The sequence below is a fragment of the Quercus lobata genome, chromosome 3 (assembly GCF_001633185.2).
Source record: "Quercus lobata isolate SW786 chromosome 3, ValleyOak3.0 Primary Assembly, whole genome shotgun sequence".
In the NCBI taxonomy this organism is placed as follows: domain Eukaryota; kingdom Viridiplantae; phylum Streptophyta; class Magnoliopsida; order Fagales; family Fagaceae; genus Quercus; species Quercus lobata.
Window position 1 is genome coordinate 40,771,326 of NC_044906.1, and position 72,089 is coordinate 40,843,414.

Genomic DNA, 72,089 nt, shown 5'->3' on the forward strand with positions numbered 1-72,089 from the left:
TACATACACATGAAATATATGAGGAAATGACTATAGTTCAACGCATGGAAATACTTACAACTTTTAAATTAGCAAGTCTATCTCTTCTCTGCCATGGAGTTTCACCAGTGATGCCTGCCTTGCATCTTCTTGCATTGTGTCATTCTTTCTGGCACTTCCCACACTTGATTGTCTTGTTCATCCTAGAAACTCTATAATGGTTCCTTGGCTCTTCAAGATCTCTTTTTCTTTGCTTTGGTGATCTGTCAAGTGGTTTATACACATGAGGAGCAACAGGAGCAGGTTGGTTAGTCACAACCCACTCAGATTGGCCAGACATTGGCTGTATTATCTCTTTGTAAGTTTCAACAAATGTCTCTTTCAAGTAACAAGGATGCACATAGTCCTTCACTTTCTCCAGGTTCTTAACAATAGCAGAGATCCTATGTTTGCAAGGAAATCCTGTTAAATCCTAAATCCTACAGCTGCATGCTTTCCTAACCAAGTCAACCACATGTCTCTCACGACCATTATCAACCTCATAAATGAACCTGCCTAATGGAGTAGCACTGAAAGGTATAGATTCATATTTTAACTTCTCTAATTTGTCTTGAATATTAGGACACACATTTCCAATGTATTTAGCTATACCTTTCATCTTTTTGTATTGTTTGGTCATGAGCCTAACTTTGATCCACTCCAACATTGATAAAATTGGCTTATCCTTAGCTTCTAAGATCATGGCATTAAAAGACTTGCTCAAGTTATTAGCTAAATAGTCACACAAAACTCTACTACTAAAGTGAGAGTTAGACCATTGTGCAAGGTTGATGGCAGCAAGATACTCCCATGCCTTGACATCCAAATCCTTCAGTTCCTACATTTTTCTCTTAAACTCCCTGATTGTTGTGACTCCAACACATCTCCACAATGCATCCTTTAACTCCAAGCCCTTATGATCCACTTTAAAATTATTATAAATATGCTTCACACAATACCTATACTCACAAGTTGGGAACAACATCTCAATTGCAGGTATAAAGCCCTAATTCATATACAAAACAGATCAAGTAAATATGTTAGTTAAACATGTTGAAATGAACTGAGGCATGTATTATTAAACTTTAAATATGTGGGTTAAATATATTAGTACAATTGTAGGTCATACCTTTTGTTTATCAGTGATAAAGACCAGATTAAATTGCTCTAAATTCTCTATGTCATCTGAAAACTACTACAGAAATCATACCCATGAATCTTTGTTCTCTTGCTCAACTACAACAAATGCAATTGGAAAAATGTTATCATTTGCATCTCTAGCTGTGGCAGAAAGTATTTGCCCCTCAAATCTCCCTTTCAGGTAGCACCCATTTAAACTAATGATTGGTCTACAACCTCCCAAAAAACCAAATTTTTGTACATTATACCTGATATACATTCTCTTAAATTTGGGCTGTGCATTTTCATCTTCCATTTTAGTTTGAAAATAACCTTACTTCCTTTATCATTCAATCTTATCATCTTTGCATAATCCCTAAGCTTCCCATATTACAGCTGTTCATCCCTAATAATCAAGTCAGTAGCTTTCCTTTTTGCCCTATACACCTGACTGTAACTTATGTCAACTCCAAATGTTTGCTTCACATGATGTTGAACACCTGCCACTTTCCAATTAGGATTTTTGTCAAACTCCTGCATAAACTTCTTTGCAACATAACTTGCAGTCACTTGGTTGTGTTTGAAGGATCTAGGGCAGGTGCACTCTAGATTGAATGTTTTTATTTGGAATGTCAACTCCCCATATAGTTGAGATGCATAACACCTCCATCCACATTCATTTATACAATAAACTGATATCTTCTTTTTCTTATTCAGCTTGAACTTGATATCTACTTGCTAGTTTATAGCATATTCCCTCAATACCTTCCTAAATACCTTAGAGTTTGGAAACTTCATTCCTTTCTTTAACATTGGTTTTCTCATGTCAGTTTGGACATTAAACTCAGGTTCTTTTGTAGCAGTTGGCGTTGGCTGATCATCATCAGATCCTACTAGACTTTCCATGTCATCTTTAAGAGGTGGGTTAATCCATTCACCATCTTCAATAGATGGGTCACTGTTAGCTGCAGTAGCTTCTTTCAATGGGGCTGCATTGACATTATCTCCCTTAGAGGGCCTATGTGGGGTTGCTACACTGCCACTAACTCCATCATGTGTAGATGACCCATCATCTACATTTCCAAATACATCATCATCAAAATCTGGCCCTTCAAACCCTTCCTCCAACCAATCAAAGTCTTGTCCACCACCTCCTTCAGCATCCACATTACCTCTCTCATGCACATTATGCACATCATCATCATTCTAATCCACTTCATGCACATAATCACCATTCTGAGGTGCCTTATGCACATCATCATTATTTGCTACTTCCTCATTAGCAAATGGTTGTTCAACTGCAAGTGGCTCCTCACTACTCTCAACATATAATGTTATCTTATATATAGGCCATGCAACATGAATCTCACACATATAAACTACATCATCATCTCCATTTATAAGCCTTAACCCTTGCTCCAAATTACCTCCAGGAATAAGATAATGAAATCTAACCCACCACCTCCTTCAGCATCCACATTACCTCCCTCATGCACATTATGCACATCATCATCATTCTAACCCACTTCATGCACATAATCACTATTCTGAGCTGCCTTATGCACATCATCATTATTTGCTACTTCCTCCTTAGCAAATGGTTGTTCAACTGCAAGTGGCTCCTCACTACCCTCAACATATAGTGTTATCTTATATATAGGCCATGCAACATGAATCTCACACATATAAACTACATCATCATCTCCATTTATAAGCCTTAACCCTTACTCCAAATTACCTCCAAGAATAAGATAATGAAATCTACTTGTACTAAATGCCCCCAAATCACAACAAATATCTTATATTTCAAAATAACTAAGTTTATCTAGGTCAACCTCATTAATAAAAGAAGTACTACCTCCTAGATATACCAAATCTGGGTTCCACACAAACTAGCCACTATGATGAATCTCAAAATTGATTGTCAAGTCAACCATCTGCATATAAAATACAACAAAATAAAGTATGAGATGAGCTTGCATGTGGAAAAGTATAATCTATTATAGATTATTGCTTTGTTAGGTAGTCAAATTTCTCTTTCAATTTCCCTAACTATATACCAGCAAATGAGATGGGCTTGATGAATGTAATTAAATATACTAGCAATAGTGTATATATCATGTGGTCCTGTGGTCCACACAAAGCATAACACAAAAAAACAGTAATCTTGTTTTTGGGAGAAAAAACCATGGAAAGGGAAAGCAGAAAAGCAATAATCAATACTATTGCAAAATCATGAAAAGCAATAATCAATGGAGCCCCACATTGATGAAGCCTAATCTTATGGTCCAGTAGCTCCACATTGAAGAATACAAACAAAATCCCAATTTTAAAAAAAGAATTTTAAAACTCTAGGTTCCACATTGAGTACGTTTATAAGTAAAGGAACTATATTAAGTAAGAATATGCGCCCTAAGAATAAAGAAGATCCCCTATGCCTAAGCTATGGGTAGTTTAATGTATGCAATGACAAGCACAAGGCCAGAAATCTGTCATGTAGTAGGATTAGTAAGTAAATATCAATCTAATCCTGGAATGGCACATTGACAGGCAGTCAAAAGAATTTTTAGATATCTCCAAGGCACCAAATGTATGAAATTATGTTTTGAAAATAGTGATCTAGAAGTAATAGGATATACAGATGCTAATTTTGCAGGAGATGTAGATGATAGAAAATCTACTAGTGGTCATGTATTCCTATTTGGTGGAACAACTGTCTCTTGGTTAAGTAAGAAGCAAGGTTGTGTTGCAAAACATACCATAGAGGTAGAATTCATATCATGCAACACAACGATAAGTGAAGTAGTCTGGATTAAGCGATTTGTCGACAGTTTAAAATTAGGTATACCAAATAGACCAGTCGATGTGTTTTATGACAATAAGTTCGCTATCTCGTTAATAAAAAGTGGAGCAAATAATAGCTCTAACGGTAAACACATTGAAACAAATTATCACTATATTCAAGATATAGTGGAAATGGGCGAAATACAAGTCTGATTTATCACCTCAAGTGAGATGGTGGCCAATCCTAAGACCAAACGATTGACTCTAGATAACTTTAGAGTACATGTAGAAAATATGAGACTCGTGAATCCAAAAACCTAGGTGGGATACTTCATGTATTTGCATAGATGGAAGAACTAGAGATGCCCGGAGAATATGACTATGCAACTTTTGCTTTAGGGACACAATTGGTTAGTATTAAGTAGAATAGCATTGTATAAGAAGTTAGTGTATGAGTGTAAAGTCCACTAATGTGCATTATACATAACTTGTACAATAAAAAGTTGCTGAAGTCGTATGAGAAAACCTTCAGGATACTGGCTTAGAGGAAGTATCAAGTGATTTAGTGCAGGTCAATACATGCCTGATATGTGTGTCTGAAGGACGTCAATGGCAATACAGGTGTGGACTAAGATTCCCAGCTGCATATGGTAACAAACGTTCCACATGTTCAATGCCATTCATTTAAAATAATAGTGAATGATAAGACATCCAAAGTATACTACATGAGTGGTATATAATGAAGGGTGGGTGTGGACACAAAGGGGGAGTCGTCACCTAGTTTTTGCAATAGTTTAGAAACCATATATATAGCATTCTTTCGAGGAAGGACCTTTGATCTTACTACCAGAGTATGAGTTCGGAGTTTGGGTACGTTCTTGGGAAGGTGTTTGGCACCTAAGATCGCCCAACCCTAAGGTTGGCCTCCCATCATTGTGTTTTATGTCTTAACCTTATTAAAAACAAATTCAACACTTGTATTCTAACTCATACACACGCTAGCATGTATCTAACATACAAAATGACATCATTCATTCCAAAACACATATCTATCCATAAAGCAATAAAGAGCCAAACCACACATATATACAAACCCTAACATTCATCTAGCATATGAAAACCCTATCATACATCTAAAGCAAGGTAGCAACTTAATCATGGCAATCACAAGATCATGTAAACATTCATACTCAAAACCAAACATCATACAAACATATTCATCATAAAAGATGCATGTTCAATGCATGACCTACTTTTACTTACCTTACAGTAACTCAGCACCTATGGCATCAATGCATGGGCATGTGAATGAATGACATGATATTAAGATTAAGAAACAAGAAGACAAACCCTAATCTAGCATATAAGGGATACCAACAAATAAAGCATGTGAATTAGAGACTCAAATTCGTATATGCATATGAAAAGGGTTTTAAATAGAGGTAAGACATGTGAAGTAAGCAAACCAAACAATATAAGAGATCTGAGTTAGGGTTTCTAGGCAAGTGCCTGCGTATGTAGCCAAAGACCTGCGTACGCAGGTTTTAATCTATGTATGCATGCTTATGGTATATGTGTGTGGGACTTGTTCAAAACCCTAACCTAGAAACATGAAACAGAAAAACAAAGCATAAAAGAAAACCCTAATTCTAACAACCTAGCATGCTTATAAACATCAAACAAGCATAAGACTAAACTAAGCAAACATGTTATAATACAAACAAAGCAAGGAAAACAGATTAAACAAAAAAAGAATAAAAAGAGAAAAGAAAAGTTGAAGCTTGATATCTCAAAAAGGAGTTCCCAAGTTTTGATTTTGATCGTTCCCCTCAGTCAAATCTATCACAAGTCATTAAACAAGCGATTAGTAATGTTGAACTAAAGGGATTGGAGACAGAAAAAGATCCCAATCAAATAAAATTGACTTGAGGGTATTTTGTGAAAAACTCCCTTTTGATTCACTATTTTCTAGTGAATCTTAAGTTTTTTTCCGTGGGATTTCTATGTATTTTGAAAATGTAACATGTAAGGCTTTTTATAGTGGAAAAAATGGGGTTTAGAATGACTCCCATACAATGTAGGATTCATTCTAAACCTCAATCATTATTGTAGAAAACTTGCATTTTCCATGCTTCTGAAACCTTAGCTGCGTACGTAGGAATATGCCTGCATATGTATGCTTTGGCCCACATACGTAGGCCGCTGCCCACATATGTAGGTCGATGGCCGCTTTGGTAATTTATTTCCAAAAATATATGTTTTCTCATTTAAAAAGTTATATTTTTCATTTTTTCATTTTAACATTTTTCAAGTCAATTTGATATTTGATTGGGCTTTAAACTAACATTGGGCCTTAGAGTTTGAGTATCATTAGGGAACGGGGGCCTGAGTCATAAGGGGTACAAAATGCGGTGTCTACAGTAGGGTTAGTGATGTGTGACAAGATGTGTACATAGTTTTGCCAGAGTCAGACGCTAACGCCAATCTATGAAAAGACATCATAGTGTATGTTGATTGTAAGTAACACCATTTATTATGGTATGATCAAGTAGGAGATGTTAGTATATAATAGTGATAGGTGATCACACCATAATATGGTACACCCTCACTTATATAATAACACCCACTTGGTGGATGGTGTTGCTTCACCAACCAACAATAGAGAATTAATTAAGTGTTAAAGTTAGTTATTTACAGAAGTGACGTATCTTTTTGATAAGATACTACTCTTAGTAAATAGACATATATCTTCCCAAGAAACATGAGGAGTCTATAAATATTAGGACTCCTCATTCATTGTCACATTATATAATTTTATTCCCTCGGTCTATGTTGGTGATTCCTAGTCTAACAACTTCACCATACACAATAAGGGACTAACAAGCTCACCATCACTAGTGCAAAGAGATATGCACATTTATGCCAAGTTGCTAATAAGTGATGCAAACATATGGTAATAGGAAACTCACTTGTGATGCTAATAATGGCGTTTTGAAAATCTTATGGACCAATAGTATAGTAGATTGAACTTAGAGTTTCTGTATTTATGTTACATCTAGATCAATAAACCCATTACCTAAGTACTAGTACCATTTTTTTAATTCCAAAAGAATATAACTATTTTTTTTTTTTTTGAGAAGGAAGTATATAACCAATTTAATTCTCTAATGTTTTAACCTATGTTTGTGTTAATGATATATGTGTGTCGTGTCAATGATATATCAGTACAAAAGTTAGGTCATTTTGTAGTTGTACTCTAGTTATGTAATGTATTATAAACCCGATTTAAAACACTATTATTACTATTTTCTTATATGTTCTAAGAAGTATTATTGTTTACTCAAAATATAAAAAAATAGGGATGTTTATCCCATATTAGTTGTGTGTGTCTATTGTCCGCTGTTTATAACCCCAGCCTACAACTATAAAAGTTAGGTTCTTAGTTGTATTCTAGTTATGTAATGTAGGAAAATTATTATGTACTCTCGAAGTACTTAATAATTTTTCTGTAATGTATTATAAACCCGGTTTAAAATACTATTATTACTTTTTTTCGTGTGTGTTCTAATAAGTATTATTGTTAAAAAAAAATAAAAAAGAGGAGGAGGGGCTGATGTTACTATACTCGCAATTTATCAGTATTCATAAAAGAAAAAAAAAAGAAAAAAAAAAGAAAAAGAAAAAATTATGAGTTGAAAGTAGGAACGAAACGTTCCAAATGGCTCATTTTGTAAGAATTTATGTTCATTTTGTCTCGTTGCACACAACAGTGCGACATTACTGTTTGCTTAGTCACTCCAAACTCCAGACTCCAAACTTCAAAGTGCATAATGTCTATTTTTGGGTACGCCCATTGAATAGAATACTCTGTGTCTAATCAGAGACAGTCAGCACAGTTCGCAGATTTTATACAATCCTACCATTCCAACCAGCTCCGATCGCAGGTTGCACTCCTAAAAAACTTTATTACCCATCACAACTTAAATTTATGCTCTACACGTTTGCTTTCTTTCTCTAATCTTCGCTCCATTTCTGAAAGCTTACTCTAGTTTTATCCTTGTTATTATTATCACTGTTATTTGTGGATATATATTTCCGAACATTCACTGCTCAAATTTACACAAGGGTTTATTGAAGAAGAACAACAACAAACAAAAAAGGGTTCTGGGTTTTGTTTTGATTGATCAATGGCATCTTATGTGCCTCCTGGGGCACCTAGACCTGCCAGCAATGCCAATAATCCTCCATCATCACACCCACCCCCTAATTTTCGGGCTAATCCCAATTCATTAGCTGATAATTTGCACAATTTGAATTTCAATTCTGCTGCCCCTAGAGCTCCCTCCCCTTTGCCCGGGACGCCATTTTCTAGACAGGCCACCCAGCCACGACCTCCATCAGGACCCCCATTTCCACCTACTTTTAGTCACCCCAACGAACCGAGCCCTTGGATTGTTCCACCACCGGGTGCTCGCCCACCTCCTTTTGTTTCGAGTGCATCACGTGGTTTGGCGAGTAACGGGCAGCCGGTGTTTGCCTCAGGGGCATTGCCTGGTGGACAGTGGTTTCCTCCACTTGGCAGTGCACCACAACCCCCTGTCAGGCCTCCACCAACAATGGCAATGGCTCGAGCTCCTCCTCAGCCTCCAACCGCAACTTCTCGTCCCCTTATGGGAAGTTCATTGATCAGAGCTCCTCCAGTGCAACCAGCATCACCATTTTCAGCAGCACCACAAGCCAGACAGCCACCTACTACTGCTTATCCTTATGGCCAGCCCACATGGCCCTTGCAACCTGGGCAGGTGAGCTTAGAAGTTTATTATTGTTGATGTCTTATAGTTTTTTTTGATTGGTAATAAGAATTTAATTAAAAGAAAAGAAGGGCAAAGCCCAAGAAGGCATGCAATGCCAAAACTGATTTTTAATTTTCATTGATGGAGAAATTTTTATGGCTAGGATTTCATTTTCAGGTGCTATTTTACTGCTTATTATTAATTAGGGAAGCAGGAGTTCGTTTTTCATGTATATTCAAGATAGTGCTATCTACTTAAAAGGCCTGCAATGCTAAAATTGTTAACTTGTGCTTATATTTGCTCTGTCAGGTGATTTGTGAGTTGGGTATATGGCTTGAGGTCCTTTTTCCTTGGCATAGGTAGTCAAGGCTTAGGGTTCAATTTTGTAGGCTTTAGGTTCAAAAATTATGGTTCTGTTGAAGTAATATTTCATGAGATTCTATGCTTCTCAATAAATCTAATGATCTCGATTTAAATTTTTTTTAATTGCTTTAGGGGGCTCCACCTCCACCAATTACTGGTTCTCCACAACCACCTAGAATGTTTGGAATGCCCCCACCACTACCAAATCAGTCTATGACTTCTGTATCATCTGCTGTGGGTCAAATTGGAGCACCTGTGGCAGGGGCTTCAAAGATTGATCCCAACCAAATTCCTCGGCCCATTCCAAGTTCCTCAGTGATCTTGCATGAAACTCGTCAAGGCAATCAGGCCAATCCTCCTCCGGTAATATTTTTGTTGGAGCATGAACTCTATTTCCTTCTTGCTTTTCGTATTTCTTGGTTTTTTTTGTTCCCGTTATTTAACTTGTGTTGCTTCTATACATTCATCTTATAAGGTCATTTAAACTGACATCTATAGGACTGTACATTGTTTATTTTTTTCTTTTCTTCTGACTTTTTGTTTCTATTCTAATTTCATGTTTTTTTTTTTTTTGCTTTTTTGTAAAGCCTGCTACAAGTGATTACATTGTTAGAGACACTGGGAATTGCAGTCCACGTTACATGAGGTGTACCATCAATCAGGTCGTTATCAATCAATTAATGAGATAGATTGGCAATTGTGTTTTTTTTCATGAATAAATATTTAAGCAGACTATTGGATGTCTATCTCATGGGCATTATCATTATTTTCATACTATTATTGATTTTTTTTCTTGACATTTCAGATTCCATGCACTGATGATCTTTTGACAACATCAGGGATGCAGTTGGCTCTGATGGTCCAACCATTGGCCATTCCTCATCCATCTGAGGAGACTGTCCAAGTAATGCATTATTATTTCTATGTTAAACTTTCTGTACTTTTATCTTCTTCTTCTTCTTCGATAGGTACTTTTTTTAACTAAGTAATACAAATAAAATGGGTGTATCCCTAGTAGACAGTAAGTATACAAGAAATTTCATGGTAAGTACTTTTGTTGTATTTTTATGCATTTACTTTAGGTTTAATTGTTTGTGGAAAGCAGTTACTAAGGGACAAAGGAAGCCTGACTTGTTTGACGAAGCTTGTGAATATTTTATACATTCTGTTGATGTAATCACTTGCACAAATTAATTATCAGGTGGTTCTTGTAGGTTTGTGATGTCCATTGCTGTAGAGAAAATGTTGACCTGGTTCACTGTTTGCCAGCATGTTTTGCTTTGAAATGTAGATCTGAGAACTTTGATGTAGGATAAAAGTGGACCTGACTACTTTACACAAATGTGTGTGTGCGCGCTAAGTGCTTAGTATTTTCTTTCTATTCCGCTAAAATATTCTGTTTTCATACAAGGGAAATGAACATCATAATATTTTTCAAGTATCTGGAATCTCTCATATCTATGTAGTAGTGTTTGTAAACTATGCCACACTTCTATCTAATTTGGGTATCATTAAATTCCGGCAAATAAAAGTCTAAACATTTATCTAGTTTTCAATAACATGAAACTTTTATAGGTTGTGGATTTTGGGGAAAGTGGTCCTGTTCGATGTTCTCGTTGCAAAGGCTATATAAATCCTTTCATGAAGTTCATTGATCAGGGAAGGCGGTTCATCTGCAATTTTTGTGGTCAGTATAAATTATTACTGTATTTTTTTGTTTTTTGTAGAGTGATAATTATTAATTCTGTTTGCTTGTTTATATCTTATATAATCTAGAATTTATCAACATCTTCATCTTCTCCCCCCTATTACCAGCTTCTGGAAAAGGAAAATGAGAACTCTTATGTTTTGTTTTTTCTTTTTTTAGTCAGTTTTTTTTTTCTTCCTGACATAGCTCACATTCTTCCACGGTGAAACTGTCCTTTGCCTGTTTTATTCTCTGTTAAAACTATGTGGAAGTTATTGGAATTGCTAGACATTATTTATATTATGAGTTATCAAAATGTAACGGAGTCTTAGTTATGGTCTATGCAACCATGATAGCCTCATGGGTGTTCAGCAATTTGACATTGATTTAGTCTTTGACTTATTGAAAAAACAAACATTGATGTAGTCTTTAGCATCCAGAAAGACCCTATATAATCAAGTCAATCTCATTATTCATTGCTGTCAATGTCGTATAATTTTGGCTGTAGTTTGCCTTCATCACATGATCAACAGTCAATATGGTCATATCTTTATGACATGTCACATGTGCCCTTTGTTTTGTAGGATTTACTGATGAAACTCCCCGTGAGTACCACTGCAATCTAGGTCCAGATGGTAGGCGTAGAGATGCTGATGAAAGGCCTGAACTGTGTAGAGGAACAGTTGAGTTTGTTGCTTCAAGGGAATACATGGTTAGTTAATATATATGATCTGCTGAATTAACATGAAGTAGTAGCTGATTTTAACTCTCTATCCAGTTTATTTTTCTACTGTATGTTGAACATTCTGATCAGCATGTCAGGTGCTTGTAACTTGTAAGTGTGCCTTTTTTTATGTTTCAATTGCACACCACCTTAGTTTATAGTAAAAGGAAGATTTTATAAAAGATGATCTATCATGGTTCTCTTCTCTTCCCTTTATCTATTGTTTTTCTTGCTATTGCACAGTTTTTATCCACTGAATCTTCTGTACATGCAAAAAGAACACTGGTTTATGTGTTCAAAATATCATATTAAAGAACACATGTAACAGATGTTGAATAATATGTGTAACAGTGCCTGTCTAGACCTTGGTGAATTTACATTATAACTTTTATTTTTATTTTTAATTACAAGTAATTTCCATTAGAACTTTATTCTTCCTTTTATTTTATTCCAGGTGCGTGATCCAATGCCAGCTGTGTATTTTTTCCTCATTGATGTATCCACGAATGCCATTCAAACTGGTGCAACTGCTGCTGCTTGTGGTGCAATCAATCAAGTTATTGCTGACCTTCCTGTGAGTTTTATGTCTATTTTATATTTCAAAGGAAAAAAAATCTGGGTTAAAATTTTTTTGTCTATTTTCTGAATGTGCATTTGATTATAATAATGCAATCAATCAATTAATTTTTAACATAATATCCTTTCACATACTCCTTACGTTTAGCACATACCACTCTGGAACCACTTCAATATATTTTTTTGATAAGTAAATATTTCATTATTTAAACGCAAAAGGGACGCCACCTATGTACACAGGATGTATACAACAGTGACACCAACATTAAGAACTAAAAGTAAAACTCCCAAGCATCTCAGGCAGAATAGCAAAAACGAACAAACCCGAAGCATTTTTCCACTCAAATAAAGTATTGAGGAATAAAAGCTTCAGATCATGTACACATTTTTCACATCCTTCATATTCCTGGAATTCCTCTACCGCCACATGCCCCACATGAAACAATTGGGTATCTAGCTCCAAATCACGACATTTCTTTATCTACCAAACTTATCTTGCTAACTTGCTAAGAAAACCACTTCAATTTATTGCCAAGCATGTTCACAACGGCACTGTTGAAGCAAAGATAATGCTATCAAATTGTGATTTTGTATGCCAGGTCCTGTTTGAACTCCAATTCCCTAAAGCAATTGGATCATGAAAGCAGTGAATGTTCTCTTTTATAGATTTTTGAACTTCTTTAACTCACATTGTGCATGGTTGTCCGACATATAGTTTCCAAATCTCTATTTTGTAGTTATACTTTGGGTTAAGTAATGTGTTTGAGCTTGGTGAGAGAGTGTAATTAAAGTGTGTGCGTGTGTGTTTAGGAATTAGTTTGTTTCTCAAAAAAAAAAAAAAAAAAAAGAAGCCCTATGAAGGAAAAAAAAAAAAATACTTACCTTGGTACAAAACATTGGCGTAAATATTAATTGACAACAATAAGTCTTGATGATTGACACTTATAATAAAATGAACCAACAGATTTTGCAGTTCTTTTTCTTTTTTACTTCAGATCTTCAATTACATGTTCAATAAATTTTCAATGTTAACAGTTATTTCATTTTAATTTCTCCAGCTGCAAAAAGTTGGCAAACCTACAAGCGTAAATTTCAGAACAACTTTTGGTATTGACATGAAAGACAGAAAAACTTGGTTCATAGATAAAGTATGAAAAATGAAGTAAAGTATATCATATACTTTACAAAGTCAATCTAGAAAATAAAAAGGCAGTATATAGTGGTACTGTGGTAGCAAACCATAAGTTTTAAAGAAAAAGATATAAATAAGGAAAGAATGCTTCTGAGATTGAAAGTTTTAGGGCATTGGTTATATTGGTATGCATAGGGAAAGAATGCTATTTGCTAACATCCTCCTCCATTACCATCAGCTGCAACCAGTCTTGTTGATTGGGAGCAGCATCAAGTTGATCCTTTAGTACATGGGCACATGATTAATGCACACAAGCTGATTAAATCTGAGACAGGTCTATAATGTGAGAGAAAGGGTGAGAACCAAATGTAGGAATTTTTTTTATTTGTAATTTGTAAAAGAAATGGCTCCTACTGGGTCTGCATTCATTGCTGATGGGTTCCTACAGGCTACAAAATGGGAAACTAAAATGGAAGAAGCACATGTCCTGAACAATGAAGTATAGTATATAGTTGAGAATCCCAAACAATGAAGGGAAGTATATAGCTGGAAATTTTAAATGATGCAAATGAAAAGTGTTTAATTCAATATAATATAGTTTAAAAGTCTTTGAAAATTAAGATGTTAACATGGAGAAGCTAGTTATTCTAAAGCTTCTGTGGTGGTAGTCATATAAAGAAAGTCCAGAATAAGCCTATTGCTGCCATTTTACTATTACCAATAGGTCATTCTTGTCTTTCCTGACGTTATAAGTATACGAGTACTTCTATCTTTTTTCTTGAGCTGAATACTTACCCTGCTTAAACTCAATAAAATCATTGCTTGCTTTTAGCCTTAAAATAATGTAATGTGGAATTTCCCTATGAATTTTCATTTGCTAAAATTAGATCAGACTGTATATATCTTTTCTTAGTTGTCTTAGAGTTCCAAAATGATTTTAGAGGTGTACCAACTCATTGTTGTGGTGCTTCCATGTAGTGAGGGTCCAGATAGATTGCAATGGTGTTTGAGAGGCATTTGGGTGTTTGATGTTCTGTCTTCTATGGTTTGTTGTGAGGCGGCCCAAGGGAGATTTCTTTTCCCTGAATAGAAATTTGGTGTACCAAAACACTAAAGCAAGTAGCTCTTTTTTTTTTTTTTTTTGTGTGGACTGCAGCACGGGGGACAATTCTAACCAATGATAATCTCAAGAAAAAGGGTATCACTTTGGTTGATTGGTGCTACATGTGTAGTTGTAGTGGGGAGTTGGTGGATTTCTGTTACTACACTGTGATTTTGCTTATATTGTGGGACTATGTTTTTGGCATCTTTGGAGAAAACTGGGTGATGTTGTGTAGAGTGATTGATCTGCAAGTTCATTGATGGAATTGGTTTGAGAAGCATTCTTCTGTTGTGTGGAATTTAGCTCCTTTGTGTCTGATGTGGCTTTTGTGAAGGGGGCAAAACTCATGCCCTTATGAAGATGTGGAAATGTCAGAAGTGCAGTTGTAGCTTTCTTTTCTCAGATTACCCTGTTGATGGTCCACTGTCATGGGTCTCAATGACAGTGGTATCCTAATAGATTTCGCTAATTCAATTTCATTCTGCTTGTAATTCTTTGATAGCAATTCTTTTGGCTATTTTGTGCTTTGTAGTGATCATGATGGGTTTCATTGCAATGAAGTCTGTTTCTTATAAAAACAAAAGTCTTTGGGGAATATTTTGACTAATGATATTCTTAGAAAGAGAGGAATCACACTAGTAGATTGATGCTGTTTATGTGTAGTGGGCAGTTGGTGGATCATTTGTTGCTTCATTGTAATTTTGCCTGTGTTGTGGGGCTGTGTATTTTGTTTTTTTTGGAGTTAATTGGGTTTTGCAACATAGAGTATTTGATTTAGCAGTTGGGAGAAGGAATTGTTTTGGTAAGCACTTATCTGCCCTGTGGAAATTAGCTCTTTTGTGCCTGATGTAGCTTTTGTGGCGTGAAGAGGAATTCTTGCACCTTCGAAGATGTGGAATGTTTAGAAGCACAGTTGAGGCTTTCGTTTCTTAGATTACTTAGTGAATCGTAGATTGTCCTGGGTTTTAGCAACAATGGTTCCATCACTGAGTTCACTAATTCAGTATCCTTTAATTGTAATTCTTAGGATATAATTCTTTAGACTATCTTGTGCTTTGTATGGTTCATGAGATAATTTTTTTGAAATAAAACCATTTACTTATATATATATATATATATATGTATATATATATTTGTTGAAGGGTCATCTTTGCCTTAGTTGTATGTCCGCTGACTATTTTTTATGTTTAATCAATTCTTGCACCACATTTTGATTGTCTGATTGATACAGTCAATAAGGAAAATAATGGGAGCTTATCTCTCTAGCTTGTAATGTTCTCATGTTACTATATAATATCATATACTATTGAAAATGTAGCTTCTTGCTTGTGAGACTTTTCTACCCCTTATTGGTGAAGTCTTGGCGGATATTGTTGAGTGTTATTTGTAGTCGTTTCAAGAATCTATCATTCTTTTTTGGTTTGCTTTAATTGAAGTTTATTCATACAATTGTAAAATGGAAGAAAATTTTTGTGACTACTGTATTTGTTCATTTATTTATTGATTGATAATTGGTGTATTGATGATTTTGTTGTTGCAGGAAGGTCCTCGAACAATGGTGGGAATTGCAACATTTGACTCAACAATCCATTTTTACAATTTGAAGCGTGCATTACAGCAGGTTAATAATGTAGTTGCAAGCCTTCCAAAACTTCAGTTAATGGGTTGAAAATTAATATTTTTGTTTCATTTTTGTGATATAAAATTATTTCTTTTGTACTTATAAAAAAGGCTTTATCCTTGTATTGAACTTAAATGATTTTATGAAGAGAAGAAGACACACTCATTATATCTGCTTGGTATCAAAAAAAAAAAAAAAAAAAATTGTGGTTGCAATCAACTTTATATCCATGCATGTGACTGCAATGAATAATTATTTTGCACCATAATCTGTATGCATTTATTTGATTTTTGGGACCGTGTTTGGGGGGGGGGGGGGGGGGGGGGGGATGATACAAGATAGAAGCTTTAATGGGCTCTAATACCAATTTTGATATAGGATCTTTAGAAATTCAGCACTTAATTAGGATTCTTGATGACATGTTGAAGGTTCTTGAATAGGGTTTGATATTTAAGGGGGTTAGGTTGGTTTAGGCAATAAAGGGATTGGATTTTGAATGAATTTGATGGCTGTTGGTGTCAAACAGTAAATAGAACGAAAAGCAAAGAAAGATAAACCCTTGGCAATCACATTAAGGAAGTAGAAGGCAGCTGAATGTGGATGTGGTTCCAAATATAGGGGAGCTGGTTGATGTTCTAGGGTGTAAGCAAGGTTTGCTCCCAATCAAATATTTAGGTTTCCCTTTGGGTGCTAAATTCAAAGAGAAGACGATATAGAATCCAATACTCTATCCAATTTACTGACCTATTTCTTGTCATTATTTCCTATCCCTGTTAGGGCTTCAACAGAGCTTTCTTTGGAGTGGTTTGGGGGATGAGTCCAAATTTCATTTGGTCAAGTGGTGCTCCTCTACAGTATGGGGGTTTGGCTATTAGGAGTTTGCGATGTTTTAATGAAGCTTTGTTGGGAAAATGGTTGTGGAGATTTGGAATTGAGAAAGAGGCGTTGTGGATGAGGGTGATAGGGGTTAAGTATGGCTGTGAGGGAGGTGGCTGGTGCTCTAATTCTGTTACAGGTCCTCATGGAGTGAGTCTGTGGAAGACTATAAGATGTGGTTGGCCTAATTTTTTACAATACATTTAGTTTGATTTTAGGGATGGGTTTGGAGTGAAGTTTTGGCATGACCTGTGGTGTAGGGAGAGCCCCTTAAAGATGTGTTTTCTAGAGTTATTCAGAATCAGTTGTGATAAGAAGGCTTATGTGGCAACTGTTATGAATTTTTCCAAAGGTCCCATCTAGAGTTGCTTTCTTTGTTTGGACTGCAACTTTGGGGAAAATTCTAACGGTGGATAATTTATGAAAAAGGAATGTTTGGATTTGGAGCTGGTGTTTTAGGTGCAAAGGCAGTGGGGAAGTCAGTAGACCATCCGTTACTTCATTGTCCTATTGCTATTGAGTTATGATCTATGGTTTTTGTCATGTTTGATATCCATTGGGTGATGTCGAGGACTATATAGTTGATCTATTAGCTTGTTGGCAAGGAAAGTTTAGGCATAATTGTAATGGATATTTGGAAGTTTGGGCGTCATCATAAGGGTGATATTTGGAAGGCTGACCCTCATCATTTGATGTGGTGTATTTGGCAAGAGAGGAATAATTGGAGTTTTGAGGATTTAGAGAGGACTTTACCGGATCAGAATTTTTTTTCTTTAGAACTTTATTGGATTGGATGTCAGCAGTAAAAAGTCACTATTTATTTTCAGTTTGTGATTTGATAGATGATTGTAATTTTTAGATGCTTGACTGTTTTTGGTCCCCAATTGTATACATCCTGTATACTTGGGTGACTATATTTTGGTTCAATACTTCATTATTTATCAAAAAAAAAAAATTCATTCAATTCAATCTCTCCATCTATTTTATTGACTATACAAAAGCCTTTATACAGGTTATTGGCAATCCCTTTCCTAGAAAGACTAGTACTCCTAATAATGCAGCCATGGAAGATTAACTTGCTACCATTTCACAAATTTGTCTAGTCAAGGTTTCTTTTGTGGGGCCCACATTTGAAGTCCAATTAAAGTATAATTTGTATGGTTTTAAAGGTCTAGTTATTTGTGTTTTAGAGATAAGACAGTTTTTGATTTGGGTTTTAACTCTATTAGTTATGGTTAATTTTGTAATTAGGAGGAAGATTTGTAATTTCAGCAATCCCTGTGAATTAAGGGTATTTGGTAATTAAGTTGAGTCTTGAATTTTATAGGAAATTGTAAATATCTTAGGTTTATTTTCTTTGACTCTAAGTCAATCTTCAATCAGGTTTTTGAAAATAGGGTTGTTTATAAAAGATATACCTAGAAAAGTGAAGTTTTAAAAGTTGTATTTTGAAAAACTGTGGTTTGATATTGTATTACCAAACAAACATCTAATATTACTAATACAAGAAAGAGCACTGATATATATGTGTTCAATGTACTCAAAGAAGAGATGGAATTGATTAATAAAAATATTGAGTTTTTTGAGCATTGAGGTATGTTAACCTTCATGTGATATTTTCTCCTTTTCTCTTCTCTTTCTTATGGTACTCTCTTCTCTTTCTTATGGTACTGTTCATAGATAATATACATTCAGTCTATGAACACCATAAAGCCATCTATTTCCTTCTTCCTTACAACCCCATTACCCTTGGCAAAGCTTACTTTGTTTAGTCGATTTGCTTTTGACAATCTTAAGTTTGGAACAACATGAGGACTTTCTAACATTGTAAAGTGCATTTGAGTTTCAATGATGGATTCTAACAAATATCTAGTTATATTATTTGAATGTTGAGGAAATGATGTAAATGTTACTTATCCAAAAAAGAAGGATATATGTCTTTCTATGACTTAATATATATATATATATATATATATGTATGTATATTTTTAACGCAGCCAATGAGTCTTGAACCTACAACTTTATTCTCCTCCTTACTGTTACAAGTAGAAGAGGTTCCATTTGAGTTAGAGCTCATTGGTTTCTTTTTATAACTTTATAGGGGATAGTTCTATCCCTAAGAAGCATGGACATGACAAGATCGCCAATGTGTCACCACATGTCGAGGACGCAGCTGCATGCATTTCTGTAGAGTGCTGAAAAGTTAACATTAATTTTTTATTTCAAACATGGTCAAGACACAATGCAGACACATGGTCAAGATGCAGCAAAAGCATGTTCATGACATAGTCTCAACATGGAATTTTTTTCTGAGAGAGAGAGAGAGAGAGAGAGAGAGAGGGAGTGAATGGAAAATGGGTCAAAACTGACGATCAAGCAGTATGATGATTGCTTAAAGCTCATTGGTGCTCTCTCTCTTTGGCAATCTCTTGCTTCTCTGTGTTTTATGTGCTTTAGGTCCATAAGCGTTAGTTATGTACACCGTCACAGTCAACCACTTATGTAATTGTGAAATTTGTTGTAAAAAAAGTTGTGTCCAAAACATTACCAATTTTATCAGCCCTCCCAAATGGCTACTTAATTTTTTTCTTTTATATTTTGAAACGTTATTATCCTTATCCTTTTGACTAGGATAATTTGTTCTAATTTCTTTTTTCTTTCTTCTTTTATCTTCAATACTGTCATTAAAATGTCATTGCTCTTTACTTTTTCTTTATTTTAATTTCTCTTTATTAAAACGATGTTATTATTGGTTTTAAAACATTTTGATGGTTGTTACTTACTTATTCTAGAACCTAAATTAAATTTAAATATGCATAAAAATATATTCAATATACATAAAAATAGATATTAAGTAATTAATATATATGTCCCTTGTCAGTGTTGGTGTCCTTGTTTGTACTTCTTTTTGTTATCCTTTATTTAAATTTGTTGTGGCATAAAGTAATGTTGTTCAACATGTGCGTCACTAGGGCCTAGGTGAATCATTTTGAGATGTATTTGTTTGTTTGTTTTGTTTTCTTTTGTTTTTTTTTTGTTTTTTTTTTTTTTCATGAGTGGAGAGAGAAATAATTACACATTAAAGGGGAGGAGAGGAAGCCAGATAGTGACACTCTGAATCTTCTCTCAAATTGTAAAAGAATGACTGGCAAGTTAGAAAAAAGGTTCCAAAGTAGAATGGGCATGAAAGGAAGTGAAGCTGCTTAGCAACTCTATTGTACTATTGTTGCTTGTGAAGAGATTGGTTTGCAGTCTTTGAACTTAGACATCCTTCTGAACCTTTTTCTGCCCCACACCCCTCCTCCCCCCTCCCCCTTCCCGGCCTTCCTGCCTCTGCTGCTGGCTAGATGAATCATTTAAGAAGTATTTTTTTGTTTTTTATTTTTCACAAGAGAGAAATAATCACACATTTTAGGGGAGGAGGTGAAGCCGCATAGTGACTAAAAACCTTCCCTCAAATTGTAAAAGAATGACTGGTAAGTTAGAGAAATGTTCTTACATACTTATTATTACCTTATTTTTCCTATAAAAAAAGTTAGAAAATGGTTCTAAAGTAGAATGGGCACAAAATGAGGTGAAGCTGCATAGTGACACTATTGTACTATTGTTGCTCGTGAAGAAATTGGTTTGCAGTCTTTGAAATTAGAAAGCCTTCTGTTATATTGTATATTGGCAAGTGGCTAAGATTGAAAGAATGCTGATGCATTGATGAGGCATATCAGGGTGTTGTTTGTGTCTTTTGGTTGGTCATCTTTTCTGCCTTTTGGATTATTATAATTGTAGTACCATGAGGGAGATTGATGGGCTTGAAGTGGGGGACCTAGGCTTTATTTCAGTTTTTTATATGAATATAGTTAGTCCATATCATTATTTGCCATTGTGACAAAATGTAGCAAACTTTTTATTTATTATCTCAAATGTATTTTGATTGGACTTCTGTTTCTTTTATGGTATATTTACTAAAATTTTGTAGTTATGGGTAGCTCTGACTGAAAGGGTTTGAGACAGATTTTTATGTTCAATATGTGTTTGCAGCCACTGATGCTCGTTGTTCCTGATGTACAAGATGTTTATACTCCTTTGCAAACTGACCTTGTTGTTCAGCTTTCCGAGGTTAGACTTTTATCTGTTAAGTTTTATTTTTTATTTTTTTAAATGCACTATGTTGATGTGAGGCAAGCTATTTACAATTACTGGTATGTCATTTTATTTCACGTTTTTACCAAGTTTGTTTGTTTTTTTTGTGAATTCAGTGCCGTCAACATTTAGAGCTACTTCTGGAGAGCATTCCAACCATGTTTCTGGAAAATAGAACTGCTGAATCAGCCTTTGGTGCTGCCACCAAGGTATGTCAATTTATATGAGGCAAGTTTATATACAAATGAAGCATGGAGTATGCCATTCCCATTCAAACCATAATAAAGTCAGATATGAATATGCTACTGTGAAGCCTATTTTGGCTTTGAATAGCAATGAACAAGTATCCAGACATGCTCATCCAAGCCTCCTTTTGGCTCTTTTTGGGTCCATGATCCATTTATAGATACTAATCTTCTTGTAAAGATGTGGCAAACAGTTGTACTCAAACACTGAGATATTGCAATATGCTAGTTTCTTAGCTTATAGCAGGAAATCAGTGTTTTCTGTCTTTTATGTTTGCAAGTTTTAGTTGATTTATATTTGGAAAAAATAAATAAAGGAAAGATAATAAAATAATGAAATTGCAAATGATATAATAGAAAAATGGACAAGAATTTGAAAATGTTACATTGCAACCGTCAGTACATCTTAAGTTTTAAGAAAATATATACTTTATACAAATAACTAATTTAAAATATTGTAAATGTAACAGTTAGCTCTATAGTTGATGCAAGCTTCAGTGACTGTTTTTCTTTCGTTCTGGTCAACTTGGATTTAGAATAGTGTGCTTGCTATGTTAAATGGACATGCTACAGGTGCTAGTGTTAGCCTCAAATATGGTGTTTAGGAAGGAAATCTTAGAAGTGAATGAGAAGAGATCTGGATGATAGTAATGAAACAGTGTCTGACACAGTAATTCAAGTCTTTTGTTACATTCTATGCTTGCTGCTTTCTGTTCTTATTTTATAAACACAATGTGCTGAATGAAATGTGCATTTTTGAATGGTGCACATTTATACACAAGGAAAATGTTGTAACAAACATTTATTTTCAAGTAGTAAAACTTTTATTGAAATGAAAAAGAGGATGCTCCTCATGTACACAGGCAGTGTACTGGAGGAAAGCATTATGCTGATTTTGATGGCAAACATTGTAACTATTTTGATATTTATACCAATTTCTTGCTCCTTTAGGCTGCTTTCATGGCAATGAAGAGTACTGGAGGAAGGCTTTTGGTATTTCAGTCAGGCAAGCTCAGAAACTCTTTTTTACACATAAATTTTATTAAAAAGCACAAACTGGTGCAATACCGGTACACGGGAAGTATACAATAGGTACACCTACAATTAAGCACAGAAATTACAACGATCAATTAAATGTGAAAAACAAAATAGTCGTGACATTGTCATCCACTCAAAATTTTTATTTGAGGAATGAAATTTTCAGGTATAAATGGATCTTTCACACCTCCGTTCAAAGCTTATTGTGTTCTCTCCCCAAATGCACCACTTGACATTGAGGAATTCCCTTCCAAATTTCTACATTCCGATGTCATCCAAACCAGCCTTGTCAACAATCTAACAGCTCTATTACACCTTTAGGTATGACTTATTGGAACCCCAGAAGAGGCTTAGAATCATAGTCCATAACTCTCTAGCTATAGAACAATTAAGAAGCAAATGATCAATAGTGTCCCCACTCATTTTTACACATACAACACCAATCTACGACCATGATATGGGGTTTCCTCAAATCATCTATTGCTAAAAGTTTCCTCAAGCCCCCTATGATTAGATGGAGTAGACAGAGCTTATCCTCTCCACTACCACCCACTGATTAAATCTATGAATGAAGATAGAGACTTCAGCTCCAAATCTTGCATTGTTCTAATGAAATTTAGATCCCAGTGGATAGTGCCATTATGATATTGCAAATGATCTGCCACTGAAGCTTCCCAATAACATGCAGTACGAAATAGTTCGGGCAAAGTCTCCTTCAAAGATTGATATCCATACCATATATCATGCCAAAATTTGATCCAAGTACTTTCACCCACCTGAAAACTAATAAATTGAGAAAAATCACTCCTCTCTCCTTATATTTCTCCATAGGAAAACACCGTAAGGCCCATTAACTGTGTTAGAGAACCATTCTCCCCACATACTACCATACTTTCTCTACCACTCTCCACAGACAATCTTATTAAGAGGGGATTCTCATTAGTTAATTGGTGGTGCATGTGTCGGCAAGTGGGGAAACAGTAAATCACCTATTGTCACATTGCAGTGCTGCTTAGGCTTTATGGAGTGAAGTCTTTAAGGCATTTCAGGTTCATTTGGTAATGCCATTGACCGTAGAATCTCTTTTATTTGGTTGGAGAAATTGGTTTGGGAGACACTCCTCAGACGTGTGGAATCTTGTACTGGCACATCATGTGGATAGTGTGGAAGTAAAGGAATCGCCGCACATTTGAGGATGTTGAGATATTGCTTGAGTATTTGCAGTCACTATTGATTTGCACCTTGTTGGATTGGTACCGGGCACGGGGTTTCACACAGTGCACTTCTATTATTGAGTTTCTATATTCTTGTGGACCTGCTATCTGATTTATTGTAATGTTATTTTTAGACACTTTGTGTTCATCATCATTGGCATAAAGTCTGTCTTTTCTTTAATACAAATCATTACTTATATAAAAAAATAATAATAATAAAGCCTCTCTCTCTCTCCATAACAAACCTCAATAATCATTTCCCCAAGAGCCACGGGCTTTGTTGTTGGGTGGTGTGTGGTTTGAGTCTACTCCTTTTGCCATGCTCTTTCCCTTTGATCCCTGATTTTTCATTCCCACACTACTCCCCTATGACTTGGCAAATAGTCAAGATATAGCCCATGGAGGTAGGCGAACCTGCGATGGATGAGAGTGACTTCCTTGCTGACTGGTGCTTGCTGTTTAACCTCCACCATATCATTTATCACCTAGCTGAAATCTTTCAACCCCCATCCTGAATCTCGAACTTCTGGTTCTATCACCAAACCACAGTTCATCTTACCTCAATACTCCACTACATATAAGAGTCGGCTGCATTTGTATTTTTGGATCTGGTAAACCTTTCCTGATTCCATAAAGTTTCCGAGGAAGCTCTGTTTTGAAGGTGTAGTGATTAAATCCGATAGGTGTTGAACGAAGCCAGGTTGCTTCTTCTCTACCTAGGAGCATGTTGTGCATAAATCTTTTCTTCTCTTCAATAATCTGAATTCCATAAGTCTGACCTCCTCCTCCTAAGACTATTTCAAAGGATTTGGATTCAATATGAAAAATCTTTCAGCCTTCCTTAGGTTCTGATCAACTACCACTTCCACCATTTGGCCTCCCTGTTTTGCCATTGGAGAAATAGCAGAGGAGGTATGGTGAGGTTCTGGTGTTCCCCAACACAGGGGAAACTTTTCACTGGTTAAGAACCTAAGGCATGACAAATAACTTGAGTATATCAGCTTGTTTGCAACAAACAGTTCATTACTAGGCAAGCTCAGAGACTTGAACACGATTTCATATTATTAACCTTTTAAAATATGATTGGTGTTACGTAATTGAAGCTGAAAAGTGCAATTAATTATGCTGTACCCCATAGATATATTGCAAGTATTAATGTTGTATTATAATTATTAGAATTCATGTGTCAGTTATTTTGATGATTTTTATTTGTTGGGTACAGTCTTGCCATCAATTGGCATTGGTGCCCTTTCTGCAAGAGACGCTGAAGGAAGAACTCACCTCTTTGCAGGGGAGAAGGTATTGATTTCTTTTTAGTTTTCTCCTCTTGTTTGCATGTTATCGTTGTTATTGTTTTTGTTTTTTTAAGGCAAAAATGCAAAACACACCCTCTAGCTTTGACTATAATTTATTTCAAGCCTCTAACTTTTTTTTGTTCAATTAAGTCCTCCGAGTTTCAAATTTATTCAGTTAAATTCTTCCATTAGTAATGCTCTATTAAGCACCCAAAAGTGGCGCCATTTTTGCATTTAAATTGATTTTCTGAATCCATAATTATTATTTTATTATTAGTTCAAAATAATAATAAAAACGGTTAAGAACACAGCTTTTTCCCCAGCACTTTCCCATCAACCAAACAGAATAAGTTAATTTTCTTCTCACAATCTTGGCATCTTCATCTTGAACACAATCACTACAACCCAAACTCAAACCCATCTTTTTCCCAAACACCCAGCAAAAATGGATGAAAACCCAAATAGAACGATGCTTTTGTATTCTCTTCCTAATCAGCTCAGATTCAAAACAGAATACACTTCTTCCTCTTTGTCACAGATACAGCCGACCAGTCCTCTTCCTCTTCTCTCGTGCCTTTGCAGCTTGAACCGCCACTTAGGGTTGAACTTTGGATTTAGTGGAGGCTTGCTGTTGACCAGACAGAATGACAACTCGTTGTTAGAGAAGTCGAAGAGAGAATCCAATGGGTTCTTTGGGTGGGTCCAGTTGAGGGAGAGATGGGTCTGGTGCTCTTGAAACCAATCTATCTAGTGTAATCCCATCACTGGGTTCAGCGGAGGCGGGTTTCAACATCGATCTATTGTTTTTCTTTTTGGCTTATTAACTTCTCTTGCTACTTTTGCTATTGTTCTTGTTGTTAGGTGGTATTTCTGAAATTGTTACTGGGCTTTAGAAGAGAATCAAATCAAATCTTTATGCACAGAAAATCAAATTGGCATGACTTAGCCCAAACCAATGAGGCACAGCCAATGCTCTAAGAACAAACTTAAAATTCTAAGTTTGTTCTTCTTGCTCTGTTTTTCTTTGGTTTCAGTTTCTTCATCTCTTTCCTTTTTTGTATCTTAAATAATAAATTCTATTTTGTTATATTCTGTATTTTCAAGAAAATATTTTTTAATTAATTTTATGGACATTTAATGGCAATCACTTAACAGGAAGTGACAGGAAGCCTTAATTGAATAAGTTTGAAAGTAAGAGGACTCAATTGAACGAATGTAAAGTTAGAGGACTGAAATGAATTCTGGTCAAACTTAGAGGGTGTGTTTTGCATTTCTGTTTTTTATTTATTTATTATTATAATAAACAGCATTGTCCTTGATTTTCAGGAGGCCCATAAATTACTTCAACCTGCTGACGAAACATTAAAGGCAATGGCAATTGAATTTGCTGAGTATCAGGTGAACTTTAAGTAATTACCTTTGAACTGGTGATGAATTAGCTGTAATTCTAAGTTCTGCCTGTATTGCTGAAAGAGATATAACAAATGTTGTAGCTTTCAGGTGTAATATGTATGTGCTAATTGTTCTTATCCTGATAGGTCTGTGTTGATGTATTTATCACTACCCAGACTTATGTAGACATTGCTTCTATTGCTGTCATCCCAAGAACCACTGGAGGGCAGGTATAAATAAATCTCTGGTTCCTAAATGCTGTTTTCCAACTTCTTGTTAACCTATTTCTTGAAGCTTCAAAAAGTAAATGAGATATCTTTATTGATTTACCATTCAAGATACCACTAGGAATCCGTTAAAAACCCCCTTTCCATCACCTTTGATATTAGATGGCTTAATGCTTCCATCACGAACAAATAGAAGTGGAGAGAGATGATCTACCTGTCATAAAACTCCTGAGCTTCCAAAAAAGGCAATTGCCATTCCATTGACTTGAATCGAGAATCAAACTGTGGAAATATAATATGAAATCCAGGTTTCTTTATTTTTCCCCTTAAACCTCATCTCTCCCACATGTATAGCAAGAACCCAATTTACTTGATCATATGTCTTTTTCAAATCCAACTTACCTATTAGACCTAGTATATCAGCTTTCAATCTACAATCCAAACATTCATTTGCTATTAAGGCGGAATCCAGAATTTTCCTTCCACATATAAGAATATTTTGTGTATCTGAAATCAATGCTCCCAATAATATCTTCATTCTACTGGCCAAAGCTTTTGCCACACTCTTGTTGACACCACTGATGAGGCTAATAGGTCTAAAATCTTTGAGACTTTGATGTCTACAGCCCCTTATTTTTTACTAATGAGTGAGATGAAAGTGGCATTTGGGCTTCTTTCAAACATACCTCTGTCTCCCTTACTGGATAAGCGTATTTCCCGACACGATAGACCTATTAATGGTTTTTTTTTCTTTTTTTCTTTTTTTTTTTCCTTCAGTGGATAATCTAGGCAGGCAGGCTAAGCCCCCAACTTAAGATTCCATTCATAAGGGTAATTTTTCTGTTGTCGTAACGGTTCTCATAGAAATTTTGAAAAACCTTCATGATATCCTCTTTTACCACCCCCAACATTTTTGAAAAAAGGCAATAGTAACACCGTCTGCCCTAGGCAATTTATCCCGATCCATATTTTTTTTTAACTCTTGCAAGACTTCCTCTTCATCAAATGGTCTTTCCAATTTTTTTGCATCCACTAATGTAATTGTATAACACCCATAAAGTTAAAGGGAAAATCTCTTAGAATTGATTTAAAAAAAAAAATAAAAATTATAAGGACATTTTATTGGAAAAACAAAAGACTACTTCATCCGAAGAACACAAAGAAGTCTAAAGAATTACAAAGAATACATAATCATGTATAGAAGTAATCATGTCGTGTCCATGCTTGATGCCAAAAGTTGGGTGCTTCCCTAGGCAAGGTTGTGCTTTTAAGATATGTTTATGATGAATTTGTTTTACTTATTTTTTATGGAGAACATTGTGGCTTTGTTTTTATAAAATGGATTTGGAGCAGAAGCCAGATATAATGGTTACTATTTTGTAGAACACGTTTTTTCCCCCTCATACTTTCTCCACCATCCAAATGATTGCTGAAAGATGCAAAACAATTGTGTATTATCATAGTTTTCAGGCTGTTTATGCAACTTATATGTTGTTCTAGTAGACATTATGCATTTAAGTTTTATTCCTTGTATTTTGGGCTGGCTTCAGGTTTATCTGCTTTTCACTTTTTCAGGTATATTATTATTACCCCTTCTCAGCTGTTTCTGATCCTGCAAAACTTTACAATGATCTTAGATGGAACGTGACAAGGCCTCAAGGTTTTGAGGCAGTGATGCGCGTGAGATGCAGCCAGGTACTCTCTTTTGGGGTACTTATATTTTTGTGGCCTCTTCTCTTGCCTGGTATATGATGATTGCTTTTACAGTCTTATAATTTCCTCTATGCTAGTACATTAATTTTTTTTTCATCTTTTATAGGGTATTGAAGTTCTAGAATACAATGGAAACTTCTGCAAACGCATGCCAACTGATGTTGACCTTCCTGGGGTTTGTATATCCTCTACATAAATATTTGTTATGTAACACACACATACACGCTTATCTTCCATGAATGTTGTCACTGACTGCAGTTTATGTGACTTAGACTGACACTGAATTATTGATTGAAGTTTTAATCTTGATTAGGAATAGCCAAGAGCCTTGTACCTCAACTAATCAGTCTCTCCTGATATTTCCAATGGAGACATTCAGGGTTCAAATCCTCCCACCCCCATTGTAACTATTGAATTATAAAAAATTGAGTGATTCCCATTGCATGTATAGGCTATTATACTGAGATTAGTTCTCTGTTGTTGATTCTTCAATTGTTTTGTAATCTAAATTCTAGCAATGGACTTGAGTCAAATAACCATCACTTGGTAATATGTCGCTGCCAACAGAAGAGAGCCCAAAAAAATTCTTTCCTATCACAAGCAACTAGGCATGCTTTTTATTTTTATCTTAATTTTTATTTATTGTGTTTCTTTATTTTGGTATTACTCTTGCTAAAACTGATTTTCATTGTTGCTATTTTACCTTTCCTTTTACTAGTTTTCTCTCTTATTGTGTGTGTGTGTGTTTTTTTATTTATTATTATTTTTAATTGGGACTGAACATATTTGGTTGCTATGATACATTTGTGCAAACTTCAACTGATCATCATTTTTGTTGTGCAGATTGACTGCGACAAAACCGTTATGGTTACCTTAAAACATGATGATAATTTGAAGGATGGCTCAGAATGTGCTTTTCAGGTACTAACTAATTTTACATTGTCTGCCAGGGAGTTTTTAATCTGCATATTGCTTCACTATATGTGAACTTTTTTGTATTCTATCAATTGGAAAATATAACTGTTCCTTTCCATTTTGTTATGCTGTTCTTTTCCTTATCCAGTGTGCCCTTCTTTACACCACCGTCAATGGACAAAGACGAATTCGAGTTACTACATTATCTCTGCCATGCACAAGTATACTAAGTAATCTTTTCCGCTCGGCTGAGTTGGATACTCAATTTGCATGTTTCTTGAAGCAAGGTATTTTGATTGCATATGTACCAACTATTTTGATTGCTGACTTGGATACTCAATTTGCATGTTTCTCATTTTTAATTAATGGATTTCAACTTTGAATGTATTTGCTATATTTGTTCTGCCTTGCCTCCCATGGCATTGTCATTAATGGTTTGTTTGGATAAATGAATTTAAAGAGAAGGATTTGGATTTCAATCTTTAGTTTAAATAACTTGAATAGTGTATTAAACAGCAATTTTTATCTATTGATGAAATTTTTGGATGAATTTAAGTTTTATTAATATGTAGATTTCAAATTATTTGGTGTAAGATGTCATTTCAAATCCATCATATCATGTGTTTTTTTAAGTAAAATCTCCAAAGTTGACATATCGTGTGTTGATAAATTTATATCAAGCGATTTATACTATTCTTATTCTTCAACCCCTTGATTTTATATCTTCAAATCCAAACGCAACATTCTGGAATTTTTAGAATGCATGATATCATTTTTGCAATTTTCTGTTTTTTGAATGAAGACTAACATTTTCTCATTTTATTTACTTTCTGAAGCGGCAAGTGAAATCCCTTCCAGGCCACTTTTGCTTGTCAAGGATCGAATGACAAACCTTTGCATCAACATTCTGCTTTCTTATCGTAAATTTTGTGCTACAGTGACATCTTCTGGACAACTTATTCTTCCTGAGGCACTTAAGCTTCTGCCTCTGTACACCCTTGGTATTGTTCTTTCTGCTATAATTTGGAAGTGAATTATATGAATGTATAATACTATGTTGAAAATGTAAACTTCTGTAACAGTTTTTTTTTTTTTTTGATAAGTAACTTCTGTTAAACACTTAATACAACTAACTGTGTTTATGACTTATGTAATTATTCTTTTTCCTGGTGTTGATACTAGATTCCTCAATCCACAGTTACCAAGTTTTATATTATTAGAAGGCTAGACACTTTCTTCAGATCTAGTTAGTTAAGATGACATGTTAGTTTTGAAAGCTCTGCCAGTTGGCAATGTTAAGTATCACATATTTTGTATAAGCAAAATGAGTGTGAATGAAGTTTCACATTGGTGCTTAGGCCAAACAAGGATTCACTTTGTTTCCCAGTAAAGAAAAAGACTGAAAGAATTAAAAAAAAAAAATCATTTTTCTTATCTTTTCCTTGATTTTCAATGTTTAAGATAGATTTATTTGGTATAACTTGAAATTAATTTTCCTTTTCACTCAAGAGTTGAGATTTTTTGTATTTCCTGTTACTATTGGTCAATGTTGGAGTCTTGGGAAGAATATGGTTCATCTTTTTATAAAGAAGTTCAGTAAAATGAGTTAATGACTTTCTTTCTTTTGCTGCTTTGCAGCATTAATTAAGAGTAAGGGATTACGAACTGATGGGAGAATAGATGAACGATCATTCTGGATCAACTATTTGTCATCCATTTCTACTCCACTGGCAATTCCATTTGTGCACCCCAGGATGGTGGCTATCCATGACCTTAATTCAAAGGTTTGAACTCTGCCATAATTAATTGTCTGGTACTGAACTGAAAAATATAATTTAAAACAAGTGGTACCTTTTTGCTAATTCACAGGAGGGTGATCAATCTCTTGTTCCTCCTGTGATTTCGCTTTCTACTGAACACGTGAATGATGGGGGAATTTATCTTCTTGAGAATGGTGAGGATTGTTTAATATATATTGGGAACTCAGTGGATTCAGATATCTTGCAACAGCTATTTTGCATTTCCTCAGTTGATGAAATTCCAGCTCAGGTAATTATAATCTTCTTTTCCCCCTAAGTGGTGATTTTTGCCAAATATTATTATTTTGTTGATTCTTAAGAACTTCAACCTGATACCTGAACCTGAGGTTTTGAGCACCTGAACTTTACTTTTGGCAACATAACTGGATATAATATCTACCGGTAGACGGGCCTAGTGGCTGAATTGTATATTTTGTTGGTTATCCTCCTTTACGTTTCTTTTCCAAGAGAAATTTCCTATTTAGGGCAGAAAAAGATGGTCCAGAGCACCTAAAAAGGATAGTATTTATTTTGGGTCTGACTTCTTTTTTAATTTTTTTTTTAATAATAAATAGCCATATGTAGTACCTTAAAAGGTGCCTTGTAGAGGTCAAAGCATTATTATTTACTCTTTCTACAATCACTATCAATGGGAATTTTGGGTTACATGATTGCTGGTTGAAAAAGCAAAGACTAACTTGTTAAAAATGTGTAGAAAACTAGAAATTCATTTACGGTGATGTCTTTCCATTCATGCAACTCATTATTGTTGCTGATACCTTCTCTTGACCAGTTTGTGCTGCAGCAATATGACAATCCATTATCAAAGAAGCTAAATGATTTGGTAAACGAGATACGGCGCCAAAGATGTTCCTACCTCCGGTATGACTGATGTTGGTTCTGTTAGTTTTTCTTGTCTTTAGAACAAATTGTAGCTTGCTTGAAATTATTATTCGATACATATATACTATTTCAATCTTTGATGCCTCAATTTAGTTAAAATGTTAAGAATCTTTTCTATTTCCTGCAGCTTGAAATTGTGCAAGAAAGGAGATCCATCAGGTCAGTACATTAGGATAACCCTTAAAACAAACAAGGGATCTAACTATTTGTGCTACTAGACAAGTACTTCATATGAAACAAGTCAACCAAAACAGCATCAATTTTATTTCCTTCACATCTCACATGATTCGTTTTTGCTTTCTACATAAGTGTAAGCATATTTGTCCAATGTTTTCTTTTCATCCTAATCTAATAGATACTTTCCTCTGGAGTTTAGAGAGGGAGATTATGAAGATACTTTAAATTCCTTTGAGCTTTTCAATTATTTATTTTTTGGGGAAAACAATAGAAATTAAACTATCCGGTATACTTCCATTATGCCTCACAAAATCTACACTTTTTTTTGAGGGTGCGGTTTCATACCTCAGACCTTTAAAAAGACAAATACCATTAGGCTGCAAAGCCATTTGTAATGAAAGAGATTATAAAGAAGATCCATCTGGTGTTTGGTCTAAAATGTGGGACTCTTGCCATTTCACTTCAGATGTCATCATGTGTATACTCATCATAGCTGTTATGGAAATCAACCCCCCCACCCCCCACCCCCCCCAAAACAGTTCCTTTTCTCACAACACTTCTGTCAAGAATTTCTGGCCTCACCAAAAATTAGGACTTGACTACAAAGCCTGCTAGAAGACAACTATACTGTGTTTTCAATTGTAATTTATCCAATATCATGTCTATTGAAAAAAAAAATATGTTTTGATTATCTCAATTTTAGAGTGATATTATCATATTGTCATTTTAATATTCATTTTTAACGTAACTTTTAGTCATGATGATGACTTGTATGTATCCTTTTTCTATTTGTGCATTCTAGTGCCCATGCAAAGCAATAGTGTTTTATAGAGAGTAGATTTGGATTTGTCAAATTCCACATGGAATCTGGAACTCTGTACAAATATTTGCAAAAAGTTTAACTAAAAGAGCTGATATATCTTTTAGAAGTTAAACATGTGTCACCATCAATCACTTAGTCCTCATTGTATATGCACTTTTCTCTGTCATGGACTGGGTTGTGCGACATTAACGTGCAGATAAATTGCCAATAACCATCACTTGTCAATGGTGCCAATAGTCTTCTAACCTGTAGCATTTTCTCCCCATAGAAACAAGGGGTGGAAGGTGAGGTTGCTTTGGTTCCATCCCTAGGGTGTGTGAGTTCTGTTTGCCTATTAGGAGGAAAGAGAGAGAGAGAGAGAGAGGTGACGAAAAATTTAGAGAACAGCAAAATGATGTTATCCCTTGATTATTTTCTCACTGTCCAATGGATGGTTGAGGTGAGAATTATCATTGCAAGAAATTTCATATAAAATAGTTTCAGTTGATTTTACTCACATCTCTACTTATCTGTTTTGTAGGTATGCTGTTCTTTTCATATATGATAGAAGACAAGAGCTCAAGTGGCCTCTCCTATGTTGAGTTTCTAGTACACGTCCACCGGCAAATTCAACTTAAAATGTCATCATGATCATACTTTGCACCTTTCAGTTTAATTTAGAAGTTTCAATCACCTTCCTCAAATACACAGTACAGATAACATTCAACGAAATATCAGATCCTTGCTACACACTGTCCAATTGCCCTGCCAAGCAAGCAGCACCGACTTTTTGCGTTTAGGGAGTGTAAAAGTGTACAGTTTTAATGGTGGTAATAAATTCCCCTTTATATATTTAGTTTTTTTACTCCACTTTCTTTTTGTTTTTTGGGCACTATAAGAGCCCTGCATAAATGGGGAAAATGTATGAACAGATGATTGAAAATGTAAGATCCCCTCAAGAAGAGGTGAAAGATGTATGAACAGTTGGTTGATTTAGAAATGGATAAGTTTAAGTTGATGATGGTGTCTCTACACAAAGTTAACCCCCATTGCATATCTAGATCCAACCTTGTAGTTCTACTTCTCAAAGATTTCTTCCACACCTCAAATAGCAGTTAGCTTTGCTATGATAGGCTCTCATGATGGGGCATGATTTTTGGAAGTGCCCTAGACTGCCGCATTGATGGAATAAATTGGGCAGCCTCTCAAATTTAAAATGAATCCACACATCTGACTTGTTTGGTCTTTAGAGGTCAAAGCCTTCTTCTTGTGGATGATCAACTCTGTGATTTTAGGAAATTTTACTAATTTGCAAAAAGGGTGGGCATCTGTAAGAAATTTTGTTAATTTGTATGGTTAACTTAGAACTCTTCATTAATTTACATCTTCTATTGTTTTAGAAGGCCATAAATGCAAAGATTTCATTAAGACTTTTCGTTTACCTCAACTGTTCAATGAGTGCCCCATATGTCTTTTCGGTCGCTGGGTGGCTTTTCAATTGCTAATTAATCATTGCTCACTCTTTGGTTCAATCAGTTATGATGGATGGATGGAACACCAATCTCTACTGGCCCATATAATCATTACCATCCAATCTCTCTAAACACGTTAGCAGAACTTTTTCGTAGGTGTTTTTATTTGCACCTTGACAAATACTACAATAACATGTGCATGAGCATGGATGATGTTAAATCCTGTGCGTGGATGATACTTTCCTATGTTATCATATCCTTAACATATGGATGATGTTAAATCCTTAGAAAGGATGACTTAAAAAAAAAAAAATAAATAAATCCTTAGAATGGATGACTTTAATTTATACAAGCTTAGGAATAGGATATGAAAAAATACAAAAAAAAATCACTGTACATGCTCCTAAAAAAAACTGTCTTGTGCCACTTTTAATGTATGTGACACAAGATTGGTTAAAAGCTGTCTATAAAATTAGCTGGTAAGCATGGGCCTTAAATATTTTAGTAGTAGCTAAGTTATCATCATGTGATCAGCAATTTACAAAAAATTCCTTTGAAACTACTGTACATTTTTATTATTTGGTTCTTCCCATATTGTTTTACTTAAAAGAAGTCTGTTGCCTGCCATCTGGGATTGCATATAAAACTATAGGCTTTTGAAGGCCTAACAAAGGGAACATCACATCTGAAGTATCCTTTCCTCTCTAGCTGCAAATTCCGCATGTTTGAATCCCCTATGGGCCATGGCTGCAGTCTCCTTTTTCGTACACAGGTTAAGCACATCAAGTAAATCCTCTCCTTCCTGAAGCTGCAAATTAATACAAAGCTGCAATCACAAGTTACAGACTAAAATGTGGAATACATTTCCATCTGAAAATCAATACACCTTTTGACATGGCCAGCCATTTCAAATGTCTGAAACTGTTTGGAAACCGCACATATCCGTCTCTAATTTCTAGGAAATGCGATGTGCATGTGTGGAGTAACTACTTATAAACTAGTTCATGATTTACAATGCACTTCCGCTCAAGATACATGTTACCCATATTTACAACCTGATCATAAAAGAACAAGCCAATCATTTTTGCCACGTGCATAATTATGTTCCAGTCAAATAGATTCACAAGTTGATAAATGAAAGCATTCATGATAAGCTTTTCAAAACTTTGGATACAAATATGTCATATACTTTGACAATGTTCACATCAGCAGATTATAACCAAGAAATCTCTTAAGTGCAAGATCTTTTCAGGATGAGAATATCAACAACGCAGTGATCCATCCGGTTATTAACAGAACTTTTTCATCCTATCGGTCAACATTCCATGGAAAATAAAGCAATGTAGTGATACTCTAGAATTAAGCAGTACATGAAATTTACAATTCTTGATAGCAGGAGTCAAAAAGTTAATGTTATCGGTTCACTAGCACCTACCTTTTTCTTTGTAATCAAATAGTCAAAATCCACCAGTGTGAGGTTAACTGGCTCACTTGTTTCAGGGAGCCGAGTAAGCTTCAACTTTGTGGTCTTCACAGATCCTTCAAGATGCAATATCCCACTCAGTTGGGTGATGTTTCCATCTTGGTCCTTCTCTATTAGCTTTATCCCAATCCATCAAGGTTATCTCCTCATCAAGTAAGCAGCACACGTCCTTCCTCAATGACAGCAGTGTGCCTGGGTCACACAGGATCAATGATCTTTTTATTTACGGTCCATAGTTTATCCCACTCCATGAGATTGGGATTTTTAGATGCTCCCTGAAACAGAATAACACAGAGATAATGGGTAACCTTTTCATGGAGACGAATTTAAGAATAACTGTCTTGTACAATAAATGAGTGCAAATCTATGAACAAAAAGTTTCACTAGCAAGAACTGACACAATGGTAAGAAACATTAGACTAATATATAAGGCTTTGAATCTGAATTTGACACAAACAGTTTGTTTTTTGTTTTTTTATTTTATTTTGTAGAAATTGGGCTGGTTTTTACCTAACCCATAAACCATGGCCCATGGTTTATCTAATAAGTATCTAATAATTAAGTTTAAATTTAAACTAACTGATATTAATATGAGTTGTCAAGATTATCTTATAGAGATGAATCTCTATGAGTATTTAAAGTACTTCTACAACAGTCAGATAATAAGTTATCAAATAATAAGTTATAGTAAGTAAATATACGTATAGTTTTTCAGTGCTCTTTTAAAATAAGTCATCTCTACGGAGACACCATAGAGGTGTTCCACAAAAGATAAGAGATTGTGAGGAGGAGTTAGTAAAGCAAGCAAAGATCAAAATCTGACAATTTGGTGATCTGTTCCACCAAAGGTATGTGTCTATATGGTCCATAGTATTTTCTTTTAACATTGATATGATAGCCGTTTTATGCTTGTTACTTTTCACTCTTGAATGATGCCATGATCTCTAAAATATATAATTCTATATGCTTGCTAAAATTAAATGTTTTAGTAAATTTTTTAATTTTCAGATCTGTATTTTAAAGGCATGTCATGGCATGTAGAAAGAAATAAAAAACTGTAATTTTGGATGTTTACATGTAATCTAAAAATTACAGGCTTATCCTGACCCATCCAATCTTGTTTAATATCAAATATATATATATATATATATATATTATGATTTCAAAGTACATACCATAAGCTTTAAAACGACAGTTTACAGGTTTAATTTAGACTTAAAACGAGAAAGTTTTGGCCTTTGTATTTGATAAGATCTGGAAAAATTGATGCATAGGGTTGAAGTCGATGAACAATAAAAAGAAATACACGCATGTAAAACTGGTTTGTAGTATGCGTGTTTTAGCCAAACACTTTTGTATTGTGTGTGTCCCACTCGCTTAGTGCGTGAGTGATTATCTATAAATTAAAAAAGAGCCCCACGTGTATTAGTTACACATAAACACAACTAATTGCTTAAGTAATAAGCCACGCGTTGAGTGGCTGTGGGGTTTGTAATATTGCTTACGTAATAGCAATGAGTTATAACACATATATTGAAAGGTTTTTTTTTTTTTTTTTTGAGGGGGCATATATTGAAAGGTTAAATGATAATTCAATGTTATAACATGCACAGCAACAGTGGCTCTTATTTTAATTTATAGTAATATTATAGATGTTCTTGTTTACTTGACCTCAATTTTTCTAGTGTGACATATATTTAATTGTGGTGTTTATCAAAAAGTATATATATATATATATATATGTATGTATGTTATTGTGCTGGCATTTTTTTTAACTGTGATGTTAAAATAAAATTGTGAAAATATGAGAGAATTGTGAAATTAGTTTTTTAATTTTTTGTATAATCATACATGAAATTTAATCTTTCAATTATTTTATGATGTCTTTTTAACATATTGTGAATGTGATATGATTAAATTGATATTATATGAATGCATGAATGTAATGCATTATGTAATGAATATGTGTGCTAGTGTTTCTGAGGCTCTTTGGCTCATCTCTATAGTTAGAGATTGTGGCATATCTCTATCCAAAAGCCACCATATATTCTATTTGATGCATGTTTGTTTTATAGAGAATTTGAATAGAGATTGTATCAGTAATTTGTTATGCAACATGTATATTTTTATTTATTACTGTTGTGGGTGGATAAGACAATTCTTGAAATTATTTGGTAATATGGCATCCCCAATTTTAAATTACAAATAGAATCTTTGTAGTAGAGTTCTTAGAAATGTAATGTAACTTTTGGGCTAGTGGTTTTGGGCAATGTATCTTTGGGTCATTGTTTTTGGCAATGTAATTTTAAGGCTATGTAATTTAATTTTGGAAGCCATGTAAGGGGATATGTTTCATGGTTACCAATAAGTCTCAAATTTTGTCCTAGTATGTTGTATCGAATTACCAATAGGGCTTGAAGTGGAGCCATGCACAATGTGTTGTGCACAAAGATGTATGGACACATGTTATATGTATGATTTGATATGTGGATGATGAGATGTTTTATTCCTCACAAAATTTTATTTAAAATCAATTAGATGTGTTATTCTAATTTACATAGTGCAAGATGATTATGAGCTTAGCAAATTTTTGATCTCATTATGCAGAAAGGAATATCATGCTCTAGTTGGATTTTTGGAAATATATATATATATATATATATTTTTAAAATGTGTGTGCTAATGTCAATTTATGTAATGAATGTAGTGAACATTGCCACTAAGAATGTAATTGCTGATCTAACTAAGGAAGGCAAACTAGATTGAACCAACTATGATATGTGGCATAGAAAAATTCAATATCTTCTTAATGAACAAGAGGCCCTTGAAACCCTAACCAATGTGATGATGCAACTTGGAAATGGGAATACTGGCCAACATCACCGTGACTTAGAGGCCTATAAGTCTTGGGTTGGGAAAGATCGATGTGCACACTTCATTATGTTGAGTAGCATGCACAATGATCTTATTAGGGAGTTTAAACTTTAAAGACCACCCAAATGCCCAAGAGATGTGGAACCAGCTAAAAATTGCCTATGGAGGGACTTCAGCAACTAGGTTACGAGCTCTTACTTTAAAGTTTGAGCAATATGTGATGGATTCAAAACATTGCATGGTTGAACATCTAAGGATGATGTATGTATTGATACATAACCTAAAGGCTGCTAGCAATAATCTTTGATGAACAGTAGGTTATAACAGTGATACGTTCACTACCAGAACTTACTTTGGGGCAAATGAAGCTTGTTCTGACACATAGTGAGAATATCAAGACCATTGTCTAGAATCTTGCTTTAGGCCATAAATGGAACGCTTAAGGTGGCACACTTTGCACCCTTGTTCCGTGACCTCAAAGCCAATAGGTTGATCCATATAGATCTTTTTGTCTAGTTCTCCATTGAGAAATACAATCTTTATATCTATATGGATCAACCTATTGGCTTTGATGTGAAGCAACATGGGCGCAAAGTATACCACCTTAAGCATTCCATTTATGGCCTAAAGCAAGCGTCTAGACAATGGTATTTCAAATTTTATAAGGCTATTATTTTGAAATGATGGAAGATGACCATTGTGTGTATGTCAAACAATCAGGAAAGAGTTTGCTTATCCTATCTTTGTATTTGGATGACATTTTGTTGGCTGGAAATGATACACAGATGATTGTCACTACCAAAAGGTGGTTTTCCTTAAATTTTTGAAATGGACATGGGAGAGGCTAATTATGTGCTCAAAGTTATGATCTTGAAGGATCACTCAAAGAAGCTTCTTGGTTTATCTCAAGAAACTTACATAAGATGATCTTAGAGCAACTCCATATGCATAATTCCAAACCCATAGACACTCCAATTGAGAAGGGACATACATTAAGCCTTGATGATTGCCCTAAATCAAAAAAGGAAAAGAGAGAAATGACAAGAGTTCCCTATGCAAGTGCAATTGGAAGTCTGATGTATGCTATGTTGTGTACTTGACTAGACATTTATTTTACAGTTGGTATGGTTGATTGTTATCAAAATAATCTAAGACTTGTTAATTGGCAAGCAGTTAAGAGGATTTTTTGATGCCTTCGCAGGACATTGGATCTCATTCTTTGTATTAGGGTGGAGATTTAAGATTAAGAGGTTATTATGATGCTGACTGGGCCAGTGATAGCGATGAAATCTGATGTCCCACGAAGGAAGAATCTTTCATATGAAATCCAATGTCCCACGATGAAATCCAATGAAGCACATATGAGAGATTCCCTCTCAATCTCAAAATGATGATGGGGAATAGTTCCACGTTCACTTCTACGTACTTTGGATCATTGTGTGTTACTATCTAGTGATTTATTCCCACTAGGAGCCAAGTCATTCCCACTATCTTTTGCGATTTCAGGATGAAGTTGTGATTCACCACCCTCGTCCAAAGATGGTACGACACCTTCAAGTTCTTACAACTCATAAAGCTAAAGATTTTTTTTTTTGATTCACTGATGCTTGGAAAATCATCTTCAATGAAGTTGACATTGTGAGACTCTATCTCAATCATTCCACTATTAGTCTGCTCACCATACATTACAAAATTCTTTGAGCTTTCTGAATATCTTATAAAGATTTTCTTACTTGCTCTAGGGCCCAATTTCCTATACTTATGGGAAGTACTATGAACAAAACTTGTACAACCCCAAGGCTGCAAGTTCTCCAAATTGGGTTTTGCACCATTCCATAACTCATATGGTGTTGTGGGAACTTAGAAGGCACACGATTAAGGATGTAGGCAACAATCAACAATGCAAGCCCCCCAAAATGAAATTGGAAGGTTAGCTTGTGCCATCATCAATCTAACCATCTCTAATAGAATATGATTCCTTCTCTCTGCAACACTATTTTGTTGTGGAGTACTAAGAATCGTCAATTGCCTGAGTATCCCTTTTTCCACACACAGTCCTTGAAACTGTTTAGACAAATATTCACGACCCCTATCAGCTCAAAAAACCTTTAGGATCCTTTCTTTCTGATTCTCAACCTTTGCCACAAAGCCCTTGAGCTAGTAGGTTCCAACTCCTATGATTTCTTCTTGAGTTCCGTTACCCAAAATATTGTTTAGTCTGCCTATTGGTATCTTTTTGTAATTGATATACCTAACTCTATCTCTGGCTATATGTTTGGTTGCTCTTGAATCTATAATCCACCCAGGAATAGTATGAGCAACAAAAACATGTGTGCAAACATAAGTAATAGCAGAGTTGTTGAGAATGGAAACCCTCTTCAGCTCAATGCACTCATAAAGTGATCCTTCTTACCACAGTCATAGCACTTGAACTTTGCCTTGTCCTTTCTAGCACGCTTGCCCTTTTGGTACTTTGCTATCTTGCCTTCTTTAGGCCCAAGATTACTAACTCATTTGGCATTCCTCCCTTGTCTTTTGCATTTAGGCTTGATTGCCTTCCGCTGCCTAGATTGGGCGACAAATAGGGTGTTTTGGTGCACTCCCATGCGTTTCGCCTTAAGCTCAAGATGATGAGAAATATCAATAAATGTCTTGATATTCTCACTATGTTGCAAAATAAGCTTCATTTTCCCCTAAGTAGGTTCAGATAGTGAGTATCACTGCTGTAACCAGCTGTTCATTAGAGAGATTATTACCAACAGCCTTTAGGTCATGGATCAATGCAGACATCGTCCTTAGATGTTTAGCCATGCTATGTTTTGAATCCATAACATATTGCACAAACTTCAAAGTAAGAGCTTGTAACCTAGTTGTTGAAGTCCTTTCATAAGCAATCTTTAACTGGTTCCATATCTCTTAGGTATTTGGGTAGTTCTTAAACTCCCCAATAAGATCATTGTGCATGATACATAGCATAGTGAAGTGTGCACATCGATCTTTCCCAACCCAAGACTCATAGGCCTCTAAGTCACGACGATGTTGGGTAGTATTCCCATTTTCAGGTTGAATCATCACATTGGTTAGGGTTTCAAGGACCTCTTGTTCATTAAGCAAATATTGAATTTTTCTATGCCACATATCATAGTTGGTTCTATCTAGTTTCTCTCCCTTAGTTAGATCAACAACTATATTCTTAGCCATTTTCACTACATTCATTACACAAGTTAACATTAGCACACACATTGTTTTTTTAAAATTTTATTTCCATAAATCCAACTAGATCATGATATTCCATTCGACATAGTGAGATCGAAAATTTGCTAAGCTCATAATCATCTCCCACTATGTAAATTAAAATAACACATCTAATTGATTTTAAATAAAATTTTGTAAGGAATAAAACATCTCATTATCCACATTTCAAATCATACATATAACATGTGTCCATACATCTTTGTGCACAGCACATTATGCATGGGCTCCACTTCAAGCCCTATTGGTAATTCGATACAACATGTTAAGACAAAATTTGAGACTTATTGGTAACTATGAAACATGTCCCCTTACATAGCTTCCAAAATTAAATTACACAGCCTTAAAATTATATTGCCAAAAACAATGGCCCAAAGATATATTGCCAAAAAACATTGGCCCAAAAATTACATTACATTTTCAAGAACCCTACTACAAAGATTCTATTTTTAGTTGAAAATTGGCGATACTACATTACCAAATAATTTCAAGAATTGTCTTGTCCATCCACAATAATAATAAGTAAAAATATACATGTTGCATAACAAATTACCAATACAACTCTATTCAAATTCTCTAGAAAAAAAATACTTGCATCAAATAGAATATATGGTGGCTTTTGGATAGAGATACGCCATAGTCTCTAAATATAGAGACAAGCAAAAGAGTCTCACAAACCCTAGGACACATATTCATCACATAATGCATTCATATAATATCAATTCAATCATATCACAATATGTTTAAAAGACATCATAAGTTAATTCAAATATTAAATTCCATGCATGATTATACACCAACAACCATGGGACTCCTTTTTAATTTTATAGATAACCACTCATGCACATAGTGAATGGGTCGCACACATTACACTACTACAAACCAATCTTACATGTGTGGAAAATATTTTTTTTCTTATTTTTTATTATTTTTATTGTTCATCGTCTTCAATTCTAGACATCAATTTTTCCAGATTTTATCAAATACAACCATACTTTAAAAGGCCACAACTCTCTCATTTTAATTCTAAATTAAGCCTATTGGATTAGAGAGGGAGAGTAGCTGACTTTAGCCTTCACTCATTAGCAAGGCTTTATGTCTTGTCAATCATCATTAAAAATCAACTTGCGAAGGACGGGGTTTAAGCTCAATTTGACACGTGTCCCCCCTCTGACCTAACTTGACAAGTTGAAAGTGATTATAGTGGGTCCTAGCTGTTGGTCTATTTGTGTTGAAACTTGAATTGTGATTGGCCTAACCATTTTAGTCACCCACGTGAGCTTTGGTTGCTGAGATTTGGCACATGGGCTGGATTGTTTTGGTTGGGCCTTGCCATCGAGCTTCTTGGGCTTGCATGTCCCTACAAAATAAATAGTCTTGCCATGGGTTTGTACTATACATGGGCATTTGTAGTTGTAATTTCTTATGGAAAAATAAGTATAATTCTCATAAATTTTGTAAAATAAATAGTTTTATGAGATGGGTAACATGTCATAATTTTTCTTTTCCCCCATGAGTTAGCATATTTGTTAGGGAATTTAGCATGTCAAAATATGTTGTTGCCAAAGATTATTAGCTTTGGGCTTTGAGCATAATATAATATTTTTGCCAAATAATACTTGAGCTTTGATAGAACAATTGTTAATCCAAAAATTAATAGTTTTGGGTTTATGATAAAATGTTGCCAAAGTAGTATTGGGCTTTTTGTAAAATGTTGCCAAAATAGTATTTGGGTTTTTTTTTTTTTTTTTTTTTTTTTTTTGTAAAATGTTGCTAAAATAGTATTTAGACTTTTTGTTAAGTGTTGCTAAAATAGTATTGGGCTTTTAATAAGGTAATTTAAACTTTTTAAAAATATTGTCTTATAGTAACAGGCATTGTAATAGGGTGCTGTGTAGCAACAGACTTGTAGAGAGTGTCGTGTAGCAACAGGTTTTGTGAAGAGTGCCATGTAGCAACAAGCTTTGTAAAGAGTACTATGTAGCAACGGGCTTTAGAATAGGGTACCGTGTAACAACGGGCTTTGTAAAGAGTGTCGTGTAGCAACGGGCTTTATAATAGAGTGTCGTACAGTAACAAGCTTTGTAAGGAGTGTCGTGTAGTAACGGACTTTGTAATAGGGTGTTGTGTAGCATCTAGCTTTGTAAAGAGTTTTGTTGAGCTTTTTGTGTTTTGTCCACAAGATAAATGAGTGTGGGCTTTTATAGAGATGGTATAATTTTGTAACTCAATTTTGGTAATAGTATGAGAAGTATTTGTGTGGGCCCAAGTTGGGTAATAATATGGGAAATATTTGTGAGGTCCAAGTTGGGTAATATGAGAGATATTTGTGAGGGTCCAAAATAATTTATGGGGCTTGTATGGGTATTTTTGGTGAGTGGGCAAATAAAATTAGGACATGAAAAATTGGGACATAAGTGCGAGTTTTAAATTTTTTGAGAATCCAACCTGGAAGTCCAGGAAGGAACTTTATTAGACAAACAAAATTAAGCAACATCAGAAGCAACCAGGGGGGCAAGGTCTGTAGATATATCTTCCAACCAGACCTTAAAATCATTCCCCTCTTTTGCTTTCTTTGCCAAAGCATTGGCAACCTTATTACAAGAACGATTAACAAAACAAAAATCACATTGATTCAAATGAGAAGACGAATGGTAAATATCGTCAATGATATGACGAAAGAAAAATGTTCAGCCGTTCCAGACTTGATAGCATTGATAACCCCAACAGCATCACCTTCAAAAACCACCTCACGAAGACTCAATTCCAAAGCGAAACTAACTGCCCTACGACATGCAAGGATTTCGACCTCAGCTACTGTTTGTGGGAGGGGAATACGCACTGACAGAGCACCTATGACAGCACCTTGCCAGTCCCGTATCACCACGCCGAGACCTGCAGAATTTGTGCTCTGGAAAACTGCACCATCGAAGTTAGCTTTGTATTGATTTGGCTCAGGAGGACGCCACTGAACTGAAGTCGGCAGCTGAGTGGAAATTGGGTTCGGATCTTGGGCATTGAGGAAGTCCTATAATAGACCACCAGCTTTTTGGACAATCTGATTCAGGGGAATGGATTAGAGGCCCAACCGAATGCAGTTACGCCTGTTCCACAAAAGCCATGAGATGATTATAAAAACTTCTGCTTTAAGATCATCAGATACCTGCAAAAAATGAGTAAACAGATTAGAAAAATCCCCTGGGGGGATTGCAACTAAGCTATGGGCCCAGCTTAGTTGGCTCCACACATTCTCCAGTGGCTCACATCCCCACACAGCATGGAGAATATCTTCGGGTTGGGCATTATAGACCGTGCATCTGTCAGTATCAGCTATAAATCGATGGAACAAGTTGACCATGGTGGGTAGAGCCTCATTGCATGCACGCCACGCAAAATGCTTCATCTTGGAAGGGATCCATAGCATCCATAAGCCTTTCCAAAATAACTTTTGGGGGTTAGGATTTGAGCTACTAGTGTTGTTAGCTGAAGCATCACAAGCCAGCAACTTATAGGCACTTCGGGTAGTCAATAGGCCAGAAGGAGTTTTAGTTATTCCAACAAGCTTCCTTCAATAAATAATAGCCTTTTCTCCTTGTCTTTTCACTTGCAACTTTCAGTGTTTCAGTAAAAAAAGTGCTGGCATTGATTATTTCCCTTTTCTTGTTTGCTTACACCGAAAATAGGGAGAGAGTAAGTCAGAGAGAGACTTTTCTTCTTCTTCTTCTTCTTCTTATTTTTGATTAGGGGTAAGAGAGAAACAAAGCTTTTTAGCAAGGCAGAGAGAGAAATAGAGCCTTTTCTCCTTCCTTTTCTTGTCTTCAGCCAAGGGTGAGAGAGAAACACAGAGCTTCTTTCTTTTCTTCTTGTTTTCAGTCAAGGGTAAGAGAGAAACACATATTTTCTTCTTCTTTATTTCTGGCAGCATCAGTGGGTCTTCTTCTTTATGGTATTTTTGCTGGAGCAAGAATTAGGCTTTAGGCTTGATTCAAAGGCAACTTTCCAAATGGTTTTTTTTTTAAAGGAAAATTGATTTCAATTTGGAGTTTGTTTTTAAAAGTACCTTTCAAAACATCTTTAAATCTTCCAAGTCTTAAAGCTAGTTTTATGAACATGTTTTTCGAGTAAAAATTACTAATAAGATCCCTTGGACTTTTTTGTTGCTCACTAAGAATGGACAGAAGGGATGATGTACCAGATTGGGTTCAGCTTTGAACACAAATGAGGACCAAATTAACATAGAACTCTATTTTATTTTCAAGAATTAAATTGACGCAATAGATGGTTAAGATACATTATTAAAATTTCATATATAATTTTAGGACAAGAAATGATAGGTTAACTAATACAAATGACTACATAAAATTCAGAATCAGCGTATACATTTTCATGCTGTTTGCTCCAAGGAAAAGAAATGTTAGAAAAAATTCTAAAAATATAATAATTTCTTAGAATTCATTTGCTTTTAGGCATTTCAATATAACAACATACTCTTTCTTGTAAATATACTCACTTAGTGATATTATAAACTAGCCTCATCACATATGCTTTGTGTATGCAATAAGGTTTTTTTTTTTTTTTTTTTTTTTTTTTTTTTTTTTTTAAGTGTCATAATTTTCCTTTAATTTTTTTTTTTTTTGATAAATTTCTTTTGAAACCATGGATTAGTAGGAGAGTATCCTATTTTGTAGGCATTTTAAGTGGAGTTGGAGGTATATTTTTACTGGGTTGTTTTTAAGTTTTTTCTCTTTTAAACCTAAGATTTAGGGATATTTCTGAATTACATAAAAATTCAGTCAAAATAGGGGAATTTTCTTAGAGATAGTATAGATATTTAAACTTAACCTTACTTTGATTATTCATCTTTTTAATATGAAATTTGAAAAGATAAGAAAATAATTCCTTTAAATTATCATGCTAATGTCTCTATATAGAAAATTCAGCACAATAGTTTTTATTCGCTCTCTCTACATATTTGATTGAGTCCATGGCCAAAAGGCAAAAAAAAAAAAAAAAAAAAAAAAAAAAAAAAAATCGAGTCCATTAAAAAATTTGCTACTTTGCTAGAGTCAGTAGAAGCAAGCCTAAATACTTAAGCCTTCATAACCATATATATAGAAAGAAATTAAAGGAGCCTTAGAATTTATGGACTAACATATTTAATTATTTACTGCTTATCAATCAAAATTCTTACATGCACATGATGCTCTATATAAGCATACCCATAGTGACAACTTAAAGAAGACAGAGATTTATATATATTCAGGAAAAAAAATAAAAGAAGCCATAGTTTTAATGGTCACAGGCCTAATGGATATCTCAAACAAACTGGAGAAACACAATATATTTAACAAAAATCTAGATAAGAACCACTGCAAAATTTGAACAATAAAGCTTCATGAAATTGATTGTTCATCCTTTGCTTTCTCAACCAACACAAGCGCAAAATAGAGCCGTCCTTTGTTTGTATTAGAAGAAGCAGCATCATCACAAGCTTCTTTGTCCACACTGAAAGACCAGAATTGCACTACATCATCTATCTTGAGACCATTCGACTCCTGGACACAGTTCCAAGTGGATCTCAAGGCATATGTTGAACTCATGTTGCCCGTATCCTTAGGCATGTCCCACACGGCTAACCTGTGACTTGATCCTTTTTGAATTTTAAAACTTTTTTTTTTTAGTAATAAATATAATAAAATTAAGACATTATTAGTTTAATTGTTTTTTGTGAGCCTTACAATGTATAACTCAAACTCAATTTGACAAATACAATGCATGTTTTTATTTTATTTTTTTATAAAATAAATCAATCATAATTTGAACATTGTTTTGGATAACACCATTTAAATACAATGGCCTCAAGAAAACAATTGAGACCTTTATCTAACTACATGCAAATAAATTGAAAGATGAATGGTTGAGACGTTTTCTCACTTGAATAACTAGATAAGTAAAATTTTTTAGAGATCAAATAACAAAATACATGATAAGAGTTAAAAACATATATTTGAAATTATAAACATGTATGAGAATAGATTTATAAGTGTGAAAAGAGAAAAAACGAAATATATCAATGAAATTGGCATAAATTAGGGATGCTTAGGCCTAGAGTATGTGTTTTTTTAACAATGATATGACATTCATAGAAGAGACTACATATAAATAAGTAAACAATCAAACTTTGATCTATATTCTCAAATTGAAATAGAGTGCTAACCACAATCGACATTAAATTATGAAATTAGTTTTCAAGATTATGAATTTCTTATATGTTTTTATTCTTTTTCAAATTAGCTATCTAATAGGGTATTTGTAATTTCATTATATGTTTGGGGAAGTTGATATTGTGTAGAAGTGAAACTTGTGTGTTAATTTTAATTAGATTTTCAAAGGGTAGACTAGACCCCTTTGTGTTTGTGCTATTTGTTTTGGTTAGCAATGTTGGGATTTGTATAGTTTTATGATTATTGAATAAGTATTAATTTGTTGAACTGGACTCATTCTTGATATGAGTGGTGAATTCAAAGTAATGTATTTTATACCAAGTAATTTCATGCATGACTTACTAAATGGCAAATACATTAAAAAAGAAAAAGAAAAAAATTAATGTGAAAAAATACACTTGCAATTTGATTGACTCGACATGTTTCTAACCTGCTTAAATGACCCCTTTTTTTTTTACCCAAACCTGTTTTCGACTAAAACCCAATTGATAATATGAAAACTAATAAGGAACTATTTCGTATTGATTCCAAAATATGAAAACTCATAAAAGGAAACTGAAAAACTTCATGTATTTGTGTGTGTGTGTGTGTGTTTTTGGGTTGATAATTGGATATATTCAAGTTCTATTTTTATTAAATTTTTTTTTAAAAAAAAAATTAGTTTCTTAATGACCTCCTGAAAAAAATTCTTGGGGTCATCACTGAGTATAAAGTGGAACACAAAAGGTGGTACATATTATTTGTATTTTTCGTTGGGTATCGTTATGACTAAATCATTTGACTCCTTTTACATGTAGCTATTTTCATGAGCTTGAATTTATACATGTATGGTTAAAGTTGAATTGAAGTAAATTTGACATCCATGCATGATGTATATATAGCAAATGGAATTGCTAGAGTCTTAATATTGATTACAAAGAATGTGGGTTCAAAGTTTGGTTTATAATCTACATGTACAAGCTTGAGTTCATATGAATTTTCTCTTATTTGAATACGGCTTTGCATGCTAGCTCCTTAGGTATTGCAAATCCCATCAATCTTTAGGCTTGATTCAAAGGCAACTTTACAAATAGTTTTTCAAATCTATTTTTTAAAAGGAAAATTGATTTCAAATTGGAGTTTGTTTTCAAAAGTAAATTTCAAAATGTCTTTAAATCTTCCAAGTCTTAAAAGCTAGTTTTATAAACATGTTTTTCGAGTAGAAACTACTAAAACCCCTTAACCGTTTTTGTTGTTCACTAAGAATGGACAGAAGGGATCAAAACCAATTGATCAATTTTGATTGATGTGCCAACTAGGGTTCAGCTTTGAACACAAATGAGGATCAAATTAACATTGAACTCTATTTTATTTTCTAGAATTAAACTGAAGCAATAAATGGTCAAGATACATTATTAAAATTTCATATATAATATTAGAACAAACTATGATAGGTTAACTAATACAAATGACTACATAAAATTCAAAATTAGTTGTATACATTTTCATGCTGTTTGTATCAAGGAAAAGAAATGCTGGAAAAAAAATTCTAAGAATATAATAACTTATTAGAGAAGCCATTTGCTTTTAGGTATTTCAATATAACAATTTACGCTTTTTGCAAGTAGACTGAATTAGTGTTATTATAGATATTAGACTTATCCATACTTTGATTATTCATCTTTTTAATATGAAACCAAAAAGAAAAGAAAAATAATTCCTTCAAATTATCTTGCTACAGTCCGTATATAGAAAATCCTGAAAAATAGCTTTTGTTCAATCTCTACAAATTTCAAACCCGTTTGAGTAAAATGTTAACAAGCTCTTACTCAATTTTCCACTAAAAGAATTGAATTACAACCTTGAAATAAAAATTGAATTTACAGAATCGCAAAAAAATAAATAAATAAAAAAAGAACTAAATTCCCTAAACCCATAACATCGTTGGTACAACAATAGATAAACTGATAAAACAAGTTGACTTTGTCATATTAGATTGAATCTTTGGCCAAAAGGAGGAAAAAAAAAAAAAAAATTCAAGTCAAAAGATTTGCTACATTGCTTGAGTAGGAAGAAGCAAGCCTAAATCCTAAATAGAAAGAACTTAGAGGAGCCTTAGAATTAAAGGATTAACATCTTTACTGCTCATCAGACAAAAATTGTTACATGCATATGATGCTATATAAGCATACCCATAGTGACAACTTAGAGAAGACGGATTTATATTCAAGAAAAAATAAAAATAAAAGAAGACAGTGTTTTAATTAATGGTCACAATTTATGAGCCACCATATCTGACAGACACAACCCATTCATAAACACCATCCTACTGGATGCGTCAAACAAACTAGAGAAACACAATATACCTAACAAAAATTTAGGAAAAACCACTTCAAAATTTGAACACTATAAAGCTTCATGACATTGACTGTTCATCCTTTGCCTTTTGAACCAACACAAGTGCAAAACAGAGCCGTCCTTTGTTTGTATTAGAAGAAGAGGCATCATTGCAAGCTTCTTTGTTCACACGGAAAGACCAGAGTTGCACGACATCATCTATCTTGAGACCATTCGAATCCCGGACTTCGTTCCAAGTGGATCTCAATACATAGGTTGAACTCGTGTTGCCCGTATCCTTAGGCATGTCCCATTGAACCAAAACAATATGACCACTCTTAAGCATGGGATCGATGAATTGCACTTGTATTTCTTGCCCTGCTCTAAGCTTCTCTTTCTCTTCCTCAGTCAAGAAATCTGTCCTCACTATTTGCCTTAATGGTATTGAAAACCGATTATTACCCTTAGTTATGTCAGTCTTGAAAAGCTTTTTCTGTATCACCAACAATTTGTCACGCCCACCCATTTCTTCGATCGCAACCAGGAACTCTTGAGGTAGATCAGGTGGTGGGTTTGGACCCGGTGGAATTTTAGCCTTGATTGGCAATCTTGATTCCCAAGATTGCTTCTTTTTCTTGGTTTCCAAACACCATTCATCTTGATCTCCCAATCTTACTCTCTTTGAAACAGGCACAGCAGTGGTTGTGAACATGAAGGCTTTTTCTTGCTCCACAAGGATTGGCTTGTTTTTCTTGGTTTCCAACTCAAAACGACAGTCTTGATCATCATCATCATCCTGGTCCCCAAATCTTGATCGCTTGTTTCGAACAGGCACAGGCACAGTCACAGCAGTCGGGATTTCTTCTTCCACAGAGATTGGCTTCTTGAGAGACTTTTCTTGGAAGAGCCTATGAAACTTGCGATGTTTTTTTCTGGCTACGAAGGCGACCTCAACCAACGCGTCAAATGGAGTCCAATTGGGAGCAATGGTATGCCCCTCCTTATCATAAATACCCATGTTCTCTAACAAAGAAATATCTGTTTTCATCTTCTTCTTCTTCTTCATCTCACAACTTTCCCTTCTTCTTTTGGTTGAACCCATAACCATAAAGAATAGTAAATACTAAAAAACACAGAGAGATTAAAAGAAAATAGCGATGGCTTTTTTGTTTTCTCAGGACCGAGAGAGCAATGTTTTGTTATGAGAATCAAGAGTTAAGAACTAGCAATATATATAGAGGAAGAGAGCAATATTGGGTTGTAGCTACGTAAGTATTTCCTAGTGAAAATCGGAATACAAAATTTCCTAATCCTTTTTGGCGAAGGAAAAGGATTTAAACTAAAACCCTTCTAGTCTAGCTTTGTGACCGTTGTACAATATCTAGAGTCGGTGGGATGGGATAGGATCCTCAAGGGACGACTCGCCGTTTGTTTCAAAATTATTATTTTAAAGGGACAACGAAACACCATTTTATTAAGCTGAAATTGTTTAAGCACTAAAAACGATAGGTCGTAAAGAATCTACTTTAGTACTCGCCGTATTGAAGATGAACGATGTGGGTACACTGTCTCTCTGTTATTGAGTGCTAAAGTGGTTTTGTTTGAGTTGGGGTTACTAATGATGTGGGTTATTCATTGGCAAGATATTATTATTATTATTATTGAATAAATGAAAGTGAAAGAAAGAAGAGGATATTCATAATTTTTTTTTTTTTTTGGTGTGTTAATTAATAGTACACATCCAAATGTATCAATTTCATCATTTTAGGGTATCCAGAATACTAGAAACTTGAACTGCAAACACATTTTAACTGATGTTGACATTCCTGGAGTTTGTATATCCTCTACAATAATATTTTTTCTGTAATATACACATACACGTACACGCATATATTTGTAATACTAACACTGAATTATTGATTGAAGTACGATTAGGAATAGTTAAGAGTCTTGTAATTCAATTGGTTGGTATCTTCTGATATTTTAAATGGAGATATTCAGGATTTAAATCCTTCTTCCCCATTGTAATTATCAAATTATCAAAAAAAAAAAAAAGTGATCCCAATTCGTCTATTGGCTATTATACTAAGATTAGTTCTCTGTTGTTGATTCTTCAATTGTTTTTGTAATCTAAATTCTAGCAATGGACTTGAGTCAAAGTATTATCACGTGGTAGGTAATACGTTACTGCCAACAAAAGAGAGTCCAAAAAACCTATTTCCTATCACACACAACTGGGCATGCTTTTTATTTTTATCTTAATTTTTATTTATTGTGTTTTTTCCTTTGGCATTACTCTTGCCAAAACTGATTGACTTCATTGTTTCTATTTTACCTTTTATTTTACTAGTTTTCTCTATTACTTTGGTTGTTTTTTGTTTAATTGGGACTGAACATATTTGGTTGCTAACTATGATAGTTTGTGCAAACTTTAACTGATCATCATTTTTATTGTGCAGATTGACTGCTTTTCAGGTACCAACTAGTTTTACACAGTCTGCCAGGGAGTTTTTAATCTGCATATTGCTTTATTATATGTGAAATTTTTTGTATTCTATCAATTGGAAAAGATAACTGTTCCTTTCAGATTTGTTATGCTGTTCTTTTCCTTGTCCAGTGTGTCCTCTTTATACCACCATCTATGGACAAAGGCGAATTTGAGTTACTACATTATCTCTGCCATGCACAAGGACACTCAATTTGCATGTTTCTTGAAGCAAGGTATTTTGATTCCATATGTACCAACTGTTTTGTTTTCAGAAATCTGTTATGTGCATTTGCCCATATTGCAACATCCAATTTTCTCATCCAATTGAAATCTGTTATGTGGATTTCAATTTCAAATGTATTTGTTATATTTGTTCTGCACTGCCTCCCATGGCAATGTCATTAATTATTATATTGGATAAACGAATTTAAAGAGAAGGATTTGGATTTCAATCTTTATAGTTTAAATGACTTTAATAGTGTATTAGACAACAATTTTTATCTATTGATGAAATTTATCCAATGGAACCATTAATTTTAATTTAAAATTTTCAAGGCTAGTTCCAACATATAATTTTATTTCTAAATTTCTACATTTCAATAATGTAAACAATAATCGTATTGGCAGTACAAAATATGAAATATTTTTAGACTATGAAGGAAAAATTGATTAGTAGAAATAAGGCTTAAATTTTTTAAAATCCCAATTGATGGAAAGAATGCTTAAGCGAGGGATTAAGTCATTGAGGTCTGCATGTTATCAGAAAAAGGGTCATTGAAGTTTGTAAGTCACAGTGATTGGGGCAAAATTTTAGGCCTAGAAATTAGGGAAATTCAAATGCTCAAAAAAGAATCCAAGATAACCTCAAAGTACACAGATAAATAATGAGAAACTTATCTTTAATAGCCAAGAAGTATTTGTTGCTAGCCACTTCCAAAAAAAAAAAAAAAAGTATTTGTTGCTAGCGATTATAAATTGAGGCTGCTCACTTGGGCTACTTTCATTCCCTCGTTTTGACCACAGTTTATTTTTCTAAACTTCGCACTACCTTTTGCTTTGAATTTAATTATTGTAAGTTTTTTCAGCTAAGCATATGCCTCAGCTCAGCCCTCAGGAGGCACCAAAAGTGAAAAAGGCGTGCCTAACACCTTACTTGAGTGTTGATAATTGAAGTAAAAAGTCTTGGTGTGTATTATACCACTTCACCTCAAAGGTGTTCCTCAAAAATCCTTTATTTTATAGGTAGTATAAATTATTGACCATCTATGTAAATTTTGCCACAGGCTTAGACTGCATCTAGAAAAGGCATTCTGTTTGGTAGTGTTTTCAGTTGCCTATCAAAAATCTGAATTTTTCAATGATTTTGTTGGTAACAGCAACCACCATCCTTTCTTTTTCTCTTCCTTATCAGCAATGCACTAATGCCAATCTTTTTTAATTATTGGATTATCTTATTTAGTTGTAATTGAAGAGACATGAACAAAGACTTAACCCAGAAAATTGCACCCTTAAAATTCAACTTAGCTCTTTGATGTTTTTGCATTAGATTTCCCTTTTGTTGTATGTGGATTTGAACGCTAGTAAATTAATTGGTGGTAGTAAATTAATTTTGACTAGTATTTGAAGATTGCACCTGGGATGAGGCTTAAGGACAACTCTGGGAACTGGTTCATGCTTCAACGAATAGTACCAATATCCAAGAGGATATATTGTCTGCTCTACCCCAGGTTTCAGAGTGCCGTTTTAGCTTATATCCCATAGAATTGGTAACTAACATCTTTTTCCTCTTTTATGGATCGGTAGTAAAATAATTAACGAGAATGCCAGAAAGTTAGGACACCTTAGTATGATAGGCATACAAAGGAAGGACAGAGAGAAGAGAGCTCAAAAACTGAGAACTTGAATCCTATAAAAGAAAGCATCAATGAAATCCAAAAAGAAAAAAAGAAAAAAAAAAAAAAATCTACAACCATGGAGAATCAAAGAGGAAAGAGAAAAGCATCTTCAGCAACTTCTTTATCTTGCTAGAAAGCTCGACTTCTAAAATCCTCCATCATTGCTCTTCTTCCAATTGCCGTATCAAACAGGAAGGAACTGCAGCAAGCTGTCAACTCCTCTGACCCCCAAACAGACCATTGCCACAAGCCATCAAATGGAGTACCAGGCATCACCTAATATAACACTGAATAAGGAAAAAACAAGAACTAAAGATCTTTGGCAGTTAAACATGGTTATTCATGTTCAACATCTTATTTTATTAGTTTAAAAGGAGCAATCTTTAATGGAATCTATTAGGAATTGTCATAATCAGTGGAGTCAATTTGGAACTATCATGCTAATGCTAGTGCAGAAAGATGATTTTTTTTTTTTTTTTTAATATTTATTTCACAGTTGAAATTTTCATTATGGCACTTTTAGGTAGTCATTTATTAATACCTCTAATTTACTTTTTTGCATGAGCAATCCACAAATGTAATGATTCAATTCTTATTATCTGATTTTTTATTTTTGCTATGATCTCTTGCATTTAACGCTAAATATGCATTTTTTGTTGCAGTTGGTGTCACTGCATTTTTCCTATCCAAGCAACTTGCAGTTTGAATGAGAAGGAACTGCAAACAGTTGTATCAAAGCTTGTTTTTTGGTTCATGAATGATAAACAGCCCAAAGTTTCACATCCTTTAAAGGTAAAGTTTAAACCTATTATAGAGCACATTATGCAGTAAATGTGAATCATGGCTATTTATCTGCTTAAAGCCAAAGGAACTATTGACCCTTTCTTTCTTTGCACTTATCATATTCCAAGGTTTGATTCCACTCTTTTGGGTCAATATTCAAATTATGTTTGTCTTTCTTAGACATTATTGAGGGGGAAGAAAGAAAAATGGTATCAAGTTTCTATTAAAAGAATTTAAGAAGGGAAATTTCATTCAATAATTTTCCCATAAAGCCGCTTTTACAAGTTACAACTTAAGTAAATCCTTAAATAAAACAATAGAATGTTGCCCTGGCAAAGACGCAATCGCACAACCACTAATTCCGATATAAGCTAATGGCTCTAATAATTAAAAGTCAGTATGTGGAAACCTTAGCTAGGATTTTGGGTTGCAGTGTGGCGTCTCTTCCTATAACATACTTGGGTTTGCCCCTTGGTTCACCTTTTAAGACTAGATCTGCTTGAGATGTTATAGTAGATCAAATGGAAAGGAGGCTAGTTGGGTGAAAAAATTGTATATTTTAGAAGGTGGTAAGCCACTTTGACCAAAAGCTCTCCTTCAAGTTTACCCGCCTAATTTAGGTCTATCCTTCCTATGCTTATAGGGGTCGCTAGAAAGTTAGAGAAGTTGCAAAGGGATATTTCTTGTGGATTTAGCTTATGGCATGAAAGGAAGTTTTCCATTTGGTGAATTTGAGTACAGTTTCTCTCCTATTCAATCCTGTGGTTTAGGGGTTCAAAGGTTCGATATTTTTAATCAATTTCTTTTATGGAAATGGCTTTGATCCTATGCCATGGAAAGGGATAATCTTAATTTGGAGAAGGGTTGTGGGGGTTAAATAATATGGAGAGTTGGTGGGTAAATTGTTTTCTGCTGAGATTAGGGGTTCTCAAGCTGTGTGTGTATGGAAGCACATCAGAAATGGTTTAAATGAAATGTGAAATTCTTTTTTATATTTTAGAGCAATCACATCTTTTTCTGGCATTATGTGTGGTGTGGTGTGGGGATGAACTTCTTAGAATCCTTTTTTCCTGAGCTATAAGAAAATGCAACCAAGAAACAAGCCTCTATTGACAAGTACATGTATAGACACAACAATGCTATCCATTGGTGCCCTTCGTTATGCTTCTTGCAATTCTGGAAATGGTTTAAATGAAATGTGCTTGTCTTTATTTAAGAATCATATATCTGACGTGAAATTTTACTATAAGTTTAAATGATTATTGGGCAAAATACATTATCCATGCCTAAAGTTTGCATACTGAGTGTTTTATATCATTGAAGTTTCAAGTGAGCATAATCAATCTTTAAATTTTAAAAATAAGTACTATTGGTCTCTTCATCAATTTGTGATAGTTTCATTGCTTTGTGTTTAGTGGTACACTATTGGTTGAATGTATGCAGGAATTACTAGAATAGGATGTGGTTAGGTGTTGGTTTGTCAACCTTTGCATGTATTTAGTGTGCCCCAAGCCCTTGGGTAAAAGAACATCCCCAACCACCACCACGGTTGGGAATCATCTAAGAACTTTGATGTTTAGTAGATCAATGGTGTGGTAAAATTTAAGTAGTGTTGTAACTTTTTCAAAAGTAATTATTAAGTAATCTTGGAGTACATATGTCATATTTACAATGGATTCTACTAACTAAACTCATAGTAAGATTCACCATAAATTTAAGAGTTGGAAGTATCTTGCCACTATACTTTGGTAGGATTCACAATAATTTTACAACATATTTTAGGTAACAATTTGTTCACCATTGACCTCACTCTTTCAATCAGCACTAGTAGTTTATCATATCACATAGGATTTGTTGTAAAATTTTTTGTGTGGATAGCATTATTTTATTTAATTTATTACATGGGCTTAACTAAAATATATAAATAAAAAATAAAGGATAAACTACATATTTGGTCCATATTCTTTACACTATATGTATATATATATATATATATTTTTTTTTTAAGCTGGAGCTGAACTTTCATTCCATAATAGCTAAATAGTCATGATACAGAGATTCTAGAGCAGGGGGTGGAGAATCCTCCAACCAAATTACATCATTTGAAATATTTTTTGCGTGGCAAGCTAAACTATGGGCAACCCGATTTGCACTTCTTACCCAACGAATTTCTGCCCACCTAAGGCCTGAAATCAGCATCTGAATATCTTCAACCACATGGCCTAGTTGAGACAAGTTAGCCTTGCTTGCTTTGATTGCATTGATCACTTGTACAAAGTCACCTTCAATAACTATATCAGAAAAACCAATGTCCACAACAAATTCTAATGCGTTGCGGCAGGCCAGAACTTCTGCTTCGAGACTATCTGTTACTCTTGGTCCTTTCGCTGACTTTGCTCCCATGACCTCACCCTTTTCGTTGCGAATAATCACTCCCATTCCTGAGCACCCCAGATCTGTGAACACAGCCGCATCGAAATTGAGTTTAAACTTGGAAACGGGTGGTGGTTGCCAATGACTTGCACTTTCTGCTATAGTTGTCGTGCCCAAGTATACCTGTGCTTGGTGAAATTCTGCTAAGAAGTCCTGTGCCCTTTTATTCAGCAATTTCGGTGCTTGCAATACTCCTCCATGAAGGACTGAATTTCTTTGGTTCCAAATAAACCAAGCTTGAACTAGGAACAACTCAAGTTCTTCCACCTCCAGTCGTACCAGCAACTCTTCAAATAGCTGAATGACATCCTGTTGTCCCACCACAAACTTCTGCAGCTTCACCACACTGCTTGCCCATATATCACGAGCAACTTCACACTCCCACAGTGCATGAATCCCCGATTCCCTATCTAACTTGCAACAGTAGCGGCTCCAAGAATTTTGTTTAGGGGGGTCATTAAAAAACTTATATAAAAAAAATTAATAAAAAGAAAACTTGAATATATCGAGTTATTGACAAAAAAAAAAAAAAAAAAAATTACAATTTCCTTTTACAAGTTTTCAAATTTTGAATTGTTATATGATAGTTCATTATGAGTATTAATTGTCATTGTGGGTAGCTATGACAATTTTATTTTGTTAAATTTGTCTAACATTTTCATTTTTATGCAGTTGTTATTATTTATTTGTCTTTGTTTTTATAAAAATATTTTAAACTAAATGGATAAACTCAACTCATTGGTTTTGTATTAATTATTGACGCACACAACTACATTTATTCATACATAAATAATACACTACGTGTCTACTTAACCAATAAAATACTAAACAATCACTAACTTTACAATTTTTTTTCTTGAATTTTTCTGACTATATAACAAAAAATTATTATAACATGATAACAATACACACACATGCAACAAACCTTCTCTATTTCCTAATTACTAAATCATATAAAGTTATATTATATTTAGGGTCATGTTAACGGATACCCTTAGGGCAATTGTTATATTTCCCATGAAAGTAGTGACAAAACATTTCTCTTATATTTATACTATACACACAAACTTCCACACACATTATTATTTACACAAATAACATTACAACAAAAAATAATGCACACAATCAATATTAGATACACTCATACACATATAATATAAAGAATAATGCTAGAGATACAAATTATTTTACAATTTTTTTTACAAATTGCTGATATGGTGAGTGATTATTGGTAAATGAAAAAGTGGATATTAATGGTAGGCCTAAATAAAAACCAATAAGAAGTTGGTCACATCAAAATTTTGTAAAAATTGTAAAATAGTTTGTGGTTGTAACATTACTCTAATATAAATTTATGACAGAGTGACACTTACAATCTACAAACACTTATTCTTACTCTTAGAGTTGGAAATATTTGTAATAAGGATGTATAAAATTTAAGTCATGGTATGCAAAAATAATTTTTAAGAAAAAATCCAAGTATTAAACTAACAAAAAAAATATATTATACATATAAAAATAAATAAAAAATTGAAGTCAGGGGGTTCATTTAAACCCCCTAAACAAAGTATAGTGCCGCCCCTGACTTGCAAAGCTCACAAGTATTATTAGACATAATTTTGCGCTTACACAGATTACCCTATGTGGGTAAAATATTCAGACCAGCCCTCCAAGCAAACACCTTAATTTTATTTGGAATCCTAAGCTTTCATATTCTTTCCCAGACCTTATTGCTCGGTGGGTTGCAAGAACTTTTTGCCCAATTCTTCTTAATCTTTAAGATCTCAACAGCAACATGGTAGCCTGATTTTACTGTATATGTCCCATCCTAACTATGTAGCCACATTATCGAGTCTTGTATGTGTCTATGGCTCAAAGGAATTCTTAAAATTGCCTCTGCATCTTCTTTATGAAAATTTAGCAATACACTCTCCCTATCCCAGCACCTCAAGAAAAGGATCAATGAGATCTGATACCCTCCATTCCCATTGTTCCTCAGTTGGTGGAGAAAGGACCATATGTGAAGGGCGGTTAGGAATCCATTTATCCCGCAAAGGACGTATGGAAGCTCCATCACCCACTCTCCAACAAATACCTTTTTTCAAAACAGGTTGGCCAGCCAAAATACTCTTCCACACATATGAGCTATTTAGTGAATTAGCCGCCTCCATAAAAGACCATCGCGGGAAGTATTGAGCTTTAAAGCATCTGTAGACAAGCGACTCTTGGTTATGCAAAAACCTTCACCCTTGTTTGGCTAACATAGCAAGGTTAAAAGGTCGCAAATCTCTAAACCCCATACCTCCCACCCTTTTGGCTTGAGTTAACACACTCCAGCTCTTCCAATGAATCTTTCTCTCCTCCCCAATCCGCCCCTACCAGAACTTCGTACATAATGCGTTAAGCTCATCACACAGTTTTGTTGGCAAAAGGAAGACCCCCATTGTGTAAGTGGGGATTGATTGAGCCACTGCTTGGATCAATACTTCTTTTCCGGCCCTAGAGAGTAGCTTGCCTTTCCATCCTTGTAATTTTTTCTTCACCCTATCTTTTAGATAAGAGAAGGATTGGTATTTTGCTCTACCAATCAAAGTGGCAAACCCAAATATTTTTCGAAGCGCTCCACCTCTTCTACCCCCAAAAGCTCTTTAGTCCATTCCTTCATCTACTTGGGAGTGTTATTGCTATAAAACACTGATGACTTTTCCATATTAATGCATTGGCCCGAAGCATTAGCATATCCCATCAGTACCTCATTTATCACTTGCACTTCGTTCTTTGATGCTTTGCAAAACAGTAATGAGTTGTCGGCAAAGAGCAGATTACACTATATTTCAATTTGGTTTTTAACATTCCAATGGTATCAATTTGGTTTTTAACTTTTCAATACCGTGTCAATTTAGTTTTTATTTTTATTTCTTAGATAAAAATTACTGACATGGCAAACAACCAAATTAGTTTATGTTAATGTGGTAATAAACTAATTTTTTATTTTAACCATTTGTCATATTAGTAATTTCACCAAAAGATAACGGTAATGACTAAATTGATACAACACTTAAATGTTAGGGATCAAATTGACATAATTGAAAAATTATGGACCAAATTGAAATATAATGCAAATGATATTATAAAAAAAAAAAATTGTTTTTATTTTTTTAATTTTTGGGAAACATAAAGTGGTTTTTTTTTTTTTTTGATAACATAAAGTGGGGTTTTTGATTGCATCGCAGGGGTACAGAACCATAACATAGATAGTTGGTAGTATAACCTGGTCTCTCCACTCCACGGGTGGGAATGGCGGAAGAAGAAGGATTTGAAAAAGCGCATCATCACGAAGAAGAAGAAGAAGAAGGAGAAGAAGAGAAGAAGAAGAAGAAAGAGACGATGATGAGTCCGTGGGAGCAGCACTCAGCAGTGATCAGTATTCCTCGCTATGACTACAACGCCCCATCTTCGCTTCTCCACCACTCCCTTTCTGGCTTCCTCATCACCTGCACTATCAGTTTGTACTTAAAATCCAAAACAAACCCACTTTCAATTTCCATTTCTTTTTGCAAAAATATGCCTCTGCTCTCAATATTAGTTACTAATATTGAGTTACATCTTATAAATTTGCTTCTTTTTATTTTAAATACCTTAATAAATCACTGTTTTTTGTTCCCTTGTTTGTCAGAGAGGGAGAAAAGTGCTACAAAGGAAGCAATTTCTATCCTAGATAAGGTTAAGGTCTTCTCTCAAATTTTACTTTAAAAGAACCAAAAAAAAAAAAAAAAAATCTTTGCTGTGTAAAATCAATATACCCAGCATTTTTCTTTGTTGTAAGCAGCATTTTAATTACCTGAAAATTATTTTTCTTCGTTTAATAGTAGCAGAAGACTTACTTAACTGCAATTTCATTACCACCATTCCTTATGCTTGTCCAATTCTCATTTAAATCGAAATGTGAGACATGTTGCAATTATTTGATTTGATTTTGTGTGGTTATACATGTCTGATATCAGTTTATATTACTTCTTTATTGGGTCAAGAGAAGCTTTGGACTAATGTAGAGATGTAGCGTTTGTGTAGTTGCATCAAGTAACAATTTTCAGTTATAGAATTTTACCACAATTTTGTCCATTGTTGTCAATGCTGACTTCTTTTGGTTGTTTTAAATTTTCTGGCAGTATGTAGGGTCTTGTAGTAATGCTGATTCCGGAAATTTGGACAATTCAGATGATAATGCTGCTACTAAGAGAAGGAAAATATGCCCAGAGGATGACCAAGATGGGGAAACCGAGACTGCTTCCAATAACTCTGGGAAAACTAGTGGTAATTTACTGGTTAATTTGGCATGATTTCTTTTGGGGTTTCAACTAGTTCATTGGTAAGGTGTAGGGATCCCATATTCAAAAAAGATATATGATGGCAGATGAACTTTTGACAGGTACTTGTCTGTCTTCTGTAATGCCAGACACAAATCTTGATAGAGGTCATGTTCTTTCACTAGTTAAGTTAACAAGGAGTGGTTTACTTCTATTTACTTTCCCTAGAAACACACCAGCTGACACTGTTGGTGTTGTATCAAATATTATGGAGTCTGTGGAATCTGGGATTTCCAAATCACCTCTGTAAGTTCGCTTATTTGCCCCATTCTCATTTGTCTTCTTTGTTGGGAATGTTTAATATTTTTTTTTGGTTATTTGTTTCAGATATTAACTCTGCATCTATTTTTTTTAAGTACCACATGAAAAATTCTCCTTTAAATGAATATCAATCGTAGATATGGCTAAAAGTCTTTGGAAATACATTGATTCTTATTTTATTTGACTATTTGTTTATTTATTTTTTTTGCAATGACTTTTTGTTGACATCTACAGCATGAGTTGGTTTCTTCTTCTTTCTAATTGATTATTTTCTTATTATAAAAACTGTTGTACCTTCGATTCAGAAAAACATTCAGTTTTGCAACCTATTATTGGATGAGAACTGCAAAATTAAATTTTTTTATTTTTTATTTTTTTTTTATTTGGTCTTGAGTGCATCAGAAGGGGGAGGTAGGAAATGGAACTTACTTTTTACAAGCATATTTACTCCAAAATGCCAAGGGGGGAGGGTGATAATATTCTGAATTGGCAGTTGACTCGGAATGGTGTTTTTGATGTGAGTTCCTTTTATAATTCTTTATTGGACGCCCCTTCTATTTCTTTCCCTTAGAACAGCATTTGGTGTGTACAGATACCTAAAAGGGTGTCTTTCTTTTTATGGACAGCAACTAGGGGTAGGATTCTCACAATTGATAACTTGTTATGAGGGGCTTGCCCCTTGTTAATTGGAGTTGCTTATGTTGTTGTGATGAGGAAACTGTGGATCATCTTCTGCTTCGTTGTAAGTTTGCTCGTGCTTTGTGGAGTGTAGTTTTTCTTATGTTTGGGGTTTAATGGGTAATGCTGAATACAAATGCTTCTCTTCCTTTTGCATGGAGGAATTGATTGGGGAAATTTTCTTCAAATGTTTGGAATATGGTTTCGGCTTGTATTATGTGGTTAATCTAGTGGGAACGCAATTCATTTACGTTTGAAGATATTGAAAGACCTGTGGATCTTTTGAAGTCTTTGCTAGCTAGGACTTTGTTTGAGTGGTCTTGTATTTGGGGTTTTACAAATTGTATTTCCATGTCTGATTTCTTAATTTCTGTTAACTCTTCTCTTTGATTTGTTTGTATTTGTTTCAAGTGCTGTGGGTTTACTATCGTAAACACATTGTACTTTTCTAATTCTCTTACCTATCCAAAAAAAAGGTTAGTTCCAAGTCCAATGTATAATTTTTTGGACTAGTAAATTAATTCATGGTAGTAAATTTAATTTTGACTAGTATTTAAAGCTAGCACCTGGGATGAGGCTTAAGGACAACTCGGGGAACTGGTTCATCCTTCAATGAATAGTACCAATATCCAAGAGGTTATATTGTCTGCTCTACCCCAGGTTTCAGAGTGTTGTTTTAGCTTATATCTCATAGATTTGGTAACTAATTTCTTTTTCCTCTTTTCTGGATCAGTAGTAAAATACTAAAATTATTAACTAGAAAGCCAGAAAGAAGTTGGGCGCCCTAGTATGATAGGCATTCAATGGAAGGACAGAGAGAAGAGAGCAACTGAGAACTTGAATCCTAAAATAATAATAAAAACAGGTATCAATGAAATCCAAAAAGAAAATAAAATTCAACAACAGTGGGGAATCAAAGATAAAAAGAAAAGCGTCTTCTGCAACTTCTTTATCTTGCTAATAGAAAGCTTGACTTCTAAAATGCTCTATCATTCCTCTCCTTCCAATTGCCACATCAAACAGGAAGGAACTGCAGCAAGCTGTTGACTCCTCTGACCCCCAAACAGACCTTTGCCACAGGCCATCAAATGTATGGGATACTAGGCATCACCTAATATAACACTGAATAAGGAAAAACCAAGTACCAAATATCTTTGGCATTTGATCATGTTTGTTCAGGTTCAACATTTTATTTTATTAATTTAAAAGGAGTAATCTTTATTGGAATCTATTAGGAAGTGTCACACTCAGAATTTGGAATTTTTTATTGATGCCTCAAATTTACCTTTTTGCACGAGCAATCCACTGAAGTTATGATTCAATTCTTATTATCTGATTTTCATTTTTGTGGTTAGTTATGATCTCTTGTCTTTAATACTAAAAATGCATTTCTTTGGTGCAGTTGGTGTCACCGCATTTTTCCTATCCAAGAAACTTGCAGTTTGAATGAGAAGGAACTGCAAATAGTTGTATCAAAGCTTGTTTTTCAGTTCATGAATGACAAACAGCACAAAGTTTCACATCCTGTAAAGGTAAAAGTTTAAACCTATTAACGGTGCAGATACTGTAGTAATTTATCGAGCAAATTATGAAGTAAATGTGAAGCATGACTATTTATCTGCTTAAAACCAAAGGAACTACTGACCCTGTCTTTCTTTTCACTCACCATATTCCAAGGTTTGAATCCACTCTTTGGATCAATATTCAAATTATGCTTGTCTTTCTTAGAAATTATTGAGGGGGAATAAAGAAAAAAGATATCAAGATTGTATTAAAGGAAATTAAGAAGGGAAATTTTATTCAATAATTTTCTCAAAAAGCTACTGTTACAACTTAAGCAAACCCTTAAATAAAACAATAGAATGTTACCCTAGCAAAGATGGCAACCAGTAATTCTGATATAAGCAATGGTTCTAATAGTTTCATGCTTATTTTAAAGTCACATGACTAATTAAAAAGTCAGGAAACCTTTGTTAGGTTTTCGGGTTGCTACGTGGGGTCTTTTCCTATAACCTACCTGGGTTTTCCCCTTGGTTCACCTTTTAAGACTAGATCTGCTTGAGATATTATAGTAGTAGAGCAAATGGAAAGGAGGCTGGTTGGGTGGAAAAAATTGTATTTTTTGAAAGGTGGTATGTCACTTTGATCACAAGCTCTCTTTCAAGTTTATCCACCTACTTTATGTCTATCTTTCATATTCTTCTAGTTGCTATAAAATTAGAGAAGTTGCAAAGGGATATTTCTTATGGACCTGGTTTAGGGGATGAAAGGAAGTTTTCCATTTGGTGAATTTGAGTACAGTTTCTCTCCTATTCAATCCGATGGTTTAGGAATTCAAAGGCTCGATATTGTTAATCAATTTCTTTTATGGATATGGCTTTGATCATATGCCATGGAAAGGGAACATCTTTGGAGAAGGGTTGTGGGGGCTAAATAATATGAAGAGTTGGTGGGTCAATTGTTTTCTGCTAAGGTTAGGGGTTCTCAAGCTGTGTGTGTATGGAAGTACATCAGAAATGGTTTAAATGAAATGTGAAGTTCTTAGTTGGAGATGTTAGTCAGCAGTTGCATCTTTTTTCTGGCATTATGTGGGGTGTGGTGATGAACTTCTCAGAATCCTTTTTTCTGAGCTATAAGAAAATGCAACCAACAAACAAGCCTCTATTGACAAGTACATGTACAGACACAACAGTGCTATCCATTAGTGCCCTTCTTTATGCTTCTTGCAGTTCTGGAAATGGTTTAAATGAAATGTGCTGATCTTCATTTAAGAATCATATATTTGATGTGAAATCTTACTATAAGGCTTTCAGTGGTGGTCTTAGGGAGGTTTTACCTTGGCAGGTGATTTTGAAGACTAAAGTCCCTTGGAAAGTTTCTTTTTTTGCTTTGACTGATGCTCATGGTAATATTCTTACTCTTACCACAGGTAACCTTCAAAAGGGCAAGATCATCATTTTTAATTGCTATGGTATGGTAGATGGGGAGTATATTGCTCATCTTTTCCTTCATTTTCTGTTGCTAGGGATCTTTGGTCTATGGTTTTCTCTTTATTTGGTGTCTCTTGGATCATGTGTCTTTCAGCAAAAGATCTCCTAGCATGTTGGAGATGTGCTTTCAAAGGCAATCAAAGCTCAGATGTGTCTTTATGTTTGATATGATGTATTTGAAGGGAACACAACCCTAGATCGTTTGCAGAAATTGGAATTTCCCTGCTCTGCAGAACATCGGGGACGTTGATTGTTCTTTTCTAGAGTTCCTTGATCTTTTTAATCTCTGAAGTTGCTCTTTTATACTTCTCGGGTACTTGGGCTTTGCCTTTTTACTTTTATTCTAAAAATTAAAATTAAAAGTCAGACGCCTTATTACATAACAACTTTTATAAAAAAAATTATAATAATGAGTTTAAGGCATAACCTACTTAAAGAAACCAAGATTCATCACAGAAGCTAGCTTATGGATACTTAGACTTCCCTTTAGTGTTCCTTTTTCCATGCTCAGGTGCTTGTAAAAGTTATCTTCAACTTTCTTTGCATCAGGATTAACTTGTATTGAGTCAGCAAATTGCAATTTGTAGTCAATTTTACCTCTTATATCCATCCTTGTTATCGTGGGTTATTTATTTTCTTTTCCTAGTCTTGGCTGCTCCCCAGTTTGGTACATGTTTGCTAATGTTGAGTTACATGATGCCAGATAAAATCAGCAACTGGAATTTTTTTTTTTGATGTTCTTTATGCCTTTTTTCTCCCTAAGGAAAAGAAAGCATACAAAGCCTTAGCAGCCAATACTTTTGTCACATGAATTAAATCTGTATGTTGTAGTTTGCAGTTGGTTATAACAGAAGAGGAATAGAGGAGACAGAGTTGAAGATTGTGAAAGATACTTCAAATGGTTCTGATAAGTTTGCTTTGTTGGACCGTAACAAATGCTTTGGCGTTGTGGCTGCTGCAGTAAAAAGTGCTGTATCAGATTCAGTTGTAGACCTCAAATCTCCAGAGGTAAAAAAACTGTTATCATTTCTCACTTGTTCACAAGCATTTTACATTCTCCTGGCTTATTTGTGCTTGTTCCAACCTCATCACCATACAGTTTTCGGTTCTTGTTGAGCTGCTTCCGCTTTCTGGAGTACCCAACGGGTCATTGGTGGTTGCTGTCTCAGTTTTGCCACAAAATCTGGTTAATACCAAGCCACGTCTCTGCATCAAGGCTCTGGTTTCTGACTCCAAAGCAAAGGGTGGAAAGCATTAGAAAGGAATGGATAATGTGGTTTAGAATATTCTTACATGTGCTTTTGAAAAGAAAAATTAAACTAACTTGGATCAAAATAAAAAATTTGGCTCTCGATGTAATGATCATTGTTCTTACCATTGTTGTTTTGATTTCTTACCGTTAATCATCTCTCTCTCTCTCTCTCTCTCTCACATATGCTGGGTCATACATCATACTTATTATAATAAAGAAACTGTTTGTTTCAGCATAAAAGAATTTCCAAAAAATGTTTTCCTGGAAATACTTATTATAATAAAGACACTGTTTGTTCGGCATAAAAGAATTTCCAAAAAATGTTTTCCTCATTTTCGAGTGTTTGGGTTTGAAAAAATTGATTAAACAGAAATTATTTCCACATTGTCGAGGAAAAATGCCATATTAGGGGTTGAGGCCCTGCTTGTTTTGGTGTAAAGCATTTTTTATATGTTTTTCTCATTTTTAGGCATTTGGGGTAGCTGAAAAACTTAGTCAAACTAAAACATTTTATGTTAACCAAGAAAGTACTCTATCTGTCCTTGAAAAGTGAAAAGTTTTAGTCTTAAGAGAATATAAACATTCAAAACGACATATATATTCCCAAAATCTCAAAAATGGTCAAACTACCCTCAAAGCCTATAGATTGCCACTAAAATTTTCAAATGACCAAATTATACATGAAACTTTTAAAATGACTAAAATACGCAATTATGCATGAAACCTCTAAAATAACTAAAATACTTAGAAAGCTCTAAAATGGTAGAAGTATTCCTAACATTTTAAGAATGATCAAAATTCTCCTAAATTGTTCAAAATCATCAAATTATCCTTAAAACTTTTAAAATGAGAAAAATATCCCCCGTAAAAATCTTTAAAATAAAAAAAATAAAAAAAATCTTGCAAATCTCTAAAATGATTGAAATACCCTTAAAATATCTAAAAATAATCCAAATACCTACAAAACATTGAAAATATCCCTTAACCATGCAAATTGACAATAAGAATATTGAATTTCCTGTGTTAAACTCTTTCTTAGTAGACATCAATAAATCCGGACATTGTGTTGTAATGTTGATTTTGAAATAGTGAGTGTATTATCTTGATTTTGGCACAACTCGAGGTATTAGATTTAAGAACAAAATTTGGGGAGTATCAAGTCAATTCATTGAGGTTTATTTCTGTCAATTTTCTTTCCTTTTTTTTATTTTTTATTTTTTATTTTTATGGTGCTATTTAGGGTGTCTAAGGCTAATATAATTCCAGGTTACACATTGTAGAAAGGAGTAGTGCATTAGATTGAAATCTTTGTAACTTCACCTAAGAGTACAGCTTTATCATGAAATTTGGAGTATATCAGTTTACATCCCATTTTGCAACTAGAGGTCGACTCATAAATCAAGGACAAAATGATAATTGTAACCATGAAAGAATAGAAACGTTGTTTGAAATTAGATGAGAGAACACTGAGTTCCAAAATACATAGGAGCTCATGAGTCATGACATGGTGAATGGAAAAATTGAACCACCAAATCAAATGATCAAGTCATATCAAGTTTTTAATGATCAGGATGCATTCTTGGAACTTAGGATTTAATCCATAAAATTTTGATTAGTCCTTCAAAGAATTCAGTTCAGTTAATTAAATGTCAAAATCTCATTAGATTAAGTTTAATACAAGGATGTAATTAAAAACATGATATATTTCCAGTAGAGTATCATGATTTTTGTGTAATTAATTAAGGCTAAAATATTATTTTGGTTCCTAAAATTGACCAATAGTTTGTTTTTTATTCTTAAACTTTAAAAAGTTCGTTTTCATTCCTAAACTATTGAACTTTTTTTTTTTACCTAAACTATTGAAAATGTCTCACTTTTTGTCCTTAAACTTTAAGTTTTTTTTTCATCCTTAAAGTATTGAAAAAAAATTATTTTTTCGTCCTTATTTTTTTCTCTAAACTATTGAAAAAAAAAATCTAAAGTTTAAGGACAAAAACAATTTTTTGGAAAAATTTAAGAACCAAAATAATATTTTACTCATTGTAGTGGGCCTTTTTTGCAATGTTGGACTGGGTTGCCTCCTGCGATATTTGGCCTAAATGTTCTGAGTAAGGGAGTCGGAACCGGTCCAATTGTAACTCACTTTGATCTAGCTTGCGCACAAACTATACCCCGTTCACCAGAGTTTAATTATAGACCCATGGTAGGCAGAACCACTGTGAGTAAGTTATGACAGGTAGATATAATAAAGATGATATAAGAAACACAATCACTACTTTTAGCCACAATAAATAAAAGTGAGCAACAAAAGGCTCTTTGTACATAGAATAAGCTAAGTGAAGGATAAAAAGAGTTAGCAAAATCAAAGCGTTAGTTGCCACGCCAAGTAATACACGGGGTTGAAACCAAGAAGGGAAAAACCATTCCCTCAACGCGAGTAATCTCAGAGAAGAAATTAATTGCTTTGAGAGAACATGCCTAAATGGTCCATGCCCAAATACAGATCTTTTGCCTTTTATAGAGAGCAAGGCTATTGAGGGAGAAAGGAAATCAACCTACTAGTGCATGCCTGTCGTTCTAAACTCTTTGTTTTTCTTTTCCTCTCCTTCCTACTTTTTTTTTTTTTTTTTCTCAATGCTTACTTCTGGGTTATATTTTTTCTCTAGAAATTCCTATTACTGTGATTTTTCGAATCACCCTTCTCAGTGCACAGTAAGGGGTCCTTTATATAGAGCCTGCTGTGACTGGTATTTACTGTTTTAGCCCTTAACTACCTTTGTCTGGTGTGGATGTTCTTACCGACCACTTACTGGTCATTAGTGGTTTAGCCATGACCACTTACCTGTGCTAGCTATGTCGCTCCCCTCTGCCAGACAAAGAATGCTATTTTGTTTGTTTGCTTACTGTGGCTTTTTCTACTCGTTACAGTGTGTGTGCTCTCTCTCTCTATCCCTTATGGCATACACCTGGTGGTTCCAACTCATCCTTGTTTCTTTTGGGTGGCATGTCATCCCAGTAGGACATTTTCCCCAAAAAAGCCTGAGCAAGAATCCCAAAATAGGTTTTTTCCCTCTCCCCACTTCCAGACCATGCCCTCTGACCCATGACCCACCACTTCCTATATTGACTGGGTACAGGCTGGTGGTGCTTGGGTCTCGTGCGTGCTTCACCTTCTTCACCCGCCATTCATGCATTTTTCGTGTTTTGGAGATTGTTCTGTACGTTCTGCTGTACACTTTTGGCTTCTTATGGCGTGGGTTGTTTTCCGATCTACCATTCTTTATGACTTGCTTCTTTTGGGGATTGGGCCTTGTTGGATCATGGGCCTTCCTTCCCCCGGCTTATTTTGTGTTCACTCTGTGGCCTTGTTAGTATTTTCCTGTCATACCACTCTGTTATTCCTGCTGTAATGTTGTTTGACTTAATCCTGCTGGACCTCTTTTGTGCTTGCCATTTATTTCCCTCCCAGTGACTCAGTGTGTTCACTAGGCCTTTTCTTACATTGTTTGCGGGCTCTTGTGTCCCATTTCCCTCTTGGGCATCCTTGGCCCATTTGCTTTCCTTGGGCTTCCTCAACCCTTTTCCAATCCTGTTTTCCTATGGGCCTTTACTAACTCTCTTAGGCTTCCCTGGCCCAATTACTTTATACATCATCCTTGGCACTGATGGGTCTTCCATTAGCCTCTTACTTTCTTTACTTGCATTACTTTGGGCCTGCTGTGGCCCATTCTTGCTTTTCTACATACTGCCCATGGGTTTATTTCTTCTCTCTTTCCGGGCCCATTCAAGCCTGTTTGCTTCCTCGGGACCCACTTTATGAGCCCGTGAACCATTCATTCTTGCCACTTGGGTTCAATGGCTTTTTCTTGCTTGCTAACTTTGGTCTGCCCGTGTTGTTGGGTCTTTTCTCTTACTGGGCTTTGTCAAAAATGAGCCTCAACACTCATTAATTAATTATATCATATAAATGATGATTAATTAAAATTCTATCTTTGGGATAATCTAACATAAAATGGGTTAAAAAGTGGTTTAAACCTAGTAATCATCTCCAAACTAATCAGAAAAAATCCGGCTAAAAATAAACTAGATTCAAAGTAGAGGAAAATTAGGATCCTGAGTTAAAGCCCTAATCGACACTTTAACCCAGAGTGGAAGTGCCAATCAGCATTCTGAGTGTCCTGATCGGCACTCTAAAATACCAATAAACACTTTTGCTTGGACCTATGTTTTTGAACTTTCAACTTTGTTGTTGTCCTTCTTTTTTTTTTCTTTTTTTTTTTTTTTTTTTTTTTTCATTTTTCTATTTTCATTTTTTTTCCCTTAACTTGAACTTTTATCCTAACGTCATAAGGGGTAAATATGAGTTTAAATGCTTTGAAATACAGGAATAAAGGGAAAATACAAATTTCCTAAGCCTTTTCCTAGGGAGAAATTGTGTTTATTAGTGCCCCTACCCCCGCTTTTTTATTTTATTTTTTTTATTTTTAAATTGTTTAAAGTAAGTAAAAATTGAGATCCAATCCATTTTCTCAAAATTGGCCCCCCTAACTGTACTTGTTATGAGCTCGTAGCTTCAACTTTTAGTACTTAGTGTGCGTTTGGATTGAGATAGAAAATTAAAATTATTTTACTATTTAGCTTATTTTTGCTAATATTCACGGACCCATTG

At 34.5% G+C, this 72,089-nt stretch overlaps 2 protein-coding genes across 6 annotated transcripts; both read left to right on the plus strand.

Moving 5' to 3' along the window:
- Positions 1 to 7,672: 7,672 nt before the first annotated feature.
- Positions 7,673 to 33,670, plus strand: LOC115981742 (protein transport protein Sec24-like At4g32640). Of its 2 annotated transcripts, XM_031104080.1 has the most exons (24): positions 7,674 to 8,723; positions 9,210 to 9,440; positions 9,665 to 9,739; positions 9,883 to 9,981; positions 10,653 to 10,764; positions 11,349 to 11,476; positions 11,943 to 12,062; positions 15,839 to 15,919; positions 20,831 to 20,908; positions 21,049 to 21,141; positions 22,129 to 22,183; positions 24,652 to 24,728; positions 26,051 to 26,122; positions 26,263 to 26,346; positions 27,919 to 28,038; positions 28,163 to 28,231; positions 28,900 to 28,977; positions 29,120 to 29,258; positions 29,808 to 29,972; positions 30,610 to 30,755; positions 30,841 to 31,020; positions 31,564 to 31,652; positions 31,801 to 31,832; positions 33,194 to 33,670. In XM_031104080.1, exons 1-24 carry the CDS (start codon positions 8,109 to 8,111, stop codon positions 33,301 to 33,303), a joined length of 3,048 nt encoding a protein of 1,015 aa, XP_030959940.1. In that variant the 5' UTR covers positions 7,674 to 8,108; the 3' UTR covers positions 33,304 to 33,670. The 2 variants fall into 2 exon arrangements, with proteins under 2 accessions (XP_030959941.1, XP_030959940.1); XM_031104081.1 differs by lacking the exon at positions 22,129 to 22,183 and having other exon boundaries at positions 7,673 to 8,723; positions 26,032 to 26,122.
- A 27,422-nt stretch (positions 33,671 to 61,092) lies between these two features.
- Positions 61,093 to 67,571, plus strand: LOC115982377. Of its 4 annotated transcripts, XM_031104954.1 has the most exons (8): positions 61,093 to 61,377; positions 61,549 to 61,595; positions 62,042 to 62,186; positions 62,302 to 62,485; positions 64,581 to 64,710; positions 66,023 to 66,083; positions 67,007 to 67,176; positions 67,268 to 67,571. In XM_031104954.1, the coding sequence occupies exons 1-8, from the start codon at positions 61,170 to 61,172 to the stop codon at positions 67,424 to 67,426; spliced, it is 1,104 nt and encodes a 367-aa protein (XP_030960814.1). In that variant the 5' UTR covers positions 61,093 to 61,169; the 3' UTR covers positions 67,427 to 67,571. The 4 variants fall into 4 exon arrangements, with proteins under 4 accessions (XP_030960814.1, XP_030960815.1, XP_030960816.1 ...); XM_031104955.1 differs by lacking the exon at positions 66,023 to 66,083 and having other exon boundaries at positions 67,000 to 67,176; XM_031104956.1 differs by lacking the exons at positions 67,007 to 67,176; positions 67,268 to 67,571 and adding an exon at positions 66,204 to 66,481 and having other exon boundaries at positions 66,023 to 66,107.
- The last annotated feature ends 4,518 nt before the right edge of the window (positions 67,572 to 72,089 follow it).

What these genes read in the sequence shown, in the direction of transcription:
- LOC115981742 (XM_031104080.1), top strand. Translation starts at nt 8,109, where the DNA reads ATGGCATCTTATGTGCCTCCTGGGGCACCTAGACCTGCCAGCAATGCC. An exon ending in TGCGCGTGAGATGCAGCCAG is followed by an intron (nt 28,039 to 28,162) that starts GTACTCTCTTTT and finishes CATCTTTTATAG; the next exon opens with GGTATTGAAGTTCTAGAATA. An exon ending in TCTGCCTCTGTACACCCTTG is followed by an intron (nt 29,973 to 30,609) that starts GTATTGTTCTTT and finishes GCTGCTTTGCAG; the next exon opens with CATTAATTAAGAGTAAGGGA.
- LOC115982377 (XM_031104954.1), top strand. Translation starts at nt 61,170, where the DNA reads ATGGCGGAAGAAGAAGGATTTGAAAAAGCGCATCATCACGAAGAAGAA. An exon ending in GGGATTTCCAAATCACCTCT is followed by an intron (nt 62,486 to 64,580) that starts GTAAGTTCGCTT and finishes TCTTTGGTGCAG; the next exon opens with TTGGTGTCACCGCATTTTTC. An exon ending in AAGTTTCACATCCTGTAAAG is followed by an intron (nt 64,711 to 66,022) that starts GTAAAAGTTTAA and finishes TTACCTTGGCAG; the next exon opens with GTGATTTTGAAGACTAAAGT.